Consider the following 72,089-nt stretch of genomic DNA (forward strand, 5'->3'; position numbering starts at 1 on the left):
ATAGATAGATAGATAGATAGATAGATAGATAGATAGATAGATAGATAGATAGAAAATCATACAGACAGATAGATAGATAGATAGATAGATAGATAGATAGATAGATAGATAGATAGATAGATAGATAGATAGACAGATAGTTAGATAGATAGGTTTAGATAGATGGATAGATAGATAGATAGATAGATAGATAGATAGATAGATAGATAGATAGATAGATAGATAGATAGATAGATAGATAGATAGATAGATAGATAGATAGATAGATAAATAGGTAGATGGATAGACAGATAGATAGACAGATAAATAGAGTTAGATAGATAGATAGATAGATAGGATGGATGGATAGAATGGATAGATAGGATGGATAGATAAGATAGATATATGGATAGATACGAAATATAGATGGATAGATAGGATGTAGATGGATAGACAGGATAGATTGATTAGGATATACGGATAGATTGATAGACAGATAGATAGATAGATGGATAGAATGGATACATAGGATATATAGATAGATGGATAGATACGACAGATAGATAGATGGAGAAATAGGATAGAGATGGATAGATAAGATAGATAGAGATGGTTAGATAGGATAGAGGGATAAACAGATGAGCGTAAATAAATAATATAAATATATAGGATAGATATATAAATAAATATATAGATGATAGATAGATAGATAGATAGATAGATAGATAGATAGATAGATAGATAGATAGATAGATAGATAGATAGATGGATGAACAGCAAGATAGGTTGATTGATGGACTGATAGATAGATAGATAGATAGATAGATAGATAGATAGATAGATAGATAGATAGATAGATAGATAGATAGATAGAGATAGATAGATAGATAGATAGATAGATAGATAGATAGATAGATAGATACAGGGACAGGCAGACAGAGAGACACACAGATTGATAAATAGATAGATAAATAGGTAAATAATACAGACGGATAGATACATAGGAAAGACAGAGAGATAGATATATAGAAAGATGGATGGATAGATAGATAGATAAAAAAAAAAAATGTTATGTTTTATTTAACGACGCTCGCAACTGCAGAGGTTATATCAGCGTCGCCGGATGTGCTGGAATTTTGTCCCGCAGGAGTTCTTTTACATGCCAGTAAATCTACTGACATGAGCCTGTCACATTTAAGCACATTTAAATGCCATCGACCTGGCCCGGGATCGAACCCGCAACCTTGGGCATAGAAGGCCAGCGCTATACCAACTTGCCAACCAGGGCGACAATAGATAGATAGAAAGATAGACAGATACATAGATAGATAGATAGATAAATAGAGATAGGATAGAAATATAAGGCTAGATGAAATAGATAGAATGAATTATAGAGATAGGTAAGATAGATTGAGATACATAGGAGCGATAGAGATAGATAGGATGGATGGATATAGATAGGATAGTTAGATAGATGGATGGATAGATAGGTTGATAGATAGATAGGTACATAGATATATCGATGGATAGATAGATAGATAGATAGATAGATAGATAGATAGATAGATAGATAGATAGATAGATAGATAGATAGATAGATAGATAGATAGATTTAATTATTAATTATATATAATAAATTTTCAGTCAAATACACTTTTCAATTTGTGAGGTCAGATAATCTGTTACATCACGATATTTAGTACGAAGTCACTAATATTTTGGACTTTAAAAAGTCATCTTCAGGTGCATGAGATGCAAACAATATTTAAAAAATAGGTGATAAGTTGATCTAGCAATTAATAACATGGTAAGTAATGCACGTACTGGCATTTACAATTATATAAATTTCGTGCCTCTTGAGGTAAACTGTACATGGTAAAGCTGAACACTGATGCTAGATTCTCGTGTGTATATAAGACAAGGAGGAGGCACAGCATGATATTAACCTTATACAATTAAAGGCTAAGTATTCTCATTAGATCGTATCATTAAAATTAAATTTGTACAGTTTGATATTAACTATGTTAAAATGTTAAATATAATGTATAAATTTAAAAGAGATGGAGAAGCTTTGATGCAAATGCTGTTGGTGGGAGAGCACGCAGTCTAATTCGTCGTGGTGAATGCCATAGTTGTCTGAAAATATTTTAGTTAATAGGTTATTATTAATTTTGAAAAGGTTGTGAGAGCTGATATCAGCGTTTCTTAAAGGTTTATTATATTTGTACTTACATAGTTGTTCAGTTGTTTGCATCCAGACAAGGGGGCGTGTTTCACCCGACGTTACATGTTTTAGATTGAGTGATGATGTATGGACAGATAACTGAGAGGGGGGATGCCAGGAGTGACTATTCGATAACATGTTATTTTATTAAGTGATATAGGGGATTACGTAAATGTGGTATTTGCTCATTTAATAATGGATTATTAGGGTCTTGATTTTTTACAATAAAAAACTCTTCTGCAGTATTGATAAGATGTGAATTATTTATTACTTTTAAAATTTTTAAGGTGTTTTGTATACTATTAATTTCGTGGCTTGAATCAATAAGATGAGTAGCAAATTTAGATCTATTCCTATTATTATGGAAATCTGATTTATGTTCTTTAAATCTAATGTGGAAGTTTCGTTTGGTTTGTCCTATGTATTTTCTATTGCAATTTTTACATTGTAATTGATAAATACCACTTTGTGAGAATTTATTCGTTTTGCGCAATTTGTTGGGAATGATGCTATTTATTTTGTTGTTAGTTCTGAAAGTGATATGTATATTTTCTTTTTTAAAAAATGAAGTTAAATGATTATTAATTTTTCCAAAATATGTCATTGGGTATCTAATTATATCTCTTTTTGGGTTTGTGGGTTTCTGAACCAACATGTCTTTCAGAGATAGATATATAGATAGACAGATAGATAGGTTGATCGATATGACTGATAGATGGATAGATGGATAGACAGATAGGTAGATAGATAGATAGATAGATGGATGGATGGATGGATGGATGGATAGATAGATAGATAGATAGATAGATAGATAGATAGATAGATAGATAGATAGATAGATAGAGAGATGGATGGATGGATAGATAGATAGATAGATAGATAGATAGATAGATAGATAGATAGATAGATAGATAGATAGATAGATAGATAGATAGATAGATACAAAGATAGAATAGATAGATAGATAGATAGATAGATAGATAGATAGATAGATAGATAGATAGATAGATAGATAGATAGATAGATAGATAGATAGATAGATAGATAGACAGACAGAGAGTTAGATAGATAGATAGATAGATAGATAGATAGATAGATAGATAGATAGATAGATAGATAGATAAACAGACAGACAGACAGACAGATAGATAGATAGATAGATAGATAGATAGATAGATAGATAGATAGATAGATAGATAGATAGATAGATAGAAACTCATACAGACAGATAGGTAGAGAGATAGACAAATAGATAGATAGCATAAATAGGATAGATTAGATAGATTAAATAGGATAGTTTAAGTAGGATAGGATAGGTAGAATAGATTATATAGATTAGATATGTAGGATTAGATAGATTAGAGAGATTGATGGATAGATAGATGGAGGGGTAGGTAGGATAGATAGAGATAGTTAGATAGGATTGATAGAAATGGAAAGAGAGAGGATAGATAGAGATAGATAGATAGATAGATAGATAGATAGATAGATAGATGGATAAATAGATAGATAGATAGATAGATAGATAGATAGATAGATAGATAGATAGATAGATAGATAGATAGATAGATAGATAGATAGATAGATAGACAGATAGATTGATAGATATGATTGATAGATGGATAGATGGATTGATAAACACATATGTAGATAGATAGATAGATAGATAGATAGATAGATAGATAGATAGATAGATAGATAGATGGATAAATAGATAGATAGATAGATAGGTAGATAGATAGATGGATAGATAGATAAGTAGGAGATAGATAGGTAGATAGATAGGATAGATTAGATAGATATGTTAGATGAGATAGATATATAAATGAATAGGTTAGGATGGATAAAATGGATAGATAGGATAGATAGAGATGGATAGATCGGGTAGATAAGATAGGATAGATAGGAAAGATACATAAATAGGATAGATTAGACAGATAAATATAGAGGTAGAAAGAATAGATTAGATAAATAGATAGCTATACTATTAGATAGATAAGAGAGATTAGATAATTAGATAGATACGCAAATTAAGCTTTCAGGAATAACTCCCTGTAAAGATAATTTGAATAATTTCGAGGGAAAAATTGTTCAGGGGCCGGGTATCGAACCCGGGACCCTTGGTTCAACGTACCAACGCTCTCCCACTGAGCTACCCGGGAACTCTACCCGACATCGATCCAATTTTTCCCTCTATATCCAAGGACCTCAAAGTGGGCTGACAACAGTCAAGCAACCAACATTTGAGTGCACACTAACTCTGTGTGACTTTAAATTGTGGTTTTCTGTTACGTACAGTGACGTGTATTATGCAAATTAAGCTTTCAGGAATAACTCCCTGTAAAGTTAATTTGAATAATTTCGAGGGAAAAATTGTTCCGGGGCCGGGTATCGAACCCGGGACCCTTGGTTAAACGTACCAACGCTCTCCCACTGAGCTACCCGGGAACTCTACCCGACACCGATGCAATTCCCGGGTAGCTCAGTGGGAGAGCGTTGGTACGTTTAACCAAGGGTCCCGGGTTCGATACCCCGGCCCTGGAACAATTTTTCCCTCGAAATTATTCAAATTAACTTTACAGGGAGTTATTCCCGAAAGCTTAATTTGCATAATATACGTCACTGTAAGTAACAACAATTTAAAGTCACACAGAGTTAGTGTGCACTCAAATGTTGGTTGCTTGATTGTTGTCAGCCCACTTTGAGGTCTGTGGATATAGAGGGAAAAATTGGATCGGTGTCGGGTAGAGTTCCCGGGTAGCTCAGTGGGAGAGCGTTGGTACGTTTAACCAAGGGTCCCGGGTTCGATACCCGGCCCCGGAACAATTTTTCCCTCGAAATTATTCAGATGGATAGATAGATAGATAGATAGATAGATAGATAGATAGATAGATAGATAGATAGATAGATAGATAGATAGATAGAGATACATAATATAGATTAGATAGATGGATAGAATGTATAGATAGGATATATAGATAGATACGACAGATAGATGGAGAGATAGGATAGAGATGGATAGATAAGGTAGATAGAGATGGTTAGATAGGATAGAGTAGATAGAATAGGGTAAATAAACAAGATAAATACATAGGATAGATAGATAGATAGATAGATAGATAGATAGATAGATAGAGGTAAATGGATAGATGGATATAAATAGATAGATGGTTGGATAGATACATAGACGGAAGGATATATAGATAGAGAGATAGAGAGAGAGAAAAATAGAGATACATAGGATAGATTAGATAGATGAATGTTATGTATAGATAGGATATATAGATAGATGGATAGATACGAGAGATAGATGGATAGATGGATATAGATAGACAGATGGAAATAGATAGATAGATGTATAGATAGCTAGATAGAGGGATAGTATAGACAGATAGGTACATAGATAAAGAGATAAATAGGTAAATCGATAGGTAGGATAGATTAAATAGGTAGATTAATTAGATAGATAGATAGGTAGGTAGATAGATAGATAGACAGATAGATAGATAAATGGATAGATAGATAGATAGATAGATAGATAGATAGATAGATAGATAGATAGATAGATAGATAGATTAGATAGGTAGATAGATTAGATAGATAGATAGATAGATAGATAGATAGATAGATAGATAGATAGATAGATAGATAGATAGATAGATAGATAGATATATTAGATAGGTAGATAGATAGATAGATAGATAGATAGATAGATAGATAGATAGATAGATAGATAGATAGATAGATAGATAGATAGATATAGATAGATGAATGGATAGATAGATTGGATAGAATGTGTAGATGGGAATGATAGATAAGATAGATATATGGATAGATACGGAAGATAGACAGATGGATAGATAGGATATAGATTTATAGATAGGAGAGATTAAATAGGATATATAGACAGGATAGATAGATAGGATAGTTAGATGGATAGGATAGATAGATAGATAGATAGATAGATAGATAGATAGATAGATAGATAGATAGATAGATAGATAGGTAGATAGATCGCAAAAATGGGATAGATTAGATAGGACAGGTAGGATAGATGATATAGGATAAATTGGATAGATTAGATATAATATATAGGATAGATTATATAGATTAGATAGATAGGATTAGATAGATTAGGTAGGTTGGTGGATAATTTGATGTATAGGAAGATGGGTAGATAGATAGAGATGAGCAGATAGGATAGATAGAGATGGATAGAAAGAGATAGATAGGATAGGATAGGATAGGATAGTTAGATAGAGAAGGTAGTTTTTATAGATAGCGTAGATAGATAGGATTGATAGGATATATAGAGATGAATGGAATGATGGATATAAATAGATAGATGGATAGATAGATTCATAGATGTAAGGTTAGATAGATGGATAGAATGTATAGATAAGATATATAGATAGATGGATAAGTACGACAGATAGAGAGATAGGATAGAGATGGATAGATAAGGTAGATAGAGATGGTTAGATAGGATAGAGTAGATAGAATAGGATAAATAAATAAGATAAATATATAGGATAGATAGATGGATAGATAGATGTATGGATAGATAGATAAATAGATGGATAGATAGATAGATAGATAGATAGATAGATAGATAGATAGATAGATAGATAGATAAGGAGATAGATGGATAGGTAGATAGATAGATAGATAGACAGACAGAGAGACAGACAGACAGACAGATAGATAGATAGATAGATAGATAGATAGATAGATAGATAGATAGATAGATAGATAGATAGATAGATAGATAAATATATGGATGGATGGATCGATGGATAGACAGACAGATAGATAGATAGATAGATAGATAGATGGATGGATGGACGGATAGATAGATAGATAGATAGATAGATAGATAGATAGATAGATAGATAGATAGATAGATAGATATGATAATAACAAATGAAAACTGAAGTTCTTGTTTTTAATAGCTTATCATCAGAAACTAAAAAAGTGACAACTCACCATGTGACCAAAGGTTTATGAAAACAAATAAATACAAATTTTACTCTATATGCTAAACTTTAGACACCTGTGGCTCGGTGAAAAATGTATCTAGTGACCTTGTTTTTTTTACTGCATATAGTAGAGACTACAAGGTAACTTTTGTACACCTTTACATTTCGAATTTCGGATGTTTTTTTTTTGTTTTGCTCGGTATTGTAGTACTTTTCTTAGCGATTGTGTCTGCAATCTCATAGCCTTGCACTCACCTGAGAAGGAACCGACTGGAAAAGAACTGTTTTCTTGAAAGACTGTAGATGTTTGAGCGTCTGTTTTATGTTATTTATTATCTTTTTAATTTTTGGTGCCTGTTGGAAGAAACTGCTTTTCAGTCCACTAGCATGACTTTTTTTTTTCGAATGCATGCATAGCTTCTGTTCCTACGTCGAAGTTTGTTTTATTTACACAAATTGGGGCATACTAAGAGAAAAAATTGCAGTGTACACTGCTTCAGCTGTATTTGTTACGAACTGAAGTAGCGACTCACATTTTTTAATAAGGTGCCTGAAGCTATCACCACTGCATGACAGTATTATCCAGGTGTCAAGGTGATCGATGTGTTCACAAGCAAAACAGAGAGTCATTAGTTGCAAAATAGTGGTATCTTTGCATGTGTGTACTACTGTCGAGCAGTACTCTGTTGTGCGATTTTTCTATATAAAAGGCCTGGCAGCAAAGGATATTTATAAACAAATGATGCTCGTGCATGGTGAGCATTGCCTAATACGCCAAGCTGTCTAGAATTTGGTACAGAAATTCTGTGAAGGGTGGAAAAGTATGGGCACCGAGTAGGTTGGCAAACAGAGATTGTCATGGAGGCAAGTGTGCAACAGGTTGAGGACTTGATCTGAGCAGACAGGATGAAGGGGACGATATGCTAGCCTGAATAGTCACAAATGCTGAGTCTCTTGTGCATCATTATCAGCCCGAGATAGAGGGTGCATCAAAGCTCTGATAAAGTTGGCAACAGTACACTCATGCAGAGGTGTCGCCAACTGCAACTGCTGCTTGTGCACATATCTATAATACTACCATCTAGTGGTGATAGCTTCAGGTATCTAATTAAAAAATGTAGATCACTACTTGAATTTCTAACATACTTACTGACTCTCCCTTTTAGAAGAAATATTTATTACTTGGAATTAAATTAATAAAGTGATATACAGTTACTTCAACAGACAGTGGCATACAAGAATTTTGTCTAGTGGGTGTTGTTACGGTGTGCTTGTCTTTTATTGTTATCCGACAGAATGAAAAAATTAGTTATTGTTTCCTCTATATATATTTTGTAACATCGTTCCTGGTGTATCAAAAATTTTAGTTATTGTCGTGCGCATGCGTCGATCCACCTCCACCTCCTACTTGAATGTTCGAGACAGACGATGAAGAAGGCAGAATTAGCCCAGCTGGACGGATCAGGCAACTTAAATTGACGATCCTATCTGATAAGTATACACCGGGAACTACAGGCTGTGGCTGTGAGATATGAGATAGGAATGTTTTAGGAGTTTCTTTAAAGTTATGTAAAAGGAGTTGCTGTTCAATGAAATAGTTTTGGTTATTTGTTCTTTACCCTGAAGGTTTTGATGTGAGTCTATATTGAGAGACATTATAATGTAGGGAGATGTTGTAACTGATGGTTGGAAGTTTTTGGTTAATTCCCTTTTAAGACAGAGATTGTAATTAAAGAGAATATTGTTGTTGTTGAATGTTTTCCTGTTAATTCTTATCTAAGAGATAATGGTAATAAAAGGAGGTTTTTGGTAATTTTTGGAATTTTTCCTTTTTTCTGGAATTCATTCTCGTTTTTCCAAGTTCCTTATTTTTTTTAATTTTGGTGTAGTTGAAGAATCGTCACAGTGTTTACAATTTACATTATTGGTATTTGAAATTTTGTGTATTATTATTATTACAATGAAATCTCTCCTTACGGACACCTCCAAGATACGGACATTCCTCATATATGGACAGATTTTTATGTCCCAACTGAAATAATATAGAAATAATGATAAATTTAACTCTCGTTTACGGAAACTCTTAGACACAGACACGGACAGCTGTTTAACAGTCCTAAAGCTTGCTTTGCCTCCTGACTGTGGACAGAATTTGGATTTCAAGACCTAATGTGTTACAAAAATGGAAAATTTAGTTTTGATAACTATACAGAAATTCCTTAACATGAAAGAAGACAATAAGGGTCTCGTAGGCTACTACTAGCCCAGCCAGCTACCCCTTGATAGCTGGAAGCAGGTGAATAAAAAAAAGTCATAAAATTTAACCTGTCTGATGGGTCCAAAGTTTCTGTGATCGTGAAATTGTATTCGACACATGATAGGGTTAGTAAGATTATTCTCTTCACTTCAATCAGTTGTTCTGTTTCGAGAGACATGGCACCTGAACGTAAAGTTGAAAACTGTAAATTATAGTACTGCATAATTTTGTAGACCCAGAATAAAATTGCATGGCACAGTACTGTATTTTCCTTTTTTGGTCCTATCTACTGTAGTTCAAAGTTGTAAAGAATTTACTGTACTATACTGTATTTAGAATTAAACTACAGTAATACATTTCATTTAAAGCGTGAAGGGATACATAATGCATATTATAAATTTACTGTTAGATTGGGGAGCCTCCCTCACAATAAAGGACACCTCCCAGATGCGGACAGACTGTTACATCCCTTCAATGTCCGTAAATGAGAAGTTTCACTGTATTATTATTCTTATTATTATCATCATCAGCAGTAGCAGCAGCAGAGTTTTCAGATGGGGATGTAAAACTAGTTCCAGGAAGAACATTCGCGACAACATTGTCACGCTGCGGGTGTGAAGAAAAATATGTCAATGTGAAATTTTCACTAAACCTCGCGTGAAATCACTATGCGACTCTTTGATAAAAAATTGTAACATTGAGCTTTGCGGTTGCTTAGACACATCAAAGAACCCGGAACGATAATGTGAAGTTTATATTAAAAATATGAACTGTCAAATACACAAAACATTAAATGTCGTTTCACAATGAAGTCAGAACTATAAGAGGCACCTCTTAAAAAGAATTTAAAATCGACAGTGCACAATATTTAACATCTGCACTGCAGAACTGTCAAAACAACCTTTTCAATAAGTTTCACAACAAGTTAAAATTAATTTTGTGTCAGCTTCATTTTATTACAAGGTCGGTACTAGGAGATAGGTCTTTCTATAATAAAGATAGCATTGTTATAATTCGAATGTGCCACAGCACCAAGCACAGGAATCATACTGAAGGAGGGGTAGGAAGACTATGCCTTGTGTCAATGTTAATTTTTGCCATTCTGACAATGATAAATTAGAGAAGGGAAAACGATTATGGATAAAAAAAATACTTAAATTTAAATACGTCGTTTTTTCAAAAAGTTCAAGGGGGGCTCAAACCCAGTAACTACTTCTTGCGTACGTCCCTGATAACAGGTAAAAAAGTTACATCTATTGGCTGGATTGGTTTCCAAATCTAACAATAGAATTCATTGATCTTTTGGAAAATGAAACAAATGCATTCCCTTTAGTGTACATGTGGAGGCTCGATGTTACTTTGTCCAATCACAATTCATAACCCAGGGATGACGTAAGGGATCAAGTATTCAGCATTGTCACAGTTCATATCCGATCTTATACCTACATCTCACATCCAATTCCAAATGCAGTGTTTTGTGTTCTGTTTTGTTCACAGTTCAGCAACGTAATACAATGACTAAGATTTATATATACTCATATTATCCAATTATCTCAGCTGTTATCTGAAGGCAATGAAAAGTGATAGTGATAAAGGAGATGATGTAAGTGTTGTGCAATTGGAGACAGCAGGTGACATCAATCGCAAACTTATGCACTGTGCATGGAGACCATCGTATTCTTGTGAGAGTAATCTTATCTCTGTGTAAAGAATGAAAGTAAGAAATCTAGACACAGATAAATAAGATTACTGGAACATTACTTAGAAGAGAACAAATTGTGCAATAATCAGATATTCTTAAGTTTATGCTGTAACTTTTTATTTGCGATTTCACGATTAGTCTTTGAAATTTTATACCAAACATAACTGGTAAAGCTGATCTGACGTTAACACATCACTGCTTAGCACTGTATCATAATTACAAAACTACAAACATTTGGTAAATTGATACATTTCAGTCTGTGGGATGTAAGTTTTAGTATGACAACTGAAACATGGCTGAAATAAAAATAGCTTGAGGACACGTCATTTGCGAATATAGACAATACATTGTTTAAATGAAATTCACAATCGGATTGTAAGTATTTTTTAATCAAGTCCAATGACTGATAGCTGATTGATGATCTTGACACACCCATCAAAATGGTGATGATAAAATAAGTTAGTTGTTGTACGACTGTAATTGCAGATTAAAGATCACTGGCTGGTATAAAACTGACACTGTCACTAAAGTCGAAACACATGAACAAATGTCACTTCAGTAATAATTGATACGTAGACATGCACAGTTTAAGTGTAAGAAAAATTCATCCTAAAAATAAAGAAAATTGGACATGAAAGTTGTAAGATTTTCAAATTGCAGTGAATGTGTATAACTTCCATTCAGCTAGGCACTCTTAGTTAGTTCGAAATGATACTCACACATGGCAAATACCTAATATTTCACTTAATTTTACACTTTTTCCTGGGTGAAGTCTCGTGTATGGTTTCCATACTGTCGAAAAGTTCATCATAGTCGTCTTCAATGATTTGAATATCATCCTCCTCTTTAACAACAGGTTTATCGACAACATTTATGAAGGCATTAGAATGCAGCAGCACGGAGTTCAGACGAGCTTTCAGGTACATCTGTCAATAATCAAAATTACCAAAAAATTACATTAGGTTGTTTTCAATGCCAAGTCTTTGAAAACAAAGCAATGGCGGTTCAGGGTACAATTTATAGGTGGTTAACTTATATCTTTAAATTTTACATTCTGAAAACGGCCTTCAAATAGTGCAAAACAGATTTAACTCCAACAGAAAGAAACAAGTAACGAAAATATGGAGAAGCTTCCTTTTACAATGACATTACAAATAAAACATAACTATGTACAGTCTTAGAAAAAAGTTTAGTCACACAGATACTTTGTAAGTCTCAGAAATTAGGTAGTGCGCATTATCAAAAGACGAGTCACCTGATTCATAAGAGAAGGTAATAAAATTAGTTTTGTTTCGTTGTATGTCTGATCATACGCACTGCCTCCTTTCTGGGGTGGTATAAAGTACGGTATCTGTACGACAAAACAGAATCAGTGTGTTATTAGGTTGCAAGCAAACTACCACCACAATTCAAAATACACAACTCAAAGGGTCCATTTGTGATATTTCTAAGTTAGATGTGCACACACAAAAACTAAGTAAGAATTCTAATCATCAGCTAATGGTAGAGCAATTGACACATTGAATGGAACTGAATGTTGTGTCGCTGTTAAAAATTAACTCAAAAGGTATTGGGAGTAATAACTATTCAATCTCGATTCAATCAAAAGAATATAATAAGTTAAATAATAATAATAATAATAATAATAATAATAATAATAATAATAATAATAATTGTATAATAATAATGATTTTATTATTTAACAGTGGTGTAGCGTCAATGTAAGCTAAAAAGCTCAGCTTCCCCAGTTAATAATTTCATAATAAACCTGCAGTCTATGGACAAAATTATTTATTAATTTTAATAGAATTTATATTTATGCGTTAAATATTGTGATACGGCAGCTCAGGATGATTTGTGATGCAGCAGTAAACAAGAAGCCTGCACACACCTGCTTCCAAGCATACTGGTTTCTTACACTCACTTCTGTGTAACCCACCCTGCAGATTTTCTATCCCTTTCTAACTAAACTATCCTGGTCGCAAGGCTAGCAAGAAGCTAGCTTTGACATTGAAAATAAGTAGTTTCCGAGTTATCCCTTTTCGTCAGTTGTGTTCAGTTGAAGTGTTAGTGTGCATTGTGGCTGATATAATAAATAATGAGTGAAATAACAGTTCCTGACACCAATTTACTCGAATTTTTTTAGGACAATTCTATTATCAAGACTGACTTACGAACAAAAGTGTGATCTAAAAAACAAATGACCGACTCCCTTGCTGTCAATGAAGGACACAACCAAAAGACAGATGCATACTTACGTACTGATACTAATACTGTATCTATTGACCGTTAATATTGCGATTCCTCTAACTTTGACAGGGAGTTAGCTAATGTTCTACATATCCATGTCTATTTGTTAGAGATATGTGTAAACCGTGAAATCATATTTTACTACATACCATATGAGGTCATGCCTTATTGGTGTAACTTACGAGGTTCCAACCAATCTTCGATTGGTGACTTGACATTGACTACTATTTATTTTAAGACTATATTTTTGTAATACATTTTCTCATATTGCACGAAAGACAACTTGAATTAGCTTCCCCTGCTCAAAGTTTCATGCTACGCCACTGTTATTTAATGGCAGAGTTAAGACCATACAGTCTTCTCTAACACTCAACCAGAAGTAAGACTACGAAACAAAGAACATTACAAATACAACAAATGTAGTACACAAAAAAATTGAAAGAGATAATAACACACTGGAAACAATAAGTTAATAGAAAGATAGAAATGGGAGACGTACAGCATATAACATATAGAAAGAAATAAAAAAAGCATCATAAAATGTTGTTGTTTTCTAATGCCAGGCGTTTGACAATAAAGTCATTTGACCTCTTGCACTCCAATATTTTTCGAAGATATTGTCATGGTCAGCCACTGAAGCACAGATTTTGAGGTTTTCCGAATCCATTTCTTAGTTTAAGTTGCACAATGGACAGTTAGGGGACTGATATATTCCAATTCTATGCAGGTGTTTGGCCAAACAGTCATGGCCTGTTGCCAATCTAAATGCAGCTACAGACAATTTGCATGGTAAATCGGGAATTAACTGTGGATTATGATGCAGAGAGTTCCATTTTTTCCCTTGGGATTGTGTTATCAAATTTTGTTTGTTGAAGTCTAAGAATGTAGATTTAATAAATCTTTTCACAAAGTAATACATAGATTTAGTAACAGGTCTGTCAATAGAAGTGCTGTCCTTCTTTGCTAAAGCATCTGCATTCTCCTTTCCCAGGATTCCACAATGGGATGGTATCCATTGGAATACAATTCTTTTATTGAGTGTTATTAATTGAGAGAACATTTTAGTTATTTCTGCTGTTTGAGATGAAGGTGTGTGTCCAGAGACTATTGATAGAATAGCTGTTTGGAGTTTGACAATATAACTGCATTCTTAAATTTATTGATGTGGCATAGAAGATTCCTAAGACTTTCACTTATTGCAATGATTTCTCCATCAAAACTTGTTGTTCCATATCCAAGAGATCTATAAAGTGAGAAGAACCAGCACGTAACACCTGCACCGGCACCTTGCTTCATGGAGATCAAGGATCCGTCGGTGTATAAATGAAGCCAGTTTTGCAGAGGGTACCTTATACTAATTGTCTCTAAAGACAATTGTTTCGTTATTTCAGTGTTTACTTCTGATTTCAGTATTTATTCTGTTAAATTTAGATTAGACTCTGTATTTAATAGACTTAAAGGATTTGGTTTAATTTGTAAGTTTTTCTTTTAAATTCGGGATGTTGATTTTCTGTTTTAATTCTTGAACCAAGGATATGAAACTTTTTTGAGTTTTTAACCTACAGAGAAGACTGTATGAAGGCTAATTGTTTCCTGGTAATGTGATAAGTAGGGCCTGGATAATTATGTAATTACATGTTTTTTTCTATTAGCATTAAGATACGAGATTTGTGATATGTTGGAGTTTCATGCCAATTAGAGCCTAAAAACGTAAACTTGAAAGTATATATTTTGCTCTTAAGTACATATTCTTACATATTTTGCTCTTAAGTACATATTTTTAGATATTTATTAATATTTCCATGCTTAATTGCAATTTTATTCGTTATAACATGCCTGTATATCCTACAAGTGTATGACCTTGCGTGAGAAGGTCAAAAGGGTTTTCTGTCTTGAATCTCACTGCCCGTCCGTCGGTCACATGATGTGCACCTTGCCACTGCGTGTCCAAGCCATGCCATGTCACAGATTGAAGCATCAGTTAGTCGCAGTTAGCTGGCGTGTGTAGATTGAACAATAACTTTGTGTTGTGTGACCTCAGCATTTAATTCTTTTTTAATTTCAAGTTAAATGTTGTACTAAAAGATGCTGAAAGAAAAAAATCTCACTCTGTGTAAAGTTAAAGCATTACACAGAGGAATTTGACAATTTATCCACACATGGAAAGGTACTTTTTTGCCTTGTTTGTGAGAAGAATGTGCCTTGTTCTCAACGTTTTCAAGTCCTGGAACACTTATCCACGTCATCGGGCCAGTGCTTCGAAACCATATCTCAAAAGCAGTTGTTACTCACTGAACCTTAACTCAGAAATGCCCGGAACCTCAGAAATCTCAGTTTGCAAGTGATCTGTGCCGTGCTATGGTTTGTGCTGATATCCCTATTTGGAAGTTAAAAAATCCAGTGCTGTGCGAGTTTCTTGAGAAATACACACGTGAAACTGTGCTAGATTAACCTACAATCAGAAAGAACTATGCACCTGACTTATATATGGAAACAATCAACTCTATTCATTTGAAAATTGGTGCTGATGATCTCATTTGGATTTCAATTGACAAGGCAACTGATGTATAGGAATGATATATTGGAAATGTTATAGTGAGTGTGTTGAAAGATAATGAAGTGAGTAAGCCTATGTTGTTAACTTGTGAGGTGTTACCAAAATGCAATCATCAAAATATTGCTGAATTATTTAATGATGCAATGGAACTTTTGTGGCCCAATGGGATGAAACACAGCAATGTGATGGATGCAGCACCATATATGTGCAAAGCTGCCACAGCTTTGCAAGTTTTATATCCTAAAATGTTACATCTCACATGTCTTGTGCAAGTATTCCATCGCATAGCAGAACTGGTTCCATCTAAATTTTCTAAAGATGACACACTAATTTCGAATACAAATAAATTATTTTTAAAGGCTTACAACAGAGTTGATAAATTCGAAGAACTGTTTCCTGAGCTTCCACTCCTTCTTCATTCAATCTTAACGAGGTGGGGAAGCTGGATTGATGCTGTAGGCTACTACCCAAAGAATTTTGATTCTGTGAAACAAGTTCTCCAGCATTTTTATTCCCAAGATGCAGTTTCTGTAGAAATACCAAAGCAATCATTTAGTGATGCAAAGCTTAAAAATGATATTGCCTACATCCAGTGCAATTTTTCGCATTTATGCATTGTCATTAAATCTTTGGAGACATCTTCCATACTCTCAGACAGGCTTGATGTTGTTCATTCTGCAGTCACGTCTCTGGAAAGTCTACAAGGGCAGGTTGTAGCTGCAGTGAAGGATACGCTTTCTTCCAGTTTGAAGAAAAACCCAGGATTCAAGGCTATCAGTGCTATTAACAGAGTGCTAAATGAAAGTAGTACCGAAGTCTTTGAAATTGAGTACACACCAGAAGTTTTGTGCAAGTTTAAATATGCACCCATTACATAATGTGAATTTGAACGATCATTTAGACAGTACAAAGCCATGTTACATGATAACAGAAGAAGTTTTCTATTTGACAATTTGAAACACATGTTTGTTCCTTATTGTTATGGGGTTCGTAATGTGGAAAATTAACAGCAATATGTAATTTTCAATTTTTAAGTTATTTACATGCATCTCCAGATTATTATATCTAGTTGTAATATTGGATCCATAATATGGTATGTGTTAAGACAAGACGTGATTCTGTAGGTAGCCTATCAGCAACATATTTCAAGGAAATGTAGATGATATTATGATGTTACATATTTCTTGGTATTTTAATGGTTTTATTACATATTTCATGATTTTTAAATACATACATACATACATACATACATACATACATACACACATATATATATATATATATATATATATATATATGTACATATTTTACTGATTTTTTATCCAGGCCCTAGTGATAAGTTTTTCATTCTGGATCAGTGCTTTTTCTTCTATTGTCATTTTGATGCTGTTAATATTAGTGAGCTTGGTTTTGAACAAGTTCTATTTCGTTTATGAAAGGTGAAGTAATTAAAATTTCTCCGCAGTACATCAGCACTGGCTGTATAAATATTTTGTATGTAGTGTTCAAAGTATTTCTAGAGCATCCCCATTTCTTTCCTGCTAGTCTTTTCAGAAGGGAGAATCTTTTACGAGCTTTTTCAGAAATATATTTCAAATGGTTGCTCCATGTTAACTTCCTGTCGAAAATAACTCCAAAATATTTGGATTCGTAAGTCCTAGGAAGGTGTTGGCCACTGTACTGGATATTGAATTCTTTTTCTTTTTTACCAAGTGAAAATATTTGGTAGGCACAATAAAATGTAAATAGTGAGTCAGAATGAGTGGGATATATACAATGTATAGAAATGTGAGACAATAATAATAAAATATAGTGAAGCATAGAGCATATGATAAATACTATTTTTAGGTACACACACGAAAGGAAGGAAATTATGACAATAATTAATACGACTTCTCAAATGGAAAAATGACGAAAAGAAAGAAAAAAAACAAATAAGGTAAATATCACTAGAATATCTAAATGTACAGAATACATTACGTGGAAACATAAACACTTATAACAGTAAGTTGGTTTGGCAACTCGTCATAAGATAATTTTCTAACTTAGATATAAAAGATTTCAAGGTTCGGCAGCCCTTGACTTCAAGCAGCAGAGAGTTCCAGTGACAAGAAACAGCTACAGTGAAGGATGAAGAATACAGAGATGATGTGTGGAGTGTAATTTCTAGCATATGATCACGTTGTGATCGAGTATTAATATTATGATAACGAGAGAGAGTATGGAAACAAGAAAATAAATAAGAGGGTATTGAAGCGTGCATAATTCGATATAAGAGAGAAGCGAGTGCAAATTTCTCCTTTCATTTATAACCTAAACCATGATAACTTCTCGAAAGAAGGTGAGATATGATCATAGTATCGAACATTACAAATGAAGTGGAGGCACGTGTTATGAACACGGTGTAGTTTCTGGGAGGAATAAACCTTGAGATCACTGAATAGAACGTCGCTATAATCAAAGTGAGGTAGAATGAGTGCTTGTATAACAGTCTGCTTTAATTTAGATGGATAATGATACAATCTTTTTAGTGAATGCACAACAGAAAAATGCCTTCTTACATGTATATTTAATATATACATATATATATATATATATATATATATATATATATATATCCCAACTGAGATTAGATTCGAAATGAAATCCGAGGTTTTTTGTGGTCAAGCTAAATGGGATAATTGTTTTATTCAGTTTCACAGGTGTAATATTCAGGTCGTTGATATCAGGAACTAATCTATTGGTTGTAAATAGCATAGCTTGTGATTTATATGCATTTAGGTTAAGTCAAAATTGTTGAGACCAGGAAGAGACAGAGTCAAAATCTTCATTAATACTATTAATGCTGTCATTCAATCTAACAGGACAGGCTGAAACATACAATTGAACGTGGCCTGCGTAAATGTGATATCTACAATGCTTCAATAATTTAGAGATTCCAATAATATAGATAGAGAAGAGCAAAGGGCCTAAAATTGTGGCCTGAGGAACTCCTGACTCTATAGTCTGCCAGGTGATGGTTGTGCAAACCTGCAATCAGGTCAGAAACTGCAACTGCATCAAAGTCATTGTCTTCTTGATTGGTCTCAGCAAAATTTTAATTAATGAATGAATGAATTAATTAATTTAATGTTCTACCCAAGGGCAGGCCTTTCACTGCAAACCCAGCTAGTCCAATCTTTCCTATTTTCTGTCTTCCTCTTTGTCTCCTCATATGATCCATATACAGTGCCTTCGTAGCTCGGCTGGACCGTTATGCGGCAGCCTTGGACTGGGTGAAGATTGGTGCACCTGCCGCCAGAGTAGCGCTGTAGCTACCGCTGACGCGCCAGTCAGTCGAGTTGGATCTGTCGTGAGGGAAAGACGTCTGTGCGCGTGTTGTGAGTAAAATTGTGTTGTTTCGTGATGATAAAGTTTCTATTAATAATGGTTGAGTACACTTTAGAACAATGTATTTTTCTCTATGATGCATGTGTGAAATACTCTTCTGCAAGAAGGTGTCGAAGAGAATTTGAACATTGGTTTGCAGATGTTCGAATTCCTAGCAGGTCAACTATTCATGACCTTGTCAATAAAGTCAGACATACAGGATCTTTTTTGAACAAGAAACGTGTTCAACAACGTAACAGAAGAGAAGCTTGATGAAGTAGGGGCCTGATTAGAGCACTCACCCTGCAAATCACTGCGACGTTTAGCACAAGAGGTTAACATTTCCAAGACGTCAGCTTTTGTGGCAACGAAACTTCTGAAACTTAAGCCGTAAGGGTAACTGCAGTTCATACTTTACAACCACAAGATCCTGTAAGTAGGGTTAATTATTGCAATTGGTTTGTGCAGTCCGTTCATAATGGCGATGTGGACCCACTTTTAACGTTCTTCACTGATGAAGCGTGGTTTCATCTTCATGGTCATGTTTGTACTCAGAACAATAGACACTGGGCTACCGAAAATCCCCATATTATTCATGAAGTTCCTCACCACGCTGCAAAGGTTGGGGTGTGGTGTGCAGTGAGTGCGAGTAGAATTATCGGTCTCATATTTTTCGACACTACACTTGATTCACACGTTTATGTAACTTTAATTTTAAATATTTTTTTTTCTGCAACTAACAAGAAATGAACGATTGTGTGGCTGGTTTCAGCAGGATTCAGCTACAGTGCACACCGCTGCGAATTATATGCATGAATTGCGAAGTGTGTTGGTGACAGAATAATTAGTCGAGAATTGTGGTCATCTCGTTCCCCTGACCTATCTCCATGCAATTTTTATTTATGGGGAACGTTAAAGAATAAAGTGTACGCATCAAATCCGTACACGTTATAAGAATTGAAGGACATCAGTCAACATGAACTTCTGCAAGTGAACCAGAATTGTTTTCAGAGATATAGGGAATGTGTTCGAGTTGAAGGTCATCACTTTCAACATCTGTTGTGATGCAGGTAAGCCTAATGTTAGTAGAGTAGTTAGTGTTCCGTACCCATGACTTGCCGGTCATTTACGTGTAACTCTGGCGTGTAACACTCAGTCCAAGGCCGCCGCAGAATGGTCCGGTCGAGCTATGAATGCACTGTATCTTAATGTCGTCTATCATCTGATATGTTCTTCTGCCCCGAACTCTTCTCCTGTTCACCATTTCTTCCAGTGCATCCTTCAGTTGGCAGTTTCTTCTCAGCCAGTGACCCAACCAATTCCTTTTCCCCTTCCTGATCAGTTTCAGCTTCATGCTTTCTTCATCCACTCTTTCCAACACAGCTTCATTTCTTATCTTATCTGTCCACTTCACATGTTCCATTCTTCTCCATATCCATATTTCAAATTTACAATTCATTTTTAATAATCAGATAGGCCGATCTTATTGTTAATATATCAATATAGTAAAGCTTTTTTTCAATCTTCATGGCTTAACACTTTGAACAAAACCAAGTTACATATTGTATATTTACATTTGTACAAACGTTTTCACCCTCCAATGGGCATCATCAGATACAAACAATATTAAAATATCATATGTCTAAAATCAAGTATATAAAAATGTGCAAGAATGTTTATCATGATACATAACATATGAAGAAAATCTCATATTATAGTGTTCACAAATTAACATGTTAAAATGGACTTGAACAAATGTATATTAAAATGTACCGTGAAGAATCATTATTAATATGCCTAAATGGCTGTATCTTGTATGCTATGTACGGTATCAAGAAACTGCATTAGTTAATGCTTAATATACTTTGTGTACAAAGATATACATTCATTCATATTAAATATTGGGCCATTCCATGTCAAATCAACACAAAACAGTGGACTTTTCAACCCGATCACCTCAGATTTTCATTAAATTTGGTGGGATGGTAAAGAACCTTAAGTTAATTAATTATCTAAAGTTTTAGCCCTCAATAATGCACAATATCCATACAGCAATTCTGTCAATATGAGAAAAAATGTAAAAATGTTGCATACTATGTCAACAAAAATAATTCATAACTTCTCTTCTAATTGAGGTAGAATCTTAAACTTGGGCTTATTTTAAAGCTAACGAATCATACTTTTCAATAAAAATTGGTTTGCATCGAAGTATCGAATTCTTTATTGAATGGTCACGTGAAACACATTTTAACATTGAATATCTAAAAATGCAGGGCACAAATTATTTCGCGAAAAATATATGTTATAGAGGCAAGAGCATTCTCCCCTTGGTAACGTTTCAGGAATATGAGTAAAAAAAATATATCAATGTCTTGGTTTGTAGCACTTAAACCCATCTTACACCAACACTGCATGCATGCGAGTTCGTACTTGTCTGATTATCTGCGTCGTCGATCTGTCAGGCCGTCATGAGTGGCAGTTTATACAGTCTTCAATTTATACAAAACGTGCGATCTGTTTCAAGTGCAGTGTCGTTAGTTTTTGTAGTATGTGGTAGTTTTGTACGATGTAATGGAGTCGCGTTTTAAGTTATATGTTTGCTGCAATCCCTTCGAGAAATCAGGGAAATGTAATTAGAGGAAAAATTTAAGAAGTGTTATATCGTGGATGCTTAATGTATTTTCTAATTTAAAACAGGAACAAAACGCGTGCGCTATGTGTCGCAAAGAAATAAAAAATATAATATGATGCTATTACACAGAATCCTCAGAATGACTCTAGGAATTAGGAATACGTCGATTCTACAGCAAATGTAAGTTCATTAAATACAAGTCTTTTTGACCAAGGTGTGTTCCTTATTAAACAAAAAAGGCTACAACAAGAGAAATATAAGAGACAGAAATTTGAAAATATTGAAAAAGTCTTAAAAGATAAATTCTTCGATATTAAAGATGCCGAGGAACCAGGACCTTCATCAAGTCCTGATTCTGAAATTTTGTCTCAGTTGCAGGAAAATTTTCAAAATTCAGGTAAAAGTGAGAAAATCACCATTTTAACACTACTACCCAAAAGCTGGAGCATAAATAATATATAAAAAAAGTTTCTTTCAGCTTCCGAATACATAATTCGGAAAACCAAATTCCTGGCAAAGGAAAAGGGAATTTTGTGTTCACCAAATCTGAAACCTGGAAAACCTTTGCCTGCGGCTGTTGCCGGTAAAGTTAAAGAATTCTGTTGTTCTGACGAGATTAGCAGAATGATGCCTGGTAAGAAATATTTGTTATGATTAAAGAATCACGGAGTAAATCACATGAGCAGAAATGAATTATGTGCAGCGTTTAAAAATTCTAACCTTGAAATGAAGGTAGGATTCTCCAAATTTTCAGCTCTTAGACCAAGAAATTGTATTCTAGCTGGAGTTAGTGGGACTATACTGTCTGTGTTTGTGTCCTCATCAGAATGTAAAACTCATGCCGGAAGAAATTTATTAAAGTTTCAGGTCTATGTGGATTTCTAGAAAATTTTTCTTTATACCTTCCAACTTATCAACATTTCTTGGCTAATATGGTGTGCAATCCTCCTCATATAAATTGCTTGTTCAGGAAATGTACAGAATGTCCTGAACCATTCAAAATAAGAGAGGGTTTAGAGAAATGTTTCGAATAAAACTTCAGTGAATCAGTGACCTACAAGCAGTGGATGACGACTGACTGATCAACGTTTGAGACCATAGACAAATTTTTCGACTGTCTCTTGGAGAAACTTGGTGATTTACTGACTCACTCATTTATATCATCTGAACAAAGTAAGTTTCTACGTGATATGAAATCATTTCTACAGCCATGTCAGCTTGTTGTGTTATGCGACTTTGCTGAAAACTATTATTTCGTAATCCAAGATGAAATTCAGTCATACCACAGGACTAATGTGCAGACAACCATTCATACTTTCGTAATATATTATAACGAATCATCATCCGATACAGTCTCTATTAAAAATCTGGTAATAATTTCACACTGCCCGAAACATGACACTACAGCTGTACATCTGTTTCAAAAATATCTAATGGAGTCATTAAAACAAACATCTTTAATTCACCACAAAAATTATGTATTTCTCCGATGGATTCTCTGCTCAGTATAAAAATAGGAAAACATTTCCTGAACCTCACATTACAGGAAGAAGATTTTGGATTTCCAGCAGAATTGCATTATTTTTGCATATCGCATGGCAAAGGAGCATGCAACGTTGTAGGTGGGACACTTAAAAGGTTTACGGCTCGTACTAGTTTGCAGAGACCATCCGATAAACAAATAACTACACCTAGGGAATTGTACGACTGGACAAGGGATCATCTCCCAAACATTAATACCGTTTATGTGACTGTAAAAAGCTATACTGAAGAGGAAAAAATGCTTGCTCTTTGATTTTCAAAATCCACCACAGTGTCTGGAACACAAGTTTCATACAGTCCTGCTGTTTAGGTTGGGTATTTTACTTGCTAAGCAGTTTTAAAATGCAGCTGAAACAACGCAGCATCCTGTCTGGAAAGATGTTCAGGCTATTTCATCTCAGCAATGAAAGGTAAGCATTTCTTACAGAACTTCAGGTTTAACAAAATCCATGTGACAATAATTTATTTAAGGTAATAATTAAAAAAATTCGAATTATGTACTACATGTTAAATTACATAGCGACATTCAAGAATATGATCAAATATAATTAAATACAACGAATGTGTGGGACATAATTATCACGACATACGGTTAGCTTACGCTTTCAGTGACATAATAATTTTTATCTTTGTAACCTATGATGATTCCAAGTTGAAACTTATCAGTTCATTATATCACTAATTGAGGCGTACTATATATTTTTTTTCCTTAAAATAGAACACCAGCATATTTAATTATAAATATATGAAAATTGTTTCACCATGTTTTTTTTAGTGTAATTGAATACATACAGAAAACAATATAAGCAATAAAAACTATCACATATTAAGAATGTATCACTCAATTTTTGTAAATTTATCTGGAGACATTGTTGAGATATATAATTTTAATTGAAGCGGCATGCTTACAAAAATATGATTTTTCTTCATGTTTGAAACGCCACTGACAGAAAACGAAAAGCACAGGACATATGAAACTTGGCAGTTTTAGTTAGCGCGGCAGGTAAAACAAACTCTCAAATTTTGAAAGAAATCTGAGTCGGTCGGGTTGAGCGCCTTGTTGATTTGATATGGAATGACCCTATTAACAAATATGCAACAATTTAATATTATTTAGCATCAGGGATGATCTAGCCTTCCGAAAAGTGAATTGCTCTTCAGGTAGCAGAGGCTCCACCAGCACACTTAACCTCTGAGTTAGGAGCTTGGTAAGTAGTTTGAATGCTACGGATTCAAGGGCTATACCCCTATACGATTCGGGTCTACTTGCATCATCCTTACCCTTATAGAGTAGCTTAATAATTGACTTGCGCCATATGCTCGGGTATTTCCAGTCTCTATACCTGGTATTTAGAATCCCAAAATCTTTTATGACCAAGACAAGCTGGCTTTCGACAACTACACTTTACTAATGAATAGGTCATATGCCTCAGCCGAGAAATAAGACGGTTTTAACAAGAAAGAAGATACTTTAGCAATATTTATTGACTTTCAATTAGCATATGACTCTGTTTGGAGAAATAAATTATTACTAAAACTCCAGAAATTAGGTATCTCCAACAATATGTTCAGATGGATGTCAGAATTCCTTAGTCAAAGATTTATTGCTACTAAATTCAATAATTCTCTAGTTACAGACAAACATATCGAGGTATATCTCAAGGCACTGTCCTCAGCACAACTTTATTCAATATTTATATAAATGACTTACTTTCCCTATTAGAGGAATCAAACATGAAAACAGCACTATTTCAGATGATATAGTTTTGTGGACTTCTGGATCTCACAGACATAGAGACAAAATTCAAAATTCTGCTCTTAAAGCTCTAAATCAACTACATGAATGGAACACATCAAATTTGATGGCACTCAATTTAAGCAAAAGTAACTAAAAATATTTTCACTTGGTAAAAAAGAAAGAGAATTCAATATCCATACAATGGCCAACACCTTCCTCAGACCTAGACCTACATATATTATAACAGGCCTGCCCAGTCTTCCCACACACATTGCAATGAGCTGTCCGCGTAGTAGTTTAACTTTTCGCCGTAGGGTCGCTAGTCACTGACCTTCAACTATATTAGTTAATATGGTATGGAACCATGAATGACAAACTTTTAAAGATGCATTTGAAATCACATTTAAACAATTCATGAAACAAATTTAGTACGGAATATTATGTTATTTACTTAATTGATGTGTCTTATAAGTTGACGTGTAGAGATGCATTTATTTTCAATATAAACAGTGTGGTACTTTGTCCTTGTTGATGATCCAACTGCAGCTTATATTTTGTGCACTTTTCTCAACAACAGTTTAGAGTGAAGTGCCGTTTTCTTATATCTTGCCTCTTCTGACACTGTCCGACAAAAATTACTAATATAGGACCTGAGGAATTTGTTTAATAGAAGGTCACGTAATTTTGACTCGTGATTACCATCATTTGTAGGACTTGTCACATTTCACACTAGAATTTCGGATCCGGACAGGATGTAGAGCATCTTTAATAATTCTTATAAGGGATTTTTATGTTTGTGATTGTTTGGAAGAGAGATCTTTGTTGCAGAATCCAAGGCACAGACTATTTTCAGGAATTTCAATGTAGGGTAAAAATATCCTCCTCTGTTGAGGCCTAGATCATACATACCCAGATAGGTCGGCCTTATTGGCTTTGAGGTTAACAATTTTGTCAGGTTTACTATGCTGCCATCTAGTTGTTACATAAGAAGTCACGCCACTGTTTTTGGGATGAGGACAATAGTACCACACTTAGCTTCTGTGGAAAATACGGGTCAGTTTCCTATCAAGCCTAGGGACATAAGGAGAAGGATCTCTAAATTGAAAACTCATAAATCAGTAGGACCTGATGGTATCGCCGGAGACGTACTAAAATTGGGAGGGGAAGCCATGATTCCCTATCTAGTGCGTATATTTGAAATATCAATTAACAATGGTACTGTCCCGCAAGATTGGAAAGATGCAATAGTAGTGCCAATTTATAAGTCAGGGTCTCGCTCAGATACAAAAAATTACAGACCGGTCAGCCTCACCTCTGTGGTTTGCAAACAGATGGAACACTTGATTTCAGCTTATCTAAGGCAGCATTGGGATGACTCAAATTGGTTACATAACTGTCAGCATGGATTTCGGGGGGGGGGGGCTATTCATGTGAGAGTCAATTAGTAACAGTATGTCAGGATTTAGAGGACAGAATAGATTCCAGTAGCCAAGTAGATGCAGTGATTATTGACTTTAAACACGCATTCGATGTAGTCCCATTTGACATACTGTTGGTTAAACTACAATCAACAGGGGTTGACTTTAAAGTACTCCAATGGATCAAAGAATTTTTAACTTGTCGCACCCAGAGAGTATGGGTAGGGGAGGAATTATTGAACCCAATTGAAATTACATCCGGGGTCCCACAGGGGAGTGTCTTGGGGCCTCTTCTATTCTTGGCTTTTGAAAATGATCTGCCAGTTAATATCTTGTCTAGGGTTTGCTTATTTGCGGATGATTGTATGGTATACAGGGAAATAAAAAGTTATGAAGATACTACTCTTCTCCAGAATGACCTCAATAGAATAAACGATTGGGCAATGGCCAACAAAATGAAAATAAATTCTCTAAAGAGCAAAGCCATCAGCTTTACAAGGAAAAGAAATAAAATAGTCGCATCGTATACGTTAGGGGGTGAAACCATTCCGGAAGTTAATAAATGTAAATACCTCGGAATAACATTTAGCAGCGATCTCGGCTGGGGGGAACACATTACAGACACAGCGGGAAAAGCATGGAGAGCGTTACACTTTGTGATGAGGGTACTAAGAAAAGGTTCTGATAAATCCAAAGAGATTGCATATAAATCACTAGTACGTCCAGTAATGGAATATGGTGCTGCATGTTGGGATCCTTACAGATTAGAACATATTAAGACACTGGAAAAGATTAAAAAAACGGGCTCTCAAGTGTTGTCGGAAAAATTCACCATTAAAATGGGACACACTCACGGACAGGAGAATGCGAATTCGATTATGCGCACTGTTCAAAACATACAGAGGTAAGCCTGCCTGGAGAGAAATAAAAAATAGCTTGCAGCCGCCAAATTACTCTTCAAGGAACGACCACTCATATAAATTGAGGGAAAGAAGGCAGAGGACGGACACTGGAAAGTTTTCTTTTCTCAATCATACTATCAGGGACTGGAATGCTTTACCTGCAGACTTACTAAAGGCTTTACCAACAACCAAAAATGTATTTAAAAATAGGCTTAAGGACCTTACTAATAGACGGTAATTATACACAGTATTTAAATGTTGTAAATGATATGTTGTTATTGAAGTGTTGTATCAGTGAAGAATTATGTTGTGTCAGTGAAGTGTGTTGTGTCAGAGAAGTGTGTTGTGTAAGTGAAACGTGTTCCTGTCAGTGAAGCTTTATAGTTTATAGTGGCAGTGCAAAGTATTTGAACAGTGAAATGTTTTTGAAGTGTTAGTGAAATCAGGATAGAATCAGTGAAATGTGTCGTAGTTCCAGTGCAGTGAGTGAGTTGACAGCGAAATGAGTGTAGTGCTGAAAGTACTTGTGCAGATATGAACATATCATACTCGTGGGTTTTAGTTCGATCTTAGTTTTAAGATACAAATTAGACTTATTTCAAATGTTATTTTAAGTGATCGTTTCATTTAATTTAGGATATTCCCTGTTGTTGTTGTTATTATTATTATTATTATAAATTATTGTTAGTATAAATTATTAGTATTATTAATTGTATTCTTAATTAATAAGTTTATTATTGTCATTATTGAGTGTAATTAGTTACCACTGCCACCGGGTATATACCCTTTGCAGTGTGAATAAATACATACACATAATTCCCATTTGAATTGCATTAGCGACTGTACTGCCATCTCGTGTTCGTTTATGGCAGACAGGTGGCGATCCTGGCGGTTGTTCTCTTCAAAGTGCTGCCGATTTTAACATAGCGATGAGTTATGTTACATATATGATTTAGGGAAATAGCTAGCAGTAACTGCTTATATTGATGTAGTTAATGTGGATTCTATGTTATTGTTGCCATGTTCTAAGTCTTCTAAGAGTGGTAAAAGAATTTCTATTAATGTTGAATTATTATTATTATTATTATTATTATTATTATTATTATTATTTTAATTCTGTAATATACGTATTATTGCTTATTGATTGTGGTGCCACGTCTCTTGACAGCATATTCTGAATTCCTGTACTATTACCAACAGCACTAGCGTTCAGAGATGCAGCTAATTATGCCTGTAGTTAGGATTATATGAATAGCCTGGACAACAACTACTGCATTTGTTTGGTCATTACTCCCACTCATTCTCCATATGGAGAATTTCAATTTGATCGCTGGGGAACTTCCTTGTGAGTACAAAATGAAAACCTGATAAAATAAGATATTTAATGCACTGTGCACTTGAAATAGTTGTCAGAGTAATGGTATCGTAAGTCTCTTTACTCAGAAACTGTGTCTTCGAATTTGTGCAGGTGTTTTTCCAAAGATCAAGGTAATTCAGAAAATCACTTTCCAACCAATTAAGTCTGGAATCATATGTTTAAAAAATGCTTTCAAATCTCTGCATGAGAATAGATATTATATGTGGTATTTCGAACATTATGAATCTTAAATCAAGTTCTCATTATTTCCAGGTCCACAACTGTGCAGTAACAGTGAGCATGCCTGACTGTGAAACAAGCGGGCCCAGGTTCAAATCCTGGTTGGGACAAGTTACTTGGTCGAGGTTCTTTCCGAGGTTTTACCCCAACCCAATGAGAGCAAATGCTGGGTAACTTTCAGCGGTTGACCCTGGCCTCAATTCGCTGCATTATCCCCTTCATTTCATTCAGACGCTAAATAACTAAAGCGTCGTAAAATAACCAATAAAAAATTATTTCCAGGAACTGTACAATAGTTTCACAATCCTAAAAGTCTGCTATTCTGAATGCTGGACCGTGATCTTTTAAAGAAAATATTTGCAGGCTCTCGTAACATTCATCTTTTGAAAGTTACTGGGATTTAAATGTTTTTCTGTAAGAAATCGGACAGGCTTCCAGGCTTCATTCTTCCGAATATTGTACAACGCTGTAAGGTACTTGGGACTTATTGAACTGCCATTATTGAGAAATGACTTCTTGAAGAAGAGACTTCTGACATTTTTTTTATTATATGACAGTAATCATATGACAAAATACAGGTCTTGAGGAATCAAGAGGGTGTTCTATTTGTGGTTTAGGATGTCCACCACACATTTGAGAGAACATCCTGTCATTGGTCGTGTGTTGTTGGTAACAATCCTATTTTTTAGTAGGTTATTTTACGACACTTTATTAACATCTTAAATTATTTAGCGTCTGAATGAAATGAAGGTGATATTGCTAGTGAAATGAGTCCGGGGTCCAGCACCGAAAGTTACCCAGAATTTTCTCATATTGGGTTGAGAGAAAACCCCGGAAAAAACCTCAACCAAGTAACTTGCTGCAACTGGGAATCGAACCCGGGCCACCTGGTTTTCGCTGCCAGATGCGCTAACCGTTACTTCAAATTACAATAAATTCTGCAATTCTACTTCTGAAATATTCAGCGTAAGTTCTTCCAGTTCCATTCCTGTCAAGTTATTAATAAAATAATAATGCACAGGAATAGTAAAGTGTGTTGTAAGGCCTGGAAATACAAAACATGTAAGATGAGTGGCAATGACATTTCCTTTTTCATTGTTTTTCTCCAGTAAGTCAATATCTACTATATCAACTACAGGATCATTGCATCTCACGTATTGAACATCTGGTTTGATTGACATATCATCAATGATTGGGGAACAGAGTGTTTCTTCTTTCCCAGCAAATTGCATTCCTCAGCAAATCGTTGAGATATTAATCCCTTTATGTGATTAGGGACTTGACAAAGAAATATTGCTACTTTAAATTTCAGACTACATAGATTTTAATGTATTATATATTTGTAGTTATAAATCGGCAGCTAATAGACGTGAATTCAGATATAACAAATTCAACTTAGGTTTAACTCATTTCGTCGGGATATGACTTGCATCCACTTCTTAATCTACTGTTCACACTAAAACTCGGAAATTCATGAAAAGAAACTGTAGTACCTTCAATCTTTTTTCTGATACAAAAAGGGCACAGTAATACAGCATTTTATACTTAAAATACACTAAACAATAAGAAACAGAAAATATCACCGAAATATCCACGTGTTTACAAACGAGCTGTCGTCTACTTGCATCTCCATTGTATGGTGGGTGACTAGCGCTCAAGCGGGCGTTTGAAAAGTTACAGGACGGACAGTACTTCGACTGATCTGGGCAGGTCAGTTATAATACATGTAGGTCTAGCTCGGACTTATGAATCCAAATATCTTGGAGTTATTTTCGACAGCAAGTTAACATGGTGCAACCATTTGAAATATATTTCTGAAAAAGCTTGTAAAAGATTCTCCCTTCTGAAAAGGTTAGCAGGAAAGAAATGGGGATGCTCTAAAAATACTTTGAACACTACATACAAAATGTTTATACAGCCAGTACTGACATACTGCGGAGAAATTTTAATTTCTTCACCTTTCATTAACAAAATAGAACATGTTCAAAACCAAGATCTCAGGCTTATTACTGGAGGAATAAAAACAACTCGAATAGATTCTATGAGATTCCTCACTAATATTAACAGCATCAAAATGACAATAGAAGAAAAAGCACTGATTCAATATGAAAAACTTATCAGATTACCAGGAAACAATTGGCATTCATACAGTCATTTCTGTAGATTAAAAAATCTAAAAAGTTTCATATCCATGGTCCAAGAATTAAAACAGAAAATCAATATGCCGAATTAAAAAAAAAAAACATACAAATTAAACCAAATCCTTTAACTTTATTAAACATAGAGTAGAATCTAAATTTAACAGAAAAAAATACTGAAATCAGAAGTAAACACTGAAATAATGAAACAATTGTCTTTAGAAACAATTAATATTAGGTATCCTCCACAAAACTGGCTTCATTTATACACTGACGAATCCTTGATCTCCAGAGAACAAGGTGCTGGTGCAGGTGTTACGTGCTGTCTCTTCTCACTTTATAGATCTCTTGGATATGGAACAACAAGTTTTGATGGAGAAATCATTGCAATAAGTGAAAGTCTCAGGAATCTTCTATGCCACATCAATAAATTTAAGAATGCAGTTATATTGTCAGACTCCAAAGCAGCTATTCTAACAATAGTCTCTAGACACACCTTCATCTCAAACAGCAGAAATACTAAAATGTTCTTTCAATTAATATCACTCAATAAAAGAATTGTATTCCAATGGATACCATCCCATTGTGGAATTCTGGAAAACGAGAATGTGGATGCTTTAGCAAAGAAGGACAGACTGCTACTTACAGACCTGTTACTAAATCTATGTATTACTTTGTGAAAAGATTTATTAAATCTACATACTTAGACTTCAACAAACAAAATTTGATAACACAATCTCACATAATCCACATTTAATTCCCGATTTACCATGCAAATTGTCTGTAGCTGCATTTAGATTGGCAACAGGCCATGACTGTTTGGCCAAGCACCTGCATAGAATTGGAATATATCAGTCCCGTAACTGCCCATTGTGCAACTCAAACCAAGAAATGGATTCGGAACACCTCAAAATCTGTGTTTCAGTGGCTGACCATGACAATATCTTTAAAAAATATTGGAGTGCAAGAGGGCAAATGACTTTATTGTCAAATGCCTAGCATTAGAAAACAACAATAACAACATATTTAGAGAGAAGGTAATCATGCATCGAAGCAAGAAATAAAAGTCCTACAAACATAGGTTCTAAAATTAATGTCTTCTGAGAAACAGCAGCATATCTTCCACAGTGAGCTCTTTTTTTCTCAAGAAACAAATGAAACAGAATGCAACTGTTAGTCACTATGTATTACAGATACGAAACTAACTTACCTGATTGGCACAGTAATACTACTGCAATAGTACAATTATGAACTCTAACGCACTTCCGTCTGCTTAAACGTCCTCTTAATACAAACACAAACAAAGGTATGCTGTGTAATATGTAGTGATAAATGGTTGCATTCTGTTTCCTCAATTGTTTCTTGCCAAAGAGCTCACAGTGGAAGATATGCTGCTCTCATAGTGATAGTAAACATTTGTTCATTTCTCAGAAGATATTAATTTTAGAACCCATGTTTATAGGCCTTTTATTTCTTGTTTTGATGCATACTACCTTCTCTCTAAATATTGGAACTTTTTTTCCAGAGTGGCCCACTTAACTCTTTCATCTCCGATAGCGTGTGAAATATTTCAGATATAGACAAACCGACAATTACAAGTTAAATTACATCAAAAGGGATATCTGATACACGTAATGTATTTTTGTACATGAAATAATTTTCAAGATATGAAAGTCAATTTTCTTTCTTTAAATGGGAACCAACTATGTTTAATATTGCAAATGTTAAGTTAGCTCTGTCTAACAACAACTGGCTACTTTACTGACTGTTTGAATGTCACCGGTAAGAGTAAACATAAGCAATGTCTGACCAAGGATCGAACAAAGGGAGGACAATTCTGGTTAGAGTTGTGGGTCAATTAAATCACAATCACAATGTACTGTACCGCTTAATACTATGGAAATTTTGCACATGGTGAAGTGAGACATAAACGTAGTGTACAATAAAAAATAAACAGTTATTCTCAAAAAAACAAAAAACAAAATCTCCACTGTGCAATCAGAATCAATATGTGTAATCAAATGCCTAGAAATGATTGACAGGTTAAATTGATTTCACGTTTGAAACATTCATACCAATTAATTAAATAATATCAGTAACTGGGCATCCAAATGGAATCTATCTCACAATCAAAAACTGAATATACTGTCTTCACAAGAAGATACAGCTTAAAAAACTACAAACCTCACATTTATTTGAATAATCAAGAAAGTCAGTACAATCCTAAGATTTTAGGATTAATTTCTGATGAAAAACTTTTATGGAAAACACATTTAACCAATGTTGCTTCTCAGTGTCTACCACGATTAAATCTTTTGAAGATCACAGCTAATAAGAAATGGGGATCAGATATCACGACAATGCGTTTGTTTTATAATGCTTATATTCGATCAAAATTGACCTATGGATGTGAAATATGGGGAAGAGCATCAGCAACTCATCTACAAAAAATATCTGTTCTTCAAAATTCAGCCTTAAGATTATACCTAGGAGTACTAAAAACCACGTCAACTGTTGCCCTAGAAATTGAATGTAATATTCTATCAATCAGATACTATCTATTAAAAAGGATGTAAAAATACATTTAAAATTGCAAGCCTCATCCGATCTCAGATGTTCTTCAAACTATCAGATAATATCCTGTATAATTTCTATAAAATAAACAAAGAAGAAATACCAATCTATATCACAGACACACTCACTGCTAAAACTCCAGTCGTGAACGAAATTCCTCCATGGAAATGGGCAATTCCAGAACATACCATACAAATTCCAGGAAATCATTCCAAAAATGATCCTCCATATATTCTTAATCTAATCTGCAGCACATATAAGGATCACCTTTAAATTTATACAGATGGATCTCTAAACCCTCATGATGTGACATCAAGAGGAGGGTATTATATTCCAAAATATCACGAAAGTTACTTCATGACATGTTCATCCTCATCCAGTCTTGACACTGAATTTCTAGCTATTGATGCTGCTCTTCACTGTGTTACTCAAATTTCTGAAAAATCTATTTGCATACTTACTGACTCCAAGGGGGTTATATTTAATATAATCAAATATGTACCAAGCCTATATGCACATAGAATTATTCCAATTCAGAAACAACTAAGTAAACTAAAAAAACTCCAAAAGGAAATAACATTTCAATGGATACCTAGTCATTGTGGCATACCTGAAAACGAGAAAGTCGACAATATTGCAAAACAGACAACATATTTGCAGCCAAGACCTCTTCAAGTGATATCTCTATCCAGTGCCTTTGCTTCAGTAAGGTCTCATTTTATAGACCTATGGATCAACAAACGGCTCTCTTCTGACAAAGGAAAAATTTTACAGTCCGTTCGAAAGAAACCAAATGATCTGGAAATGTACAAAAACCTGCCCAGACATGTTCAAACATTTTTAACAAGAGTCGGAACAGTTCACATTGTCACACAAAATTGTACCTACGCCGGTTTCACCTTTCTGATACTCCTACTTGTCTGTGGTGTAATAATCATGATGAAGATCTGGAACACATTCTTCTATACTGTCCATCCATAAACCACAAAAGAAGTAAATTAAAATCATCAGTACCAGTTGCAGAAGATACAGCTCTGCAGTATATATTGACTACACTCCAACTCTGGCTACTAGCAACAGGCATCTATAATGAACACCGATCAAAATACCCCTATTTTCTCATGAAAAACAAGAACTGAAAAGACTACAGTGGACTTTATGTTGTCAGCAAACAGCTGGATACATTAAGAAGACTGATTGATATCAATTAATTGTACAATTCATTCATTCATTATTAGCACTACAGCCCATGAAGGGCCTGGGCTTCCTTAATCATTAGAAACCATTCATCTCTATCTTGAGCCCGTTGTCTCCATCTCTTGCATCCAACTCTCCGCAGATCATCCTCCACATCCTGAAGCCACCTCAACCTTGGTCTTCCTCTCTTCCTTAATCCTCCTGGGTGTCCATATAATGCCCGTTTAGGTAGTCGGCCTTCTGGCATACGTTCAAGATGTCCCAACCATCTAAGTCTGCCTTTCTTAATGAAGGAAACTATACTCGGTTCTCCATACAGTTCAATTAGTTTTTTATTTGTTCTACTTCTAAACTGACCATTTTCAAAATGGGGACCATATATCTTTCTCAGGACTTTTCTTTCCCAAACTGCTAGCATATTTTCATTATTTATTGTTAAAACCCAAGCTTCGCTAGCATATGTAACCACTGGACTTAGAATAGTTTTATAAATTATTTTCTTTGCAGACCTGGATAATGAACCGAGTTTAAATAGTTTTCCAAGCCCAAACAGGCACCTATTACCAGCCATTATTCTTGTCTTTATTTCTGAGGATATATCATTATTGTTTGTAATCATTGTACCTAAATATTTAAAACTTGTACAATTTTCAAAATTATGCTGATGAAAGACCACATTGTCCTGCTTCTGTACCTCTTTTCTGGATGTTTTCATATACTTGTAATTGTACAATACAGTAGTGAAATGTTGCTTAATGTACCTCTCACACGTAAACTTTCTAGACAGCTGTTCCGAAACACTTTGCCGATGTCTTATCATTCAATTGTCCAGTACAGAACTGAAGAAATAAGAGTTTGTATTGGGTAGTGTACAGTACTATGGGTGTGTTCGGTCTTTAATTACGTCAACATTATGAACTAGAAATAAGAAAGAGTGCGTCAGACATTGTTTATGTTTACTCTTACCAGTGACAGAGTAGCAGTTTCTCAGCAATTATTAGAAACTGGGATTCTCTTACCCCATTTCGAAAATCGTGGACCTTAATGACGGTGAACACGTCGAAAATCTGATATAAATCGGTATGTACAATTTTCAAATGTAATTTAACGAGTTCGTATTGATATGGAAACAAACTGAACTTAGACAATCACTTACGAATGGTTTATCCATAAGGAATAATTTTTCGTCAAGTGTCATGTCCTAAAATATGACAAACTGCAAACTTTAAGTTTCTTTAAAAATGATACTGCTTTACGGAAGCAGGAGAGATTAAAATTTTGCATTAGAAAAAACGTTCATGTGATTTTGTGCAATAAACTATTATTGTTTGTTTTTAGCTGTACAATAAAAAAAATGGAGCAATATTGTTAAATAAAACGGAAATTTCCCATAGTGTTCTATATATGAGATTGAAAGTTTATATTTGCTGCTTGTTTTATGTAAACAACAGTTCTCCTGGTCCTCCCCTGCATTGGAACAGAGCATCTGTTTCATATCAGAATGTCTGTCCCTGCTTCAGCTGTACTGTGTACCTGTAAACCCTCTCCTCCCCATCCAACCAGTTGCCAAATGCCTCATATTGTAAACTTTAATAATTAGCTAAATATTGCAATTAGAAAAAAAATTGTGAGGACATTTTTTGTTCCTTATGACATGAATAATCATCAGTTGAAATAATGGCACTTATACACTTTACACCCTGTAGATCAGCTGATATAGTTACCTCAATCAAAATATCTAGATCAGTGAGGGAAGTGAGATGGTATGTGCCAATATGGAATACTGCCACTGGTTTCTATGGCCAGAAGACATACAGTTAGTGAAAAATGACATATCGACATAAAAAATGTGATCCATAAAAATTTGTTTATACAATTCTTCACAACAAAGAGTACTATCTGTTTGCTTCGTAAATCTAAACCACAGCCTTGAGGAACTGTATTCAACGTGTATTTAAAGACGTTTATTTGATAAGTCAATCACTGGAATGCTTACAAGTATAGAAGGCTGTGGTCTGTAGCTTGTGGTGGCCATTGTTGCCAATTTAGTGAATGTGTCATTTTTGTTGTTGTTGCACTTTTTATTAATAATTAAGTAAGACACTTTGAAGCTTTAACATTATTTTAAAGGATAAGTCTGAATGAAATTGCAAAATAATCTAGCAAATAACTGAAGTAACTTGAAATTATTTTATTAAGAAATTTAATGTGTTGCATAAGTTTCACAGATTCGCATTATTGAATGCACGAAACAATTTACTGTATACCTCGTGTATATGTATGTTATAAGGGGGTAGGCCTTTTATAAATCGAGGTATGCCAGGGGAAAATCTTGGGGTGGCATACCACCTCTGGTTTTTCCCACTTCCCTCACTGATCTAGACTAAGATGGGCAGGACACATTTGAAACTTGAGCAAAGAAAAAGTGGTAAAGAGAACATTAGAATGTAAATTAGAAACAAGGAGGGTTGGTAGATCCAATCTTCTGTGTATGGATGGAGTGTCTGAGGATGTAAAGAAATTGGGCATAAATAATTGGTGGAGTGTGACTAAGAATAGAACAGTATGGGAGAAAATCCTTAAGGAAACTGAGACCCACATCGGACTATAATGTTATTGATGATGATGATGATGATGATGATGATGATGACGATGATGATGATGATGATGATGATGATGATGTCAAGAACTCAGCATTAGGTAACAACAATTTTAAGAATTGGTAATAAAATGTGTATAACGACATGGAATCAACTTAATCTAATCTTCTTTTACTCAGTATTCATTACATCGACATCATTACTGTGTTTTATTCTGTTTTAGAGCTTTATTATTAAGAGTTCTGCAGCGTGACACATATGAGGTACAGTGACAACGTTTTTTAGTTAGTTTTAGCATTCAGCTTATTGTACTTTATATGTTTTTGGTTTTGTTAAAAATTTTAGATATGGGCACAAGTAGCCATAGCAGCTGACGCGCCCTTTTAAACCCCACTAACCACCACATATGAGGTACAGCTGTCATGGTGACGTCCTGAAAGACATTATCTCTATCTTACCTTTCGTATCAGATCTTTGCTGTTCAGATTGTGGATCAGAAGGTTTCGGTCCAATCCGACACTGACAAGGTATGGCTCTGTCTTGTGACATGCTATGGATTTGATTGCACCTACTGCTCCTTTGTAATGTTGCACTACTGATCCCTTCTTGCGCAGGTCAACAAGCATCATCTTCCCTTTTCCACTTCCCACAACCACATGGCTGAAACATAAGTGTGTGTATAACTAGTACTATTTTCCTCTATATCAAAACATTATTTAAAATACTGTATTAATATTTCTATGGCAATAATTTATTCTCGAGAAAATAATACGAAACTAAAACCTCTTTTTAACCAGACTCTGTGGCACTAATAATGCTAATAACTTTTTTTTTTAATGTAATCAGGAAGGACTGAGAGCAGAAATTACAACATTCATAAGGCCAATTATACTGTGAACAACCTCAGATTAAGACATGTTTTTGGTTTTGTTAAAAATTTTAGATATGGGCACAAGTAGCCATAGCAGCTGACGCGCCCTTTTAAACCCCACTAACCACCACATATGAGGTACAGCTGTCATGGTGACGTCCTGAAAGACATTATCTCTGTCTTACCTTTCGTATCAGAGCTTTGCTGTTCAGATTGTGGATCAGGTTTTGGTCCAATCCGACACTGACAAGGTATGTGCTCGCGTAGGCTTCTGCGGCTGGTGTACATGGTGTGTGGATAAGCTTCAGGGCTTCTGCCGCGTTGTCTTGGTGTTACTGGCTGACGTTTCGACCACTGAGTTGTGGCCATCTTCAGAGCAGTTGTTGGATAAGGAAATAGTCTGCCAGCTCTTATATATATAGTAGTCTCGATGGGGGGAGTACTTGCTGTGATAGGTCGTAGGTTCTCCTTCTGGCATCTCCAACTGGATTGGACCACGTAGGACCAAGCAGATGCCACAAGGAGAACCTACGACCTATACTTAGGAACGAGAAACCAGGTCTCCACATGTACGAGGCGCCCCCCCCCCCTTCATCCGGATATCGGGCACGGTATCAAGGTCACTCTTTCGGACCTTATGAGGGCCAGTATTTAATATGAATACTCCCCTTCATACAGACCTCAACCGAATTGGACAACGTAGGGCCAATCAGATGCCAGAAGGAGAACCTACGACCTATCATAGCAAGTACTCCCCCCATCGAGACTACTATATATATAAGAGCTGGCAGACTATTTCCTTATCCAACAACTGCTCTGAAGATGGCCACAACACAGCGGTCGAAACGTCAGCCAATAACACCAAGACAACGCGGTAGAAGCCCTATACTTAACTGCAAATATTTGGTTGTATAAATACTAACTTCAGTTTATTTCATCTTAACTTTAAGTTAAATGTAAATGAATCGTCTCAAGTTAATCATATTAACTGAAGTTTACAGAAAATATTTCCGAAAGAAAAGAAGAGTAAAATGGCGAGTGAAGTTTATTTTCATTGTATTTAGACAGTTGTCTATTAATTTTTAAGTTACGATTGTGTTAAAATGATTTTATACATACTTTCTTCTAGGTTAAGTTAAATTACAATTAATTCAAAATTATATTTCCAGGTTTTTAATAATTATTCTGATATCTCATCTGATGATAATATTGAATTTTGCCGTACTCCTCCTCTTTTCCAAGAGAGAGCAGATTCGTTTGCTGAACTCGATGACAAACAATTTAAAATGAGATTTCAGTTACCAAAATTTTAAGTGGAAGAACTTGAACAAAGGTTACATTCTCAGTTACAACCATGAACAAATGCTCTGAATCCAATGTCCATGATCCTCCTCATATGTATTGAGATGCATATTCAGGAAGCAGAGTAACTGTTTGAATGTGATAGCTGCCCACTCAAAGTTACATAAACAAAACAAAAACAGTTATTATACTAATGCATTAAAAATAATTATCATAAATAAATAAAAATATTATTTTGTTTGGATTGATTAGCAGGCCCATATTTATCAAAGGGCAGACTGAGACAGTTGCCTGAGGCTGCAGAATTTAGGGAACAGCATTTTTTGCATTCATGAATTTCGTTATGAATAAGGAAGAGAAGAAACTTTAAAAAATTGTATGGGTACTTAAAATTTTTATCGTATAATAAATTATTTCCAACTACTAAATATACATAGGCCAAATAGAAATGATCAGGACGAAATTCAAATACAAACTGCTGAGCCATTCATACCGGAACCCACACTTTCTGAAGTCGAAATTGCGATAGAAAATCTGAAAAAGTACAAGTCTCCAGGTATTGATCAAATTCCAGCAGAATTAATACAAGAGGGTGGAAGGGCATTATCTAGCGAAATTTATAAACTTGTACTTGCAATTTGGGAAAAGGAAATTGTACCAGAACAATGGAAGGAGTCCATAATCGTACCTATTTTTAAGAAGGGGGACAAGACTAACTGTAGTAACTTTCGAGGAATATCACTTTTGTTGACGTCATACAAAATTTTGTCGAATATCCTTTTGAGAAGATTAACTCCATATGTAGATGAAATTATTGGGGATCATCAGTGTGGTTTTAGGCGTAATAGATCGACTATTGATCAGATTTTTTGTATTCGACAGATATTGGAGAAAAAATGAGAGTATAAGGGTACAGTGCATCAGTTATTCATAGATTTCAAAAAGGCATATGACACGGTTAAGAGAAGAAGTTTTATATAATATTCTTATTGAATTTGGTATTACCAAGAAACTAGTTCGATTAATTAAAATGTGTCTTAGTGAAACTTACAGCAGAGTCCGTATAGGCCAGTTTCTATCTGATGCTTTTCCAATTCACTGCGGGCTAAAGCAGGGAGATGCACTATGCAGGGAGATGCACTATCACCTTTACTTTTTAACTTCGCTCTAGAATATGCCATTAGGAAAGTTCAGGATAATAGACAGGGTTTGGAGTTGAATGGGTTACATCAGCTTCTTTTCTATGTGGATGACGTGAATATGCTAGGAGAAAATCCACAAACGATTAGGGAAAATGCGGAAATTCTAGTTGAAGCAAGTAAAGTGATAGAGTTGGAAGTAAATCCCGAAAAGACTAAGTATATGATTATGTCTCGTGACCAGAATATTGTACGAAATGGAACTATAAAAATTGGAGATTTATCTTTCGAAGAGGTGGAAAAATTCAAATATATTGGAGCAACAGTAACAAATATAAATGACACTCGGGAAGAAATTAAACGCAGAATAAATATGGGAAATACCTGTTATTATTCAGTTGAGAAGCTTTTGTCATCTAGTCTTCTGTCAAAAAATCTGAAAGTTAGAATTTATAAAACAGTTATATTACCAGCTGTTCTGTATGATTGTGAAACTTGGACTCTCACTTTGAGAGAGGAACAGAGATTAAGGGTGTTTGAGAATAAGGTTCTTAGGAAAATATTTGGGGCTAAGAGGGATGAAGTTACAGGAAAATGGAGAAAGTTACACAACGGAGAGCTTCACGCATTGTATTCTTCACCTGACATAATTAGGAACATAAAATCCAGACGTTTGAGATGGGCAGGACATGTAGCACGTATGGGCGAATCCAGAAATGCATATAGAGTGTTAGTTGGGAGGCCGGAGGGAAAAAGACCTTTGGGGAGGCCGAGACGTAGGTGAGAAGATAATATTAAAATGGATTTGAGGGAGGTGGGATATGATGGTAGAGACAGGATTAATCTTGCTCAGGATAGGGACCAATGGCGGGCTTATGTGAGGGCGGCAATGAACTTCCGGGTTCCTTAAAAGCCAGTAAGTAAGTAATAAATTATTCAAAGAAAATATCTTGCTATGGCATTCAAACAAGCTCAAAGCAGATAAAACAATAGTACGTTTGCTACAACAAAGAGCACTTACCAATAATTCATCTGTGAAAAGGGTGGGATGACGTTCACATTCTCAAAGCAACAATAAACATGTAGCATTCATTAAAATAAGTCAGTGATAATTATATTTGTATAGCATTATGTTACAGAAATAGCGACAATATTAATTACATTAAATTAATATTCTAAGAAAATAATGGAACATAACTGGCAGATTAACAAAGACTAGCCTTGCTCTTAAGATAGCATACTCGTGTTCTCACTGAGGAGATGTTAGATGAAATTCGCCACTGACTAGAGAGAAGTCTTACGACATCATTCTACTGTGTAGCTCAGCAGGTAGGGGTGTCCGAGTCTTCAGTGATAAGAGATACGAAACAATTAAAATGAAAACCTTACAAAATTCGTGTAGTTCAGAGGTTAATGGAACCTAATTATCATAGCAGACTTAGATTTGCATGTGGTTTCAACAGTCGATGTATGATGGACTATTTGACCCCAACGTTCCACCTCAGAGGTTAAAAGTAAGAATGAACTGCGGCGAGTTGCTGGACATGTCTTCAGGAGATGTGCATAATTAAGCAATACTAACCGCAAAAGTGCAGAATGTATCCTCCACATATGGTAGGGTCGTTATGTATGAATCAGCTGCCATGAAATTGGTTGGGCTAGTTCACCCTATATATCTGTCTACTTACTGGTCTCTGGATGTGACTGCGAGTGCTGTGAGGGCCTGTTCAGGGATGTCCATGCTTATTACAGGCCTTTTCTGTGGTGTGCTGGGATCATAGAGTCTGACCTGAAAGATTAATGCACTTGTTTTGGAACACTATATCTAACAATTTATGTGTCAATTAAAGTTTATATTGCATGCTTGTCGTACATGTCCATATCTTGTGCAGACAGCAACTTTCGAACCACCTGGCAGGAAATCCATATCTGACACCCACACTGGTACACGCAGCTGAAGCATGTCTGGCCTTACCTGGAACATCATAGCCGATCACAAGCATTATGTCAAAGAAACATCTAACTACCCAGAGAATTTTATATTATAGGATTATCATCCTGTGGTATGAATTTTTTAATGCCAAGAGGTGGCAGCCATGTGGAAATACAGGTGATTCTACATAAAACTCTATTTAAAAAATTAAAATTTAAGAATTTAATTTGTTGTACATTATTATTACATTTAAAACAAAAATGTAATAAAGAAATAAAATAAATAAATAAATAAATAGCAAAGCAAGTCACCTGGGGTTGGACTGCTGGGATGATCATTCATTAGAATGAACTATTCTGATCTGCAATCTGCGCACTTTCAGTATTTTCTTACAAACAATGAGAAAGTACTTCAGTCCTGAAATTTAACATTTTCCAATGTTTCGGAATTACATATAAATTCCATTATTAGGGCATGACTAGAGGGGTAGCCTACTCTGGTCATACCTACCTGCCCTGATAATGAAACAAAACATTTGAAATGTTAAATTCCAGGACACAATCGAATACCACAAGTCTATCTCTGATCACATTCACCATACAAGCCTAAAACACGCATATAATGTAAGTACCTTTTTGATTGTGTTGACTATATGTATGTATTGTATACAAAGTAAAGAAGAATTGACGGGGATGTACTGGATTATGTGATTCTTTGATAATAATTAAGGCACTTCTTACACAAACTTCCAATGTTACTTATTTTTTACAGACTAAACGATTTTAAATGTCGGAAGATGTTTATTTAATTCATTCACAGTTTTCTGCCCAAGGGCAGGTCTTTCACTGCAAACCCAGCATTCATCACAATCTTTCCTATTTTCCATAACACTGTAAAGACACTCAAATGATATCTGTTCAATAATACGGAGTCTCTAATTCATCTTATTGTGTAAATGGCTATCATTCTGACTTATTGAGTAGGAGATACAAGTTCAATACAATATAATAATAATAATAATAATAATAATAATAATAATAATAATAATAGTTTTTATGGAAGGAGCATCAGTAAATAATAATCTATTTGTACCGCCGCCGCCGCCGCCGCCGCCACCACCACCACCACCACCACCACCACCATTGTCATCGTCTTCGTCGTCATCATCATCATCATCATCATCATCTCACTATCATCATCATCATCATCATCATCATCATCCTGTGGACATTCTTACTTCAATATTCTGAATACTGGATGTCCGAAATGTGCAATCTTTCATGAATGTTGGTTGCAACATCCTCAATTTTAATCCACATTCTCGAGAAAAACATGCAAAATTGGGAGCTTTTGTGAATAGAAATGGGTCTTAATTTTTTCCAAAGATCACATAGTGCAATGCATGTTCACTTTATTTTTTTTTACTCTGTGTATGGATATGTGAATACCACCTCTTCTACAGATTAACAGTATCATAATTCATTTTATTAAAATGCAACGCATTTTATAGCAATTTATATATATATATATAAATTAGAAAGAAAAATAGGTAATACCACAAGTTCTGTTCATTTACTTTGCATAAATTCACGAGCAGTGCTGCATGGGTGGTACTTGTATTTGACGAATATGAGATATAACAACACAAGTGCAATAATAAACTCACAATGTTTCTTGACATCCATTTTCTTTTCAATGCAACTGGACCATTATCGAACTTTGTATTCCTTTATGTCTCTTGACACCATACATTACAAGGTATGAACAGATTGAATAGTATAGCTCACTATTTTGTAGTTATACAAAAGTTGAAACGGCCCTGTCGAAAGTTGTTATACAGCAAAATCCTACTAAAACAAAAATGTTTGCGCACCGTACACCAAAATGTATTCCAAACAAGACATTATATTAGAAAAGTAAGCTAAGTAAAGCTAATGGGTCCCATTTATAGAGGAAATCCTCTCTTCTCTAATGACCATCCAAATCTTACTAAGTCAAAACGCCAGATAACATGAAATATGCTAATCTGTCGGCTTCTTCTGACCTCGAAACTGAACAAAGTGGTGGACAGTGAAGGGTGAGAAGGGGATAAGACGTGGTTTCCCTGCTTGCATTCTTGTCTCTCGCTTAATTCATAATTTCGATAATCCAATTAGTTCGGACTAACAGGATTCTACTGCACTATTAAATCATGATATTAAAGGTATTTAAATGCCAAACATTCCATAATCTGTCACGATTTCGGCTTACAAACTGCAGCTGACATTGAGACCTTGCTTATAACTGACCTTATACAGAGAGAAAAAACAGTACTTCATTTCCATTACATAACATCAATATATATAAACTTAATATAAAGAAGCTATTGAAACAATACTGCAGGAAGAACATTCATAAACATAGAGCATTCTTTAAAACCATTCGAAATAGCAACAAATAATTTAAACTCACAAGGTTTTGTGCATTTAATTATTTTATATATTACTCCCGAATGGCAAGTCACTGTTGGTTATGACTCTAATGTTGATTACTACTGATTTCACCGAAAAAAAAAAACTATTGGTTAAGTGCGATAATTTGTATATAGGCCTATAATAATTTTGGGGGCTCTGGTTGGTTGAAATTCAACATATTCTTACACTAAGGAGAAGATAAAGTTTTAGTCTGAGCTGAACTTTCATGTTTGTAGATTCCTATAATATTAACAGCCATCACCCTTCACACACAAAACACTTTTTCTGATTGCCTAACCCTTCCCTTCTCGCGCAACTCACATGCCAGGTCTCACCTCGTAAACTATACACTCCATTGGTGGATGAATGTATGACAGAAATAGTGACACAAAAATATGTCTAAGAAGATGGTAGGCTATAAAAATTTAAACCTTTTTTCTAGCCAATAATGAAAATTACTGTTTTTGGAGCATACTGTAAAACATAGGCATGCTCGGTCGCTCGGGCAGACCCTAAAAAGAAAGTGGGCATGCTCAGCATACCTGTTCATGTGATTTCTAATTCTTGATATTATTATTATTATTATTATTATTATTATTATTATTATTATTATTATTGTAACTTATTATGATAATTATTCAAAAAGTTTCACTAAATTATCGCTTAGCTTGTATTTCTGTAGATACTATTTTGTCTTCTATAAAAGAAGCCAGAAATACTCTTGAAAACCAGATTTCCACCCGAAACAATGTCACATCTTGTAAAAATGGAACAGTTTTTACGAGGCTTAGAAGATAATAGTTATGTTATTTCTATACTGTGGCCACGGTTTTGATGGTGCAAACTTAACATTGATGGAATAATCAATGAGTCCATCAATAAAACAGATAGGAGAAACATTTTCCAGGTTCTATCATCGTAGGTGAGTGATTAGGCATATATAATGTTTGTATTTATTTCATATTTTCACAACAAAATTGTATCAATAAATAATAATCCATGGCGCTATAGCCCTTTAAGATCCCAGACCCACCAGCTGGCTGCTGGCCTCATGTCCACATACCGAAGCAGAAGTGGATGATCATCCAACCAGAATGGAAGTATCGTGTGGTTAGCAGCCATTATAGTTAGCTTTCATAACCGGATTTTGCTACCTATCGTAGCTTCCCAATTGCATCACGATACTGGGTAGCCACCGATCCCATACACTAGCGGAAATTTCATGAGAAAATTTCTTCTCCATGAGGACTCGAACCAGCGCGCATTCCGTAAGGCAGGATGCCTTAGACCACGATGCCACGGTGCGGGACACAAACTTATATTAAGAATTTATAAATGTAGGTAGCGCAGTTTATAACATGGACCTCGGATTTTTAGACTCGTTTAGTGGAGGTTGAAACATACGTTCTTTAATGCATCTAGTTTTAGGCAATATCATTGCTCGAGAGTTCGTGTTGTATACATTTAGGGATTTTCTATAAAATTGTTGCAATCTATCCTATTCAAGCCTAAAAATCCGAGGTCTAAACATGAGCATGCCTCAATAATTTCAAAAGTCGGCGCCTATGCTATAAAATGGGGTGAATAGGGACGCAGGGGGTGAATAGGGACGAAGTTTTAAGTATTTCTTTGTGTCAAAGAATAAATATAATAATAAGTGTTTATTTGTTCACTCATTATGAATGAAAACATAAACACTCTAATTATTATATTTAATCTTTGACACAAAGAAATAAAAATAATACAACTTCGTCCCTATTCACCCCATTTTACGGTAATTAATACTTTGTTGAATTTTTGCTGAATGTTTCACAAGTAACTAATTCGATGGGGAGCTAAGGACTCTGGGAACCATTACTCTATACAGGGAGTGTATCTACATCTATGACGCAGTGCAAAAACCCACAAACTTTGCACCATGTCGGCCATTCTGAAAATTCTAAATCTTACAAGTGTAGCCTACCTACATTTTTAGCTTTAAATGTACACTCCTTGGTCTCCAAGTTAAACAGTGCCAGATCATTCTCCTTGCCTCCCGTTGCAATGGTATCAGTATTGATTGCACTATGTCGCATCTTCTCTATTGAGCTCCCAGTTTCTATGATACTTTCAGATTTCTCTGTGTTCCATACTTTTACATGTCCAGATTCCACAGCTGTCACAAGCACGCTGCAACAAATGAGAATACCTGTAAGCCATGACATACTAATTCAGAACAAGTCAAAAAAGTAAACTGTAAATAATGTACTTTATTCTAAGTAATGTGAGAAAACAAAAATACTTTTTAAAAGGACATTTGACATCGTCATTACTGACTTACTATAAGTAATGTGTTAAAACTACAGATCACTTTGTAGTTTTATACTCAGAAAGAAAATTTGGGCCACCTGAGTAAGCACTGAGCATATGCACAATATGTTATAACTAGAAGTAGGAAAATTCAGGTGGCCCAAATTTTGTTTCTGGGTCTGTATCAAGGACGATGATTATGAGTATTGGAAGAATGGTGCAATTATGGTAGAAAAAACACGGAATACCTATCTCACTGTTCACCATAATTTGCGGATTTTAGCTCAGATCACATATTAACATCTTGTTCACCATAATTTGCCATGGACTTACACGGATTTTAGCTCAGATCACATATTAACAGATTGATCAGCCTTATGGGCTTTGAAGGCAACAACTTTTATCAATTTCACTATGCTGCCATCTAGCGACTGCAGAAGAAGTCACGTTATAACTCTCATTTGAATTGCATAGAGCAACTGTACTTCCATATAGCAGTAGTTACCAATTGACAGTAGTGATCCTGGTGGTTATTCTCTTCCACATGTTACCGTTTTTAACATGGGGATGGCCAATCTGTTATAATTATATATATATATATATATATATATATATATATATATTATTTTAATAGGTTATTTTACGATGCTGTATCAACATCTTAGGTTATTTAGCGTCTGAATGAGATGAAGATGATAATGCCGGTGAAATGAGTCTGGGGTCCAGCACCAGTAGTTATCCAGCATTTCTCATATTGGGTTGAAGAAAAACCTCGGAAAATACCTCAACCAGGTAACTTGTCTCAACCGGAATTCGAACCCGGGCCACCTAGTACATAATATATACACCCCAATTTTTTACAGTAATATACTACGTAAGGAAAATGACGAAGGTACCATTGAATTTCGTTTTAATATGCGTACAATTCCTTGTTTTCCACTCCATTGCATGTTATATAAATATTTAGATGTGCTCACTCGAAAACAGACTACATGGTTGACAATGCGAAAAAACACAAGTATGCAAGTTAATGTATATGAAAAAAAATCCCTTCATAATGTATGCATTACACTTTCAATCGCCTGCCAAGTTAGCTCTGTTGTAGCTCGTCTGCCTCCAGACTAGCTTGCCCGGGTTCGATTCCCAGTGGAGTCAGAAATTTTCATGTAAAATTTTTACTTCAGGACTAGGAGAGATGGCGGTGCACAACTTCTAATCACTAAATTGTGCACCAATATGCCTGGGTTAAATCCCAAATCTCTCTGCAGTGCTTACGAAGAGAAGACATATGTCACTGTTGATAGTGATTCATCTGTTGGATGGGGACGTTAAGCCTGGCGGCCCCCTTGGTGCTATTCGACAGGAGTAGGCTATGTGCCGGCACCAGGTTTCCCCTTCTTCCTTCCTCATTATCATCATCCTCATCTATTCCCTACACTACACTTACACATATACTCACCCTAGTATACAATATAAATCTTCACAGATATACGTCATGCATAACGTGGCCTGCCAAAGTGGTGTACAACTTGAAAATGGGTCACAGTCCTGCCATCTATCTGCAGTATGTGGAACCCGAATCACACAAGTGAAGTGGGTAGACATTAGACACACATACACATTTTCAATTGCTACCTATGTGAGGATGACGACAACGATCAAAGTGATTGTGCAATAGAGGATGATTGAAGTGATGCTCCATACTAATGGACTTGATCAATAGAAGAGATTATAATAAGCTCAACTATTCTTCAACCTATTTGCTTTGAATTTTGAAAGAGATCCACGAGTCAGTTATGAAGGCAGTTGCTTATGTATCTTCTAAGGTTAGTGCTGTTGTAACTGAAATTAGTAACATTCTGAAGCTCTGCTACTGAAGTGCTCGCAGCCTGGTCATTCACAAGCCTTGAGTGAAGCAATTTGTAAATATGTAACTCTCTTGCTTTTAAAGAAAGCCTTACTAACACCGAATGTTTTGAACGAGTTGAATATTTGAACACGAAGCCTCAAAGCAGGAAGATTTTGTGTGTGTAACCACATACGAACTATGTTCTAACAGTGCTACACAGGCACCTGCAGTAGAGGTTGGATGATGTATAGTATAGCAACTAGCGATGAATATTCAATCGTAATCTGCCAATATCTAATCACTAACCAACTGAACGCATCCGGCTGATATAGGTACATTGTTTCCAACTGAAACTGTAAATTAGTTGCACAAAAGGACGATTTTATACTACAATGATGATGATGATGATAATAATAATAATAATAATAATAATAATAATAATACTTACAAATGGCTTTTAAGGAACCCATTGGTTCATTGTCACCTTCAAATAAGCCCGCCATTGGTCCCAATCCTGTGCAAGATTAATCCATTCTCTATCATCATATCCCACCTCCCTCAAATCCATTTTAATATTATCCGCCCATCTACGTCTCGGCCTCCCCAAAAGTCTTTTTCCCTCCGGTCTCCCAACTAACACTCTATATGCATTTCTGGATTCGCCCATACGTGCTACATGCCCTGTCCATCTCAAATGTCTGGATTTAATGTTTCTAATTATGTCAGGTGAAGAATACAATACGTGAAGTTCTGCGATGTGTAACTTTCTCCATTCTCCTGTAACTTCATCCCTCTTAGCCCCAAATATTTTCTTAAGAACCTTATTCTCAAACACCCTTAATCTCTGTTCCTCTCTCGAAGGGAGAGTCCAAGTTTCACAACCATACAGAACAACTGGTAATATAACTGTCTTATAAATTATAACTTCCAGATTTTTAACAGCAGACTAGGTGACAAAAGCTTCTCAACCGAATAATAACAGGTATTTCCCATATTTATTCTGCTTTTTAATAATAATAATAATAATAATAGGCTACTATCATCAATGTTATAAAACTGACAAATCCTGTAAATAATGGGTATTCATAATATCTGTTTACAAATTGTCAGATTGATAACACTTATAACTAGAGTCCGGATTTTTATGTAATACTGATCCTAAAAATCATGATCATCATCATCCTACAAACAAGTACGAGTAAAAGGCCCAAGGCCTGTTACGGTCTCAGTGAGTCATTCTCAGTCCACCTTTTTTTGAACGGCCTAAAGATCTCTTCCCTTGGCAACGGTATTGAAGTATGGCTTTTGGAAGTCTATTCTGATTAGATCGTACAAATATGTAACTAAAAACCTCACAATATGTACTAAATCTATACCAATAATAAATCTGTAATCAAAATTTTTCTGGTAATTTTCGCTTTTCCAAAAATAATTGGTGTTAATATGTATAATTAACCATCCTGAGACCAAAAATCACACTTTTGAAATTTTTGTTTCTATGACTGTCTGTCTGGATGTTTGTTACCTTTTCACACAATAATGGCTGAATTGATTTCTATGAAAATGTGAATATAAATTAAGTTCGTTCTAACTTAGATTTTAGGCTATATGGCATTCAAAATACTTTATTTAAAAGGGGGATTAGGGCCTGAATTAAATAAATCGAAATATCTCGCTTATTATTGATTTTCATGAAAAATGTTATGTAACAAATGTTTCTTTAAAAACGATTTTCGATAACTTTTATTCCATGGAAAATTTTGATAGGAGTGATATTTAACGAGATACACGAATTTTAAAATAACAATACGTTTAATCAGCGCTGCCTCAGATTAATACGCTATAATGAAATGAAAACAAATGACTCCGTCTATTTAAGGTGATCTTGCACACAACAAATGGAGAATATTATTCATTTAACACTATTTTATACTGATATATGTATTCTATGATGGGAATACATAAATGTATAAATGTTTATCAACATTAATATACAGAGAATGTTTGTGTGTTTGTATGAAGTAATCTGAGAAGCTACTCCACTAATTTGGATAATTCCTTCACTATTTGAAAGTGTAGTTTCTCTAGATGGATGTAATGCTCTATCCATTGTGGTAACTCCTGAGTGAATCGAGGATTAAGGTAAGATTAAAATAGATTTTTATGCACAGAAAACTTAATATTCTGTTGCAATACCCTATTTTATTTCTTGATTATTTAAACTTTATTTGGTTCACAAAAAATATTGTAATTTTATACATTTTTATGTCCACAGAACATAATAGTATTTTTAAGAGTTCTGTCTTAAAGATGAATATTTTTACTGGACCAAAATTACAGGACATATGGAGTAAAAATTAGTATTTTACCATTGAGCTCACTGGAGTTGAGTTATTTTACAAAGTGTCACGAAATGGCGTTCCTGCACTCAAAACTTACCCATATTCGTTTTCTGTGTTTCTTAGATGGTAGAGTTTGAGACTCGCATTCGGGAGGTCACGGGTTCAAACTCTGTGGCCGACCAATCTGACTGGGTTTTTCATGGTTTCCCTTAGTCATAAAGGCAAATGCCAGATTGGAAATTTACATGCCATGATTCATCACCACCTCAATTACCAATACGATAAACATTAATCAAAATCTATAATCAGTTAATTGAACACAAAAGAAATAGGAACTCAACAAGAGTAAAAACGACCTACTGGTATACCCATACATTCTAAACACGTGACATGACCACAGATATTAAAGCGTGTATACATAAACTTAAAGAAAAAAAAAAGAGCAGTCAGGCTAACATAAAAAATTATCTTTGTACACAATCCACTCTATATTGACATTAATTTGGAATGATTTATTAAAGGATGCAATCAAGACTAATTTATAAAAATGTTATAAACGAATTATCCTTGCGCCAAAGCAAATGTTTCCTGAACCAAATGAATCTATTCTAATTATTTGCATATTATAACGATTAAGAAACATGTTAAAGAAATTACCCTTGCACAGAATGAGTGCTCTCTGGACTAAAATTATCGTATTTTAATTATTGAAATACAATTTCAATTAAGTAACATATTAAACAATTTATCCTCCTATCAAACACGGATGTTCCCTGCACCAAATGTCATATTTTAATTATGTAATTACTTTATATTTATCTCTAACAAGTGCAGCAAAGCACATGGGTATGACTAGTATGCAGTATAAAAATTGCACAGAGTAAAAAACTGTTATTTGTTTAAAAAAATAGTTTCAACATGGCTGACAGCAATGTCTTTTGGAGGATCCCGCGTTTCTCTACTTAGGATCTGTATAACAGTAAATAAACTGGTGTAACCCCAATGTCTTTCAAGAACTGCTTCGAATTTTTTCACAACTTGCTTACTTTCAGTTCCTAGAGAGCAATGAGTTTTTTTTTTGCATCACAGATGATGTCCATCGATATCATAAGTGAAAGTCCGATAGTTTCCAACTTTGTGATGCTTTCGGAAATTCAACTTAAGTTACAGTCGATATAAATGCACACGCAGTTTTAGAATTCTGTAAGACACTTTGTGACGCAGTCAAGTGAATAATGGAATAAGAGGTAAAGACATGTCCAGTATAACAAAACATACCACCTCCAGTTGCAACCCTGTACCCTAAACTCCATTTCTGGAATATAGTAGAGTAAGTTATAGGAGACGAAACACGTCCTTTGTGCAAGTGGTGAGTGGAGGGGGCCAGTCCAATGACCGTGTCTCGAGAAAAGCATTGCTCGGTGACGAGTGTCTAAAATGCCACACTACCTATCACTTTCTTTCACACTGATAGGCTCCATCCAAATGCGCTGACTTACTTTACAGATTCCAGAAACAGAGTTCAGACATTCGCCCTTTTCTTCTTCTCTGTAAACACCAGGTAACAACAGGCAAAGTTAAAAGTTTCGCGAGACCTGTCAATCACCTATATTTTTCCAGGGTCGAGAACAAAGTGCAAGATGGCAGAATTATAGCAGGAAAACAAGCACCCAGTTATACCTGAGTGGCTGTCCAATCCTGAATGCTGAAATTTGTATTCCATTGTGTACTGTCAACTTTGAGTTTAAAATCATACGTATTTTTATGATTTCGTTTTAGTTAATGCTGAAATACTATCTTTCTTTACATGGAGCTTAATTAAACGACATATGGCATGGAAGTTAATTTTATGTAAAAATATGCAATTTATCTTAAAATATTTAAGTATTATATTTAATATGTAAAAATATGTAGCATTAAAATTATATATAATGGTCTTAGTAGCCTAAATCGCCAACATTTTGAGTTTTCAGACTGCTACCTATTAAGGAAAAAATATGTAGGGCCTAATTACATAAAAATCCGAACTCTACTTAGAACTAATTTCTGCCCATTATTTCAATCGGAACAGAACTAGGTAACACACTCCGATCCATTGCGGCAAACTAAGAAACGTCTATGAGAATACAACTTAACTTCCATCATAAGAATTAAAACCCTCTGAGTATACAAAATCTGTTGCATTAGGGCAACAACAGTTTATGTCGTCATCCGGGATTCTAGACTTTTACCAGATCCTTTTCTCCTTGTATATATGTAGTTTTCATTTGGTCATCTATGAGTAACCACAAAGCATGTAAAAACCAATTCTTACTAAGTACTGTTAGCAGTCTAGTATATATAGTCACGAAGCTTGCGTTGTTGAGGGTACTAGGAACAATAGACTGTGCTGGTACTATTTTGCATTGTATGTGATGAGGCAACAGTAGCGATCCTAGTCATTAGCAACTATCTATGGATGCATATTCCCTTTGTATTGAGCTTCGTGACTGTATATACTAGACTGTGCTGTTAGTCTATGAGAGACTGGATGTCAGTAGCAAAGAATCCTATGAAAAGTTTACAGACAATAGGTTTGTTCCAGCAAGCAATTCAGAACCCGTTCCGAATACCGAACTTCTTACAACACATGCACCAGCTGTGTACGGTTCAGAACTAGTTCGGGATTTTACGTTGTTGGAACATTTCTTGAACTGTTCTTTCAAGGTTTTCGGAGTTTCTTCTTATATTAAAATTATAATCATCTTCCAAACTTAATTCGTCATTAAAATATATCACTATCATCTTCCAAATCACCCATGATCGATTATTTTTTTTATTTCAATCTGCCTAGTCTCGAAGCATTTTAACCATAACTTCAGATTAAACCATCTGCACATGCGTCAACAGTTCAGAATTCTCAGTTCTACTCTTAATCGAGAAACAATTTCACTCATTCTTTACGAGTTCTGAAGCACGTTGGAACAGGGAACTGGGAGTCCAGTATCGGTTCGGAATCAGTTCTAGTCTTGTTGGAACACACATTGAACTAATGAGGATGAGCAGGCAGTTCAGAATCGATTCCGAACCGTGCTGGAACAAACCTATTATTGAACAATAATAGGCCTAACATATTTAAAAGTGAATTCAGTAATTCTAAGGCGAAATACAACAGATGAAATGAGTGTCACATTAGAATTTAATGTTACAGTAACTTGGTAAAATAGTCACTGAAATCGCAGAAATATTCATGGTTGCCGTTCTAAAAAAATAAAGGACACCAAGAAGTAAAAAATAACGTTTTGGTGAAACTTCGGTATCTCCCCACACTACATTCGAGAGAGAAAATTTACTTATCGTAAACAATATTTCCATTACTCGGCCTCATATCACTTAAATAATCCCCTCTACTAACCCATTAACTTGTCACATAGATACCTCGGCTTAATGTCATTTAGCTATCCCCTCATTTAATTCATCTAACCCATTAAGAAACTTAAATCAGACATCAGTCCCATATGTGGTATGAAGCGAAAATTGACCAAAAAATCATGTAGGCTAGAGTCTGAAGGGTGTAAACTGTATTTTCATAATAATTTAGGCGAGAAAATGTTACTTGCTACAGCGTAGGTACTTTGAGCCTCTGCACAAATTTGATAAAATGACAAAACACTCTTAAACAATCACAAGTTACATATCAAAGTTACTCTATATTTCACACAGAAATATTGGTTCAGGGAAAGGCATAACTAAACTTACCTTCTGAATCTTGATAAACCGCATATCTTTCCTGATCCACAATTAACGTCTACACTCGAAGTAAAAGCTTTGAAATCAGTGTCATATATTTTCACTTTCTGACTAGCCAAACCAATCAGCACGTCAAGTTCTTCTGAATCACCCCAAGCCAATGTCGTTATTTCATGTCCTTTCGTAAGAACATCCAAATTCTGAATATTTTTTACAATAGGCTTTATGTTCTGGTCATCAATATTAATGCTAATTCCTGAAACGATAAATCAGTGCAAAAAAAATTCGCAATGCAATTGCCATGTGTCGATGAAGTTGTACGACCATAACCTCTACCAAATAATGAAACATAACTTAATTCACGTTAGAAAGCAAAATATGTATTCCTACATATTACATTGGGTAATTGAGACTGCATTTAAACTGATATATATATACTTACCCTTAAACGATCCGATCTTTCCCCCCACATATATATCGAAATCATGTTTTCCTTCCATATTTCATCATTAAAACATTCACACATTCTCATTCTTCTACAGTCCAGTGTCGCCAGGGTGCTGTAACCAAAAATCCCTATTATCCTTATAAAATATCCCTACTTCACGCAAAAACCCCTACAAAATTATTATGTTTGTTCCAGGAATTTAAATTTTAAATTTTATTAACTGCCTACCTACCATTGGAGGTAACCCAAGGGCTTGTTCTATAAACACAGTAGTGATATTAAGTAATATTATTACAGTCATCAAAATAATTTTATTAACTGACTAAATTCTGTTTCATAAACGTTTTGCAAAACTCATATTGAATTGAATTGAAAGAGAGAAGTGGGAGGAGAAATTTAAAAGGTACGCTAAACGCGTCCTTGCAAGGGATTCGAGGTTGAAAGAAACTAAATATGTGAGCTACAAGCCTGTTGGCCACTTGTCTCACTCCGGTTTAGGCCCGTAACACACTTACAGAGTTTTCGTCAGCGAGAAATGTGTTGCGAGAAAATTAAAAAATTGATAACATGGATTCAAATGGACGTCTACACACTGGAAGAGATTCTCGCTCAAGGCAAAAACCTCGCGCGAGTTTCTCGCTGGAATCGGTAGCTGAGCGAATTTTCTTGACACATTTATCAAAGATGTTTGACATTTATACTCTTTATGACGATTGAATGTAGAAAAAGATATCACAGGTGGCGATGAATTGTATTGTTTTTATTTGAAAATGAGGAAAGATGGCTGATAATTGCAGTCAGAAACTTATCGAACTTGTACGATGTCACCCGTAGGCCTATTTATATGATATACGGGATGAAAACTATAAAAACACGAAACTTAAAGAAGAAATCTGGAGATTATCTCAAAATAAATAGGGCTATATTTTATTTTGATGAGATTTAATAGTATTAATTAAACATTTGAAATAATGTATCTATATGTCTTAACACTTTACATACTTTTAATCACAACATAGCAAAGAATCCTTTATCATGTCATGAATGGCAAAAAAACTGTGGTCCATTGAACCTGAAATAACGCCTAAACGTATCATCATTCAAATCGAAACCAGTGTCCAAAACTCGCCCTTATTTTCGTAAGATACAATGTGATTTTCAGATATTTCTGGCTTTAATTTTAGGCCTACCTTTTCTTTTCATTAACAAAATATGTTAATGTAACTCCATTTCCTCATCACCTGAATATTCAGATTCAACATAGCGTTCGTACGTAATTTGTAAAGTACGACAATATACTTACAGGTTATATATTTAAGTACGACAAAATACGTAAATACATAACCATTACTACAATCAGAAAACTTCTTTCTGCATAAAGGCCAAAGACGTTATAATAGTATAAAGGCAGGGCATAGATGATCATAGCGAGATGTGATCTGTGATAGCGAGAACTCGCCAAGTGTGTGGAGGAGGCTCTTCGCCTCTTTCTCGCAACACATTTCTCGCTGACGAAAACTCTGCAAGTGTGTTACGGGCCTTACGCTGCTCCACTGAAGGAGCTCCAGAAAATTTTGAAGGGGAAGAGCCGAAAAAGGACGTAATCTCTTAGGTACCACAAACACGAGGGGACGGAAATGTGATCAAATTGATCACGGAACGGGACGAGGAAAAAAGACTGGTGTAAATCTGCACATTGAAAGGAACTATGTCATTTCGCAGTGCAGGAGGAGTCGAGAAGACTTGTTTGTTTGCCGCTAGGATGGCAGGATTAATCTTGCATATTGGAAGGAGCTTTACCTTTTCGCAACGCAAGTGGAGTCGAGATGACTCAGTCATCTGTTGTTCGATGACAAGGCAGGTGAAGGCCGTCATAAAATACGTCAAAGACTTTATACCACAGTCTACTATATACAGTCGCGAAGCTCAATATGTAGTAAAAATGCAAACAAGGGGAGTTGCCCACCACTAGGATCGCTACTATCACCTCATCATCGCAGATCTTTCTCCTAGCAGCCGACAAAATATGTTACACTTTCGTTGTCGTGTTCTTTTGGAAAAATTAACACCTTCCTTCCATTATTGAAATATTAAATGCATAAAGTTAATTTATTATTTTAATGAAGTATATTAAATTCCACCATAAACTCGAAGATACCTGCAAGAAATAAGTTAATATAATTTTTGTTTGTGCAAAACGAACTGAAATTTACTATAATAGCTTCACTCATTCAAGATTATAGCGATAATTAACTATGAAACCAATAAATATAATTTTCATTTCTCTTTACAACAATAATAATGGAAATATGAATTAATGGAGTAACTTACGCGTACCGGTACTAGTAGTGTAGGCTTCCGTAGTTAACAAAGTGGGATGAGGTTAAGCAATAATAATCACACCAGAATTGGAAATAAAACGTGATCAATAAATTTAATTGTAACAGACTTTTTCTACGTCTCAACAAATAAAAATAACAACAAAATTAACAGCTATAATTAAAAACATATCCTTTTAAGAAAAAAGTAGTCCTAAGCAATAATAATCCCACCAGAATTGAAAATAAAACGTGATCAATAAATTTCATTAAAACAAACTTAATTTTTCTACGTCTTTAGTAAAATAACAATAAAAATAATAACAATTAATAGCTACAATTAAAAATATATAATCTGAAAAAAAAAGTAGACCTAACCTTTATTTCTCTGGAAATTTAGCAGCCTAAGTGACAGAACTTTAACCGGTATCTAATGTCCTTTCGGTTAGACTGAAACATTTCATTGCGAAATTTAAGGATATAATGTATTCTAACAATCACAAGAACTTAAAATTAACAGTTTTGTTTCTGCACAGCATTCTAGTGGAAACCCAGAAACCTTTCTGAATCTTTCGGAAATCGGACAAAGGATAACTCTGGCCTCTTTCTCTTACTGTTGCTACAATTTATAGAACTACAAACGTCTCCTCCTTGTCCCATATTATTATTGCAATTATTATATTTTAGCCATTAACATTTTCATTATAACCAATAACGAATATTTCACAAGCATCAATGTGAAATACGCAACGAGCTAGCACTCGATAGAAATACGACACAGTCCAAAGTCGACCATGGACAGTCTATTGTTTCTAGTTGCTAACCGCTTGGAGCGCTTTATCACGAGATTTGCAGAAAAACACCTCAAGCTTCGCGACTGTATATAGTAGACTGTGTTTATACTAACAAGACCTATATATATTATATAACGTCTTTGAACAAGACGGACATCTTTGCGAAATACTGAGCGACATGAACAACAGCGCCTCTAGCGGCTTGACCTTGCGGAGAGTCAGCTGTGTGCTCTGCATGTGCCAGCATTGGTACGACATCAACTCGATAAGCACTCTGCGTGCCGAGCAAGAGGGTTACTATTCTATAGCCCTCTTGATGCCGAATCAGTGTCGTAACCATATATTTGAATTGGCAGTCTCACATGGGTGGGAGCAGCGCAGTACCGTTACAACATGTTTTCAGCATGCAGCCTTGCATGGAACGTCATTGCTTGCTGTATTTACCGAGTGAAGTTGTGAATATTTCTATTTCTAAAAAAGAACATGTTACCATTCAGTGAATGATAAATAAAATAAACACATATGGCCAGTTCTAAAGACCAGTGTATAGTAATGTATTTTTAACTTTCCATTGTTAAAAGTGACTGTTCAAAAAGAATTATTCATTGTTCATTGTTCATTTTTGAAACAACAGTGATTCTATACACATTTTTGCAGTATCTTGGGGCAAATCTTTTTTTTTTTTTTTTTTAAATTTATTTGACAATTTTTGTACATTAGTACTATCAATTGTGCTTAAATAATTAACGTTACAATAATATGAGACTTGTGGAGAGGGTGACGTCCATTAACGTTCCTCAAAGCATCAACAAATCAGTGTGCCTTTTCCTCTTGAGGCGACGATCAGGCCGTGCAGGGGGCAGGTTCCGAGGAATCTATAAATCTATATTTTATTTTATACGCAACAATGATATTGCCATGGAAGTGATGCACGGGGTTTATGAAGTAATTAGTGAAGTGATTACGTATGGTGGCTGCAGATGATAATGGATGCAATTGAATAATATGAAGGAAGCAGCACAAGCAATGAAAATGATCCCATTTGGAGATCTGAATGATAAAATGAAAATTAATATCATTTTCTGTTTTGTTTAATTTCAGTAAAGTTATCATTTCTTTAATTTCTACTACACTTAGGGCATACCTATTGTTTGGATACCTAAATTTATATGATAGAATATATTGTATCACCAACTGTGATGCTATTGTATATGTACTGGATGGGCCATAATTCACCGTACTCCTACATTTACTATATTTATTATTTAATAATACATTATGTTATATAGGGGTAAACTTATTTATACATGTAACTTATAACTAGGAAATCCACCTGGTGACAAATATGTGTTTTGGCAACAATAGAAACATCAAACAATTGGTAGCAATGACAATGACAGTTTAATATCGTGATAGTGGGATTAGGACAACATGTTACGTAAAATGTCGCGAAGAACCTGGAGACGTATTCAACAAGCACAGACAAAGATGGAGCTCACATAGAGCCACTAGATTAGTAGGTTGGTAGGGAACTTATGGCCCACCCTGTACATGTAATTGTAATACTGAATTTAATGAAACTTTTCGGATTTAAATAAATATTAAACATACTGAATATTGGTAGCATGTTTTTTTTTATTTACATACCTTAATGTTATTAGCAACCTTATTTCAGCACTGACACATTCCCTCATGTTTGTGTTCTGTCTATTAATGGCTGGACTGATAATTTGGCCAAAATCTTGAAATGTCCTCTTTGTTATTCTGTACCTTGACAGGGATTTTTCATCATCTAGTGTCAATTCTCGTGCTGCTACAAATCTACAGTTGATATTCCTTTCCATGTACGGATGTAGCCAGTATCGTTTCCTTTTCCTTCGTAACCTTAAATACACATAGAATTCAATATCTTCTTCATCACTAGACGACATGTCCTTTAGACGTTTCAATAACTACTGAAAATTTAGAAAATGTGCAGTGGAATGATGCAGAGAAAAACACATTATATGCCGCAGACATGCCGTACCGTGAGGGAGTCCAGTGCGGTACAACATCGTTCAAACAAATGTTGCACTGCTGCTGAAGGCCCTAAGATTCAACTACTCTGTAATTAATTTCAATTTATTCATAGTATTTATTAGACACCGGCAAATCAGACAAGACTCATTCCCGTAACTGCCTGCCTTCAGGCTTCGGTTCCGGTGAAGCTACAAAGCAAGTTAACTTTTAAGACTGACCCATTCAGCCCGGGTTTCATAAGTCCAGTCCAGGCAGGACCCAAGAAAACCTGCCTGTTTGCTCGTATTATAAGGTGGAGTGACTTGCATTCACGGAAGCCAGTCTGCGCTGGTTAAGATGAAACAGTACTAGTTTGAAATCTAAGTTCGTTGGCTATTTAGTCACTCCAAAAAAATCTTTATTTTCTGGTCCGACACGGCATAAAATTCTTGATTAAAGAAAAATAGTTTTATAATTTATTGCACTGCAGAATTTCATAAAATAATAAGATAAATATTATATATTTCATTTTTCTGCAAAGTGTATGTGACTTAAGAAATAACGGCAGACAGGCTCTAATTCTTGATTAAAGAAACACAGTTTCACAATTTATTGCGCTACATAATTTCATAAAATAGTAACATAAATATTATACATTTCATTTTTCTACAAAGTGTATGTGGCTCAAAAAACAATGGCAGATAATTCTTGATTAAAAAACACAGTTTTACAATTTATTGCGCTACAGAACTCATAAAATAATAAGACAATGTTATACATTTCATATTCTTGCAAAGTGTATCTGACTCAACAAAATAGTAACACTTCGTAACTTGTGACTAGTTGAGAAGAGAAGACAAGACAAGACAAAAGACAAGAGGAGATATGTTGAAAAGATATTGATAACAATTATTATGAATATCAACAACTATTATAGAAAAATATTCCGTTTTAACTTTTTCCTTATCAACAATTAAAAGTCTCACAAATACCTGTAAAATGTATAAAGCTTTTCGTTCTTCAGAATATTGATTTGCTATTTAACTTTTGTGGGACAGATTCCTTTTTATTTATGAAGCTGAAAGTTTGAAGGGTTTGCATTAAATTTATATTACTACAATGAAAAGGAAAGTGCAAGTAATTCATAACAACTGTTGGCATTTAATGGATATTATGTTGACGAGAAAGATTTTTCTTTGTATTAATTGTTAACGGTACGTTTCAGAAGACAACAAATTAAGTTTTCAGTAGTTTGTCTATATCTGTAGGCTTCCTGTCAGGTTTGAATGACTTGGTTGATATTTATCATGCATCTGAAAGCAGCACACTCTGGCGCAGGTCGGCGAAACGCAACAGTCCTTTCGGGTCACTATAGGACTGTTTGACGTCATGTGCAACGACACTGCCTGTCTGCTTGTGAGGGAAGGTTGAAGGCAGGCTAGCGATTCCATGCGTTAGCCCACTCACGAAGGAAAACGGGTATGGGCAGGCCTGAAAGAGATTTTGCCGGCCTCTGGTGTTTATGGCAGTGTAGTAATGTGGTGTGTACAGAGAAGATTCGAAATACGCCTGGAAAATATTATGTAGTACATATATGGTTGCAATAATCAGGAAATACAAAAGGACTCCCGATCTTTCTTTCGATTTCTGAAGAACAAGCCACAGTAATAATAATAATAATAATAATAATAATAATAATAATAATAATAATAATAATAATAATAATGCTTTACTTTTTCTGGCAGAGTTGAAACCGTGAGGCCCTTTCTTCCACTCAACCAGAGGATAAAAAGGAAATACATGTTAATATAATGTTAATACAACAAGATCCAAACAGAAAAGAAATATGGATAAGCCATAGGATTATCGAACTTAAATACAGTAAGTATCTTGCCGCTTTTGTAACTATTTTAAATAATAATTGTTACAATGAAATATAACATTTATATTTAGTGCCTATAGTTTCCCTGTAACTCTGTTATGATTAAGCTGAAGAAGAACAAGGGTGAGAATAATTGAATTCTTGTTCTAGTTTAACTGCAACTTTGTTTAACATGGTCTGAAAAGGCTGGAAGCCATATTTTAATGTATTTCCTACTGTTTCCAATTGAAGTACTGATAAATCAATTATGTGTTTTAAATACGTATTGTATTTTGAGTGTAAACCCATCCTTATATGAAGGTCTCAATATAAAATTGAGTTTTCATAAGCTGAAACGCAAAACTCTTTATTCTGTATAATTTTGAGTAAGTGACATACTGTACACTTCGCTTCTCAACGGCTCATATATCTCATTTCGATTGACAAATTGTTTACATTGCATTATGATTATATCTGTAAATTTTTGTGCACTATACTTGGTAGATTTTTAATGCTCCTTGTATCGCAGTTTTAATCCTGGTTGAGTATTAGAGAAGGCCCTATGGCTTAACTCTGCCATTATAGGCTATTATTATTACTATTATATAATCTTACTTTTGGGTCTTAAGAACATCTTTTATATAATTATACAATCCATAAAATGAAGGTTACGCTCTCAACTTATTTGAGTGAACATTAAACAGTAAGTTGTAATTTATGTAGGCACCCTCTGTATTTTGAATAAGAGTTTAAAGTAAATTGTAAACAATAATGTTATTCTAAACAATATATAGACACTGAACTATTGCGGGTTATATAAAAGGATGAGAAAATACATGCTACCTTCTTTATGCTATTATTTTTTATTAAAAGACTCTCACGACTCTTCTTGCTACAGTGATGTTATAGGTGTAATAATGTTAATTGTAATCACTATTCCTAAGTTTTGAAACCTTGTTAGATTGAAAAAAATTCTGTTATGTACGACAATTTCAGTTACATGGCTAAATCTACAAGCTGTTACATTGCGTTAGTGAACTATTAAATTTATAAACATCTAGATTGACGTAATGAGTTTCTCTCAAAATCTTAGTATTGATCGACTAGTGATTACATGGCACATAGTACTCCGTTTTTTCAGCGTCGGCGTCGGCTGCTTTCTGCTGCATGCCAATTTAAGTACGTGTCTGTCCATCGTCTTTGTCAGAATAAGGACAAAGAAGTGAAAATAAAGAGCCGAGCCAATAACAGAATATTACAATTAATTACTATTACAAAATATTTTTTCTCATATTAAATTTATTAATTTTGTGGTCAATGGTTGAGCTATTCGGACTATTTCCATTGCTTATTTTCAAAATTGTAATGCAACGTTTCGAAGAGTAGCTCTCTCTTCGTCGTCAGGTGAAAACCTGCTGTGGGATCATTACAAACAGCTAGCCTTCTGACTGATCGACGACCGTCAGGTCGGTACGAAATATAAAGATGGAACACACGCTGTCTTAAGCTGTTGTAACGTGAACTGTATAGAATGAAAAGAAGAATAAAAAGAAGAATTCCATTATTGTAACTAAACTAAATACCTTACTATAAAAATACCGGACAGCTGTATACTAGCAGCATTGACGTGAGTGCGAAATTTCGCGGAGCTGACATCTAGCGGAGGGGTGTGGTACGAGTATTACGACCACAAATACAAATATTCACATAGCGGGAATCGGACTATTGTTTAAAACGTGAGGTACTAATGTGGAATAATATATGAGACAATTAAGAAATGTTGAATAGTTTTTAATGTAACATTATTATTTTATATCAATGCTGCATATTATGAGAAATATTGCATAATTCGTATTACTTTCCGTATTTAATTGTTCCATTACTTTTTCTTTGCTTTAGTGAGACAAAATTAATTCTGACATTAAGAATAAATTTACAATAATGATTTATATACGTATTGCTCACAACTGCAAAGATAAAATTGGTAGTAATTTGATGCTTGTAATAATTATTAAGACGTGTGGACAACAATAAAACTTAATTTGATAAAACCTTAAAATTTCCAGTACATTTTAACTTGTATTCATTTATTAGACCTAAATAGAAAACGCTAATTTTTTATTGCTCTATCAACACAGAGACGAAGGCATTAGGCCTACTAAAGAATTTTGTCGACTCACGTTTTATGATCCCTCGGAAATCGAAAGTACGATTTGGAGCAGTTTGTAATACTGTAATTGTAGCAGTTATAAACAGCACATATATACTCTGACATTTTAACACAGCACTAATTAATAAAACTATTTACTAGCCCAGCAACAATCTACATTGTAGTAGATTACAGCTTGCTTCGCGAGTTTCGGCACACCCTGCCGCCTAGATAGCAGCACCTTCGCCTTCCACGCGCAGAACTCCTAGCTGTCCGGTATTATTATAGTAATGTATTTGACTAAACCACTATGTAAACTAAACTACTAACCTACTATAAACAGCTCTACTTGTTCCTTTGAAAGATGGGACATGACAGGAGCGTTGCGATCGGAAAAACAACTGAATGTCACATAGCGTGGTAGGCCTGTTGCTATGGTAACAACGGTTGAGTTGCCAAACTTACCGGTCCCACGTGGCGAGTGCTTAATAGCTCTCTTGGCGATATTTATTGTGCACACAATGTTAGCATTGGTACGTTTCGTGTTTGATTCTCTGTCGATTTTTGTATTGTTTTCTTACCTTCGCGTCAACTGTCAATGAATGTTTTAACGTCAGCCATCTTAACGTCAATTGCTAGCTTCAATCAGCTGGCAGCATGGTAATCCATATTGGCAACATAGCACTGTAGTTCCAAGCTCGGCCGCTTAACTATCATGTCCCAGCTTTAAAAAAAAAACAAGTATAGCCTGTCTGACTGATCGACCACAGTATTCTATCTTCTTATACTGTGGATCGACGACCGTCAGGTCTGTGCGAAATATAAAGACGGAACACACGATGTCATAAGCAGTTGTAACGTGAACTGTATAGAATGAAAATAAAAATTCCGTAATTGTAACTAAACTAATTATATGGAACAATAACAACAACAAGAAGCCAGAAGGAATAATAGACACTAATCAGTGGAAATAGTGAAATGATGAAACGGGAATAAATAAATGAGCGGGTAAACAAACTACTACTTCCATCTAGTAGTGGAAGAGAGTAATAAATAAGTGGGACCAATTAAACTGCTATTGCCATCTAGTGGTGCAGGGAAACAAACTACTACTGCTTTCTAGTGGTGTTACTTCGTGCATTTTTCTTGAAAACGATCCCCACAGTAAGTTTTCATCTGACGACGAAGAGAGATCCACTCTTCGAAACGTTGTGCTACAATTTTGAAAATTAGCAGTGAAAAAAGTCCAAACAGCTCAACCATTGAACAATTCACCGTTGCTCTCCCCCCTTCATTCAGATTAATTTTGTGGTGTTAGAGCACCAATGAAATGTGACACTTTCAATTTAACTAGTGGCCACAGAACCAAGTAAGGTCCCACAGTACGCTGAGTTTGTGACTTAAGTGAAGGAAATGTAACCGAATTTGAGTTAATTGAAAATGGACAGGATGATTTTTGTATGGAGTTATTTCTATACCCGTGAACTATAAGCAAAGTCTGTTTGTTGTAACTACAAAGTCTTAAGAAGTCATAGTGCGACACAATAGTGACAATATTAGTTTAATGGCTGTGAACAGCTGACTAACTATAAGTTACTCTGTCAAGACATCACTGACAATTTGCACGGCAACACATAATGTCATAGTTCAGCAGCCATATTACAGTGTCAATCTTAGAGCCGTTATTGAAAATAACTTAAAGAATGATTTATAAAATAATTACTGCTTTAATTTCCCAGTGCAAGGCAACTCTTCTAACAATTACAAATCCTCTATCTCCTGGATCCGAGTCTCGACGTCGTCGATGTCTTGAAGGTCTTGAAAGTTCTCTTCAAGGACTTTCACCTGCTCCGGAATTCGTATGCAGAGATTGTATGCCGATTCCACGTTGAGCAGAGTATCGTTTGAGCATTTTGTGGGAGCCTCCATGTCGTCGCACTCCTCGTCTTGGTGACATTTCATAGAGACCCACCCCAAGGTGTCGTCGAGGCACTGTCCCACGCAGACCGTGTAGTAGCAGAAGGATTCCGGCAGCTCGAGGATGCTGAGCCCCGTGTAGTTTCTCCACTCGTCATCGTACTGGATGGGATCGGAGTTGGCCTCGAAGAAGTTGCAAAGATCCTCCAAGCCGCCGTCATCTTCGACTCCACCAAGACTGCTTACGGCGGTCACCGTAAGTACCAGCAATGCAACCAGTCCGCGCGACTCCATCTCTGAGACTGGCGGCCCTCGTCACGAAGATAAAACTGGGCATAACGGGAAACTTTGTGGGCGTGCGATATGAAACTTGTCGGTTACGACATTACCAACTTCTGTTTCTGAGTCAGCAATCTCTTCAAGGAGGCAAAACTGTTTACTACACCTTTTCCAGTTGTAATTCAGAAAAAAATGGATAGGCATTTAAAAAGATCAATTGTATTTCAGGTTAATCAAGTCAATTTCAGAATACGTCACATGCAATTCGGATTCTGCAACCAAAACTAAGGATCAATTATTCTTCAGAAAACGTCAATTGTAATTCAGAAAGAGTCAGATGTAAATGAGAAGACATCAATTAATTGTAATTGAGATTAATTAAAATGCTATTTTATTGAGATCACACAATAAAGTTGAAATTATAAAAAAAATTAATTGATTGGCAAGCAAGACGACTGAATGTTTTGTTTATGTCATTGCATGTCATAAATGCCAACGTTAAAAGGTTTAATAGATATGGGATTTACTCGTACATATGACGCTTTCCGAATTAGAATTGATGTTATCTGAATTAGCCTAAATCTGATATTTTCTGAATTACAATTGATCGATCTGAATTGCATCTGATGCTTTCTGATTTACAATGAAAAATCTGAATTACTACATCTGATCGTTTCTGAAATTCACTTCATTAATATCAAATGCAATTTAATCTTTTCTTAATTACAGCTGCGAAATTTATAGTCATCCAAAATCGTTACTTTATAAGCCCACCGACTAACATCCATAAAAATCTCCTCATTGCAAAGAGCAATTTTATTAAAAGTTTCTTTCTATTCTTATTTTCTTCCTTCGCATTCCTCTTCTTCTCTTCCCCTTCCCTTGTCGTTGGCCTCCTTTGGATCCTTCTATCTCTTTTCCTTTTTTTCTGTCTTCCTTCTCTCCCTTTTCCATGTTTATTTTTCTTTTGTTTCTTCTCTCCTTTTTATTTTGCCCTTTCTCCTCCTACTTCTTCTCTTTTCCGTCTAGTTTTCTTCTTCCCTTTCTTTGTTCTTTTTCTATCTTCCTCCCCTTTTCATCTTCTTCCACTCCCTCTATCCTTCTGTTCTTTTTCTGCTCTTTCTCTCCTTTATACTGCTTTCTTTCTTCCCTAGGTCCCACTTCATCTCTTCCTTCATCGTCCTCCTTTTCCTTGCTCATGTTCTTACTCACTTGGTTTTTCATTTTAATATTGCCTCTTCTCTCTCTGCATTCTCCTTCCCACTCCCACTTCATCCTCTTTCTTATTTTCCTCTTCATTTTGGTTTTTCATTCCTTCTTCTCTCCTATTTCGTTCATATCACCGTATTTCTTCTCCTTCTTATTCTTATTTCGCCTTTACTCTGCTACTATAACTGTTATTGTTCATGACTCGACTTTGCAGGCATTAGTACCAGATTTAGAGATTTACGTTTGTGTCTTTCAATACGGAATACAATATGTATAGATTAATTCAAAAATTATTTCAAGATTAATGTTATAAATGTTAAGGCCTATATTACTTGATATAAAAAGCGAAACTATAACTATGTATACTGAGCAAAGAATGGAGTTTTTTCTTTTGTTACTCTTTGTAGTTCTATACTATTTTTTACAATTTTACCGATTAAAACATTAATTATTTTATTAGTAGTGCTACAAGAAATTTAAAGTTCCAAGTCATGGTTATATCATTAAATTTTAGGGCACAGCAAGTACAATGTTTGTGAGGGCGGCTGTACGATCATCCACTCCTCCTCTTTATCTTTCTTATATTGGCTGCTTTCGCCAGATGGACGGCACATTGGAAGAATTGGATGTGCGCAGAGGAAGACTTTTGAAATGAATAGTGTGAATTTGTAAAACAAATATAATTAACAATAATAAGTAACAATGTACATAAATGGAAAATGAAATAACAATAAATATGAAATAGGTGAGTGAAAATAGGCCAAACTAATCTGAAATGATATCCCCAGGATATGTAAATCATGTAAGTATCACAAGGCTGAGGCCAACACACTTATAAGTGATTAAACCATCTAATATGGCCGTCTCTTGACAATCAGTGACTAACCTATTAACCATATGTTCATGAACCACTCTCTAAATATATATATATATATATATATATATATATATATATATATATATAAACTATCTGAGTATGAATCTGAACACAACACCCAGCCAGCACATTAACTTAATACATGATCCATTCGACCATAGATACCACTCAGTCTGACTAACCAAACTATAAATACACGTACACTCAATAAGAGAGAAAGTCTACCCAGCATAAGGCATTACATGACTAATCACTATACATTACCCATTGCACACATTGCTCACATAAACTGTGCAAATAGCACTAACACAAATCTCTGCACTTTACAAAATGATTACCCAACGGAGAGAGAGAGGGATGGAGACAGATGCACGTAATAAGTAACGGACGATAATTCCAATCTCAAGGATCATTTAAATAGCAGCAAAACTCGACGCATGTGATAACAAAATAGCGGCGAAGGAAACCAATAATCAAATGGAGCAGGGAAAACACTAAAACGATATGTGAGACCGTAACCGCTGCTCTATCACTCTAACCGTCTCGGAACATGAACTCACGTTTCAAATCAAATTTCATTACATAATTCCCAATGCAATTTACCTCAAACACATATATATCTCACAAATATGTTACTCGATGCAAATAGTAAAACTTGCCCCCAAGACGTATCACTAGCAAGCGATCTTTCAAACTACGATCCACTAAAATTCCAAACACACACGACGCAATTTAACTACTCCACTGATCTATCTCCAGCACATACAAAGCCCGAGTCACGTTATCTATATCTGCCGCGTACCAAAATCCTAAGTCTTGTTAAATGTTCCTGCCGCGTACGAGAGCTTGAATCTGAACCAACTGTTTCCGTGTATCTCCCGCGTACGAGAGCCTTAGTCTTGTTAAGTGTATCTGCCGCGTACCGGAACCCGAGTGACGTTCCGTGTATCTCCCTTAAAACAGGTAAACTCTCTCCCCCTCCATCCTCGTGAGACGTAATAAACAGGCCAATAGGGTTATTTGGAAAGAACAAATGATGGGATTGATAGCGCTATCTATACTGTGACGTCTGAAAGCGCTCTGACGGATGAAGTTACGTACTAGGTGAAGGGCCGTGGTCGTGGGCACGGCTCATGTTTTAAGAAAGCAATAGGAGTGTTTCTAAAGGTCTGAGAAAATTTAGAGCACTTACGATTTATCAAAAGGACCATGTATGTACCATTCGTAATACGAGGATTTAATCAGCAAGTTTGAGGAAATTGGTCTGTTGTTGAAAAAAAGAAATCTGGAAGATGAAAGGTATCAACGATAATACTCCTGCTGAGGTGCTTCAGACAGTAATAAGAGGCTATAACTAATTATTATGGGATTAGTAGTGTTACTCAGAGTCGAGGTTTCTTCAAATGAATTATATCACAGTTTGCTGAATTCCAAGAAACATCATAGTCTGTACCTATATAAACTAAAAACAGTGTTCGCAATCAAAGAAAGTGATAAACAAGGGAAAAAAAAAAGATTTTGTCTTATTTGTACTTCCCCTGGTAGAGGGGAAGAGAAGGCCTTATGACCTTATCTCTACCAGGTTAAATAAATAAATATAATGTAATTATATAAAAATGGAACTAAATAATCATTGGCTGGAGAAAGTTTTCTGGGTAGACGAAGAACACTTCTAACTTAATAGTAGAGTGCAGGATTTGGTCCGAAAATGCTCTCAGATTTTAATTCAATATTACGGTCTTCATGATTTGAAATTCACTGTATAGTATTGCTTCACTTCCCATTCTATCATTTGTCGATATTTTAATCCAGAAGACAACAATGAAATAATAGAAATAGTTACAGTAAACGGGGAGCACTACTACGGTGCACTACATAATTTCGTCACTCTTAGAAAATTGAGTTACGATCTGGAAAATATAATATTCATACAACATGGTGCACCGCTCAACATCTACATCTTTGTAAAACAGTTAATTACCGTACACAGATCTATGGCGATCGTGTTGTTAATAGACACTTTCCAACAATATGACCTCCACAATCTCCATACCTCAGTCTAGTTGTGAGGTTTCCTTAAGGAAGAGTTCTCTTGGCGCATCCAACAACCGCACAGCAAATCAAAAATGCTACATCCCAAGAAATGCCGTGCATTACGTCGCAGAAAGAATGGTTTTTCTTCAAGAAGAGAACGGCAGATAGAGTCCCAAGCGAAACGTTATTGTTTTTTCAAACACATGGATTCCTTTTTTGTATTTTCCTACCTTAAATATAATATTAACGCTTTATTTGAAATGACTTTGAATGAACTGATATTTCATCAGATATCTCTTCCCAATTACCGTTATTATTGCTAGAAAGTAGCAGCAATTATCACGTTCGCACCTGCTAACCTTCGGGGGTCTAGTTCTATGAAGTTTTCCAGAGGAAATTGGCAGATATCTTATCAACAGTTCTTACAATGAGAAATATTAAACATATTCGTCACCTTTGTGTTCATCTATGTGTGCAACCTATACATGAAACATTATCGCATATTTTCTGCCCAGCTAACCATATAGCTGTTCGTCCATACGGAATATATTTGCTAGAAATGGCTAAAGCTCGACTAACTCTACTGTTTTCCAGAATCACATTATTTATTACATATACAGTGCACGCCGCTTATTATGATCAC

General features: G+C 35.1%; 1 protein-coding gene across 2 annotated transcripts; it reads right to left on the reverse strand.

The window, feature by feature from the left end:
• Nucleotides 1-11,236: 11,236 nt before the first annotated feature.
• Nucleotides 11,237-57,325, reverse strand: l(2)k09848 (lethal (2) k09848). Of its 2 annotated transcripts, none has more exons than XM_069821128.1 (8): nucleotides 57,201-57,325; nucleotides 56,005-56,122; nucleotides 55,572-55,818; nucleotides 47,321-47,522; nucleotides 42,841-42,942; nucleotides 42,656-42,756; nucleotides 38,114-38,315; nucleotides 11,237-12,067 (listed from the first exon to the last, which is right to left on the reverse strand). In XM_069821128.1, the coding sequence occupies exons 2-8, from the start codon at nucleotides 56,060-56,062 to the stop codon at nucleotides 11,882-11,884; spliced, it is 1,098 nt and encodes a 365-aa protein (XP_069677229.1). In that variant the 5' UTR covers nucleotides 56,063-56,122; nucleotides 57,201-57,325; the 3' UTR covers nucleotides 11,237-11,881. The 2 variants fall into 2 exon arrangements, with proteins under 2 accessions (XP_069677229.1, XP_069677228.1); XM_069821127.1 differs by lacking the exon at nucleotides 57,201-57,325 and adding an exon at nucleotides 56,526-56,835.
• Nucleotides 57,326-72,089: the final 14,764 nt, after the last annotated feature.

This window comes from Periplaneta americana, chromosome 3, assembly GCF_040183065.1.
Source record: "Periplaneta americana isolate PAMFEO1 chromosome 3, P.americana_PAMFEO1_priV1, whole genome shotgun sequence".
Taxonomy (NCBI): Eukaryota; Metazoa; Arthropoda; class Insecta; order Blattodea; family Blattidae; genus Periplaneta; species Periplaneta americana.